The sequence below is a fragment of the Podarcis raffonei genome, chromosome 14 (assembly GCF_027172205.1).
Source record: "Podarcis raffonei isolate rPodRaf1 chromosome 14, rPodRaf1.pri, whole genome shotgun sequence".
NCBI lineage: Eukaryota > Metazoa > Chordata > Lepidosauria > Squamata > Lacertidae > Podarcis > Podarcis raffonei.
Genome location: NC_070615.1, coordinates 35,079,427 through 35,149,131, shown reverse-complemented (window position 1 = coordinate 35,149,131; position 69,705 = coordinate 35,079,427). Strand labels below are relative to the sequence as shown.

General features: G+C 46.0%; 4 protein-coding genes across 12 annotated transcripts; 2 read left to right on the top strand and 2 right to left on the bottom strand.

The window, feature by feature from the left end:
• Positions 1 to 1,857: 1,857 nt before the first annotated feature.
• On the bottom strand, positions 1,858 to 16,558 carry LUC7L (LUC7 like). 6 transcript variants are annotated; one of them, XM_053365329.1, is made up of 11 exons: positions 16,313 to 16,522; positions 14,609 to 14,679; positions 13,505 to 13,599; positions 12,492 to 12,590; positions 11,134 to 11,244; positions 9,846 to 9,989; positions 8,887 to 9,063; positions 8,523 to 8,611; positions 7,938 to 7,967; positions 6,312 to 6,482; positions 1,858 to 2,105 (listed from the first exon to the last, which is right to left on the bottom strand). In XM_053365329.1, the coding sequence occupies exons 4-11, from the start codon at positions 12,585 to 12,587 to the stop codon at positions 1,964 to 1,966; spliced, it is 960 nt and encodes a 319-aa protein (XP_053221304.1). In that variant the 5' UTR covers positions 12,588 to 12,590; positions 13,505 to 13,599; positions 14,609 to 14,679; positions 16,313 to 16,522; the 3' UTR covers positions 1,858 to 1,963. The 6 variants fall into 6 exon arrangements, with proteins under 6 accessions (XP_053221304.1, XP_053221303.1, XP_053221301.1 ...); XM_053365328.1 differs by lacking the exon at positions 14,609 to 14,679 and adding an exon at positions 14,262 to 14,346 and having other exon boundaries at positions 16,313 to 16,378; XM_053365326.1 differs by having other exon boundaries at positions 14,262 to 14,679; positions 16,313 to 16,344.
• Positions 16,559 to 30,454: 13,896 nt separating this feature from the next.
• Positions 30,455 to 36,083, top strand: PERCC1 (proline and glutamate rich with coiled coil 1). Of its 2 annotated transcripts, none has more exons than XM_053365578.1 (2): positions 30,455 to 30,524; positions 33,370 to 36,083. In XM_053365578.1, the coding sequence occupies exon 2, from the start codon at positions 33,415 to 33,417 to the stop codon at positions 34,282 to 34,284; it is 870 nt and encodes a 289-aa protein (XP_053221553.1). In that variant the 5' UTR covers positions 30,455 to 30,524; positions 33,370 to 33,414; the 3' UTR covers positions 34,285 to 36,083. The 2 variants fall into 2 exon arrangements, with proteins under 2 accessions (XP_053221553.1, XP_053221552.1); XM_053365577.1 differs by lacking the exon at positions 30,455 to 30,524 and adding an exon at positions 30,544 to 30,749.
• Positions 36,084 to 40,030: 3,947 nt separating this feature from the next.
• Positions 40,031 to 54,703, top strand: CCDC78 (coiled-coil domain containing 78). Its single transcript, XM_053365094.1, has 15 exons — positions 40,031 to 40,262; positions 40,929 to 41,060; positions 41,889 to 41,975; positions 43,311 to 43,490; positions 43,798 to 43,950; positions 44,181 to 44,231; positions 45,892 to 45,980; positions 46,094 to 46,172; positions 47,831 to 47,956; positions 48,522 to 48,739; positions 49,568 to 49,742; positions 50,466 to 50,509; positions 51,714 to 51,780; positions 53,077 to 53,177; positions 53,806 to 54,703. Exons 1-15 carry the CDS (start codon positions 40,185 to 40,187, stop codon positions 53,930 to 53,932), a joined length of 1,707 nt encoding a protein of 568 aa, XP_053221069.1. The 5' UTR covers positions 40,031 to 40,184; the 3' UTR covers positions 53,933 to 54,703.
• On the bottom strand, positions 54,690 to 62,839 carry ANTKMT (adenine nucleotide translocase lysine methyltransferase). Of its 3 annotated transcripts, none has more exons than XM_053365095.1 (6): positions 62,757 to 62,839; positions 60,212 to 60,375; positions 58,801 to 58,905; positions 56,823 to 56,963; positions 56,526 to 56,576; positions 54,690 to 55,348 (listed from the first exon to the last, which is right to left on the bottom strand). In XM_053365095.1, exons 2-6 carry the CDS (start codon positions 60,371 to 60,373, stop codon positions 55,160 to 55,162), a joined length of 648 nt encoding a protein of 215 aa, XP_053221070.1. In that variant the 5' UTR covers positions 60,374 to 60,375; positions 62,757 to 62,839; the 3' UTR covers positions 54,690 to 55,159. The 3 variants fall into 3 exon arrangements, with proteins under 3 accessions (XP_053221070.1, XP_053221072.1, XP_053221073.1); XM_053365097.1 differs by lacking the exon at positions 62,757 to 62,839 and adding an exon at positions 61,644 to 62,738; XM_053365098.1 differs by lacking the exons at positions 56,526 to 56,576; positions 62,757 to 62,839 and having other exon boundaries at positions 60,212 to 60,740.
• Positions 62,840 to 69,705: the final 6,866 nt, after the last annotated feature.

The window sequence follows — 69,705 nt, the reverse complement described above, 5'->3', positions numbered from 1 at the left end:
TCCCCATTCCTAGGTCCTTCCTTCCCATTTTTGCAACATCTGTAATTAAACTTACTCCAGTCTCTTCAGTTGGTTGACAGTAAAGACAGGGCTGAGTTGCTCATGGAAATTTCAAGCATTAAGGGTTACACCAAAACAGACTGTTCACTCCGAGCCACAAAGATAAGCTTTTAATGTGAATAAGACTGGCAAGAGAAGAGCGTTTTACTTACATCTTTGTTACTTAGACCAATATCCCTCAAAGGCAAACAAAGGTGCTGTTAAGGATCAAACTGCTCATACTAAACATAAAACCCCACAGAGGGATGAATTCCTAATATTTTATACACTCAATACGATATGCCTTGCTGGCTTCTCACTGCGCCCTCTGACTTTCCAGAGGGCAACACATTCTAGGTCTGAGTATGCCCAGATATTACCTGTCCCAATGGCAGCTGTAGGTCTGAATCCGATTTCCCCAAAGGAAACACATCTGCTCCTTCTGCTGGCTCATTAGTTCTCCTGGTAGTCACTCACAAACACAAAAGGCTGAGAGAACACACACTCAACCACTCCTCTTGGGGCGGGGGGGGGGGAAAGGTAGAATTCAGCAGTGAGAATAAAACGGAAAAGAAACTTGATTAAACATGCATTGATGAACACAATTCTGCAGCACAAAATAAAGGGGAAAAAAGGGAGTTGGAGGGAAGAAGAGGCACACAGGAATTGGTCAGTAAGCTACTAGATAATTATACAAATAAAAAGTCAAAAACTCCTAGTACCCTGGACACCACTCTCTGCAGCAGCACCTTGACTGTTTTCCGCTGCTATCAGCAGTTATTAAAAGAACCTGAAGTACATGACTATGATTATGCCCCTCTACCTCTTTGACACACCCCTACCAGCTGTGTTTCAGGTTGTCACCGCAAATGCAGTCTTGGCAGCATTGCAATCTGCTTAACTGCCGCCAACAAGAATAGTGCATCTTGCTCCCCCACCCCACCCCTCTGTAACTGCAGAATCAATCTAGATGTGGGAGTTGGTTGTTTGTCCCACGACAGAGCTCCCCGTGCCAGGTCCTCATCTGCCAAATTGGTAGAGTCATTCTGTGTTATTGTAAACACTGCTCTTAATGGAATTGCTCTAACGTGCCTTCCGGTTTGAGGCTGCAATGTGAGGAATCCCATCCCACTTACACCAGGACCTCTCCATCAGGGAACAACATTATTTATATTCAGTGGGATCAACACTGGCAACCTGGAAATTAGGAAGCAGACACAGAAAAATGGAGTCCCGAAGTGCAAAATTCACACTGATGAGTTGCATAACTTGACAAAATAATCCAATTAACATCCATTTAAATTTTAAATGCTGTGCTACTTTCACCAAGCTCTAAATACAACTACTACAACAAAAAAGAAGAGATATTGTGCCATGTTGTACAGCTGTCCCAAAACAACTTTATTAAGCTAGGCTGTGGTGTAGGTTACTTTTGACCAACCTGGCTTGTTCAAATTTAGATAAGTGTCTTGGATATCAGAAACATTACATGAACCTGCCATATTTAGAAAGGGGGGTGGGGAGTACCAGCACTGCTGAGGTTCTTTAGTATGTTATGAACTCAAGTCTGCAATAGAAAGGCAAGTGATGTTTTAACATAGGCAGGTGGAGCATGAGTTTTTACAGCACGTTATGATCCCGCCACCCCCATAGCTTCTGCCTGCTTCTGCTGCATTCTGCTTAAGTCGCTAAACTGCACTGAAGACCAGCAACTGAGTTTGTTTCTTTCAATTAAAAGACAAAAGTCTCAAGTCAACAGTATAGGAAACTGTCACACTACTGGCTTTGCTACCTGCAGAAACAATAGAAATTCAGAACTACAAAAGATGTGCTGTATTCAGTTAATATAAATGAGAAAAATTTGGGCTGTGTAGAACATTTCTCAAGACTATATATACAGTACAATACAGATCGCGTCCGGAGTTCAGATCTCGCCGGCTTCCCTCTCTTCAGATCTCTTAGGGTGAGATTTGCCATTCGTGCTTTCGTGTCGCCGTTCAGAAGAGCTCTTCTCTTTCTTGTCTCTTTCCCGTGATTTCTCCCTTGAAGACCGATCTCTAGAAGATCTGGAGAGCAAACCAGAGCATACTGTAGGGCTCTAGAATGGAAAGTGCATGTGTGTCTGTGAAAACATTTCAGACCAGAAAAGGGAACTGTGGACTTAGCCTACCAATTCTCCTTTCTGGACCACGGGCAGAAAGACAGCCCAGATGGGCGGGAAGAGCCACCCTCCAGGGTTGGTAGACATTAAGCACAGGGTGAGGTACTACCTAAATCCAGAGTCAAGGTCAAGCACTAGATGCAGAGGTTCATAAGCTGAAATCTACAAGCTGCAATCAGGTTGCCCATGGAAAGACTATAGAACAGTTAACAATATTGCAGAACTGTAGAGTGGGATGGGACCACAAGGGTCTCCAAGTCCAACCCCCTGCAGCTACAGGGATCTTTTGCCCAATGTGGGGTTCAAATCCACAACCCTGAGATTAACCAGTCTCATGCTCTACCAACTGAGCTATAGATATCTGTGCACAGCCCTTTTTGCTGGAAACAAAAAATGAGAAGCAATGCTATTTTGATCAAGACTAGACTGTCAAACAGGCTAAGGGCCAATATTTTCATAATATGGTGCGGGTGCAATCAACTCCCCCCCCCCAAAAATCAATCCATTGAAGAAGGGTCCTGAATGGCCTGTCTACTCTTAAGTCCAAACACAGGATGAATGCTGACCTGAGGAAAAAGCTGACAAGCTCTCCAATCAACATCACTCACAGAAACAGCATGCCCACCCCATTTGAAAGATACAGGACTATGATTAGAAAAAGACAAATTATGCATATTGCTTTGATTTGTAAAAGAAAAAAAATGATGTTTCTTAAGTGGTCTGCCAGGATCCCTGATTATTTTCAAATGGACTGGAGAATGTGCAATAGAGCTGAAGCCTGCTGGATCAGGTGTGCTAGGAAGCTCCCTGCAGGGAACTCTAAATGTACCAGATGACTGGGATGCACATGGTGCTTTGAACTCCCGGCTTTGAGACTTCAAAGCACTGGGCAATCTGTGATGTCAGGTGACTGACAGGTGTGCATCCTCAACTGCTTCTTAAATTTGGCCCACAAGGTTAGATTCTGATAAGCCAAAAAGGTTCCATGCCCCGGATCCAGGGAATGGACCACAATGGCTCACTCTAGGATGAGATTAGTCAATCAAATTCCAGGCTTAGCAACATAGAAGAATAAACTCAGTGCAATGACTGCTGAGCCCATCTGCCCAGGACCAGAGAAGTAAACAATACAAGTTTGCAATAAAATGAATTTTGTTCAGTTATTCTTTTGTTCAAACAAACCTAGAAATTCAACAATGACATCAACACTAAACAAGGCTCTTTCCTATGCTTCTACACTGTCACAAATCTCTTTCTTTGTGCTTCAGGGAGTTCCCCTGCTTCCCTCTTGGCTAGTAACCAATTTCTTTTGACAACTTGTTTTTTATACATCTCTCACACATATCTACTCCTGTTTTATCCCACAGTCCATCCTATACCTAGATATTTCCTTCCTTCAACTGTGCCATACACCCTGAAGCCAGCACAATGTAGGGTTAAGTCATTTGTTCTGTTTCCCCCTCCCTCCCACCAAATCCCAGTTTACACAAGTATGACTTGTTCAGCTGTGAGGGTGTTTTATTTTAAATTTATGGTTTTTTCCTGCTTTGCTGTCTTGGGCTCCTCTGGGAGGAACAGTGGGATAGAGATTGATTGATTGATCCAACCAACAAACCCGACACAATGCCCATTGCTATCAGATTTGATGTGAAAACGGGGAGGTGACATATTGCCAGCCCTTTAATTAGCAGCTCTCTTTATGGTGTGAGCAAGTGCCCAGTGATACTGGCCCCTGATGCCAGCCCCGATTGCTACAGTCACCATCTGTGAAAACAGAGAGCCACTCTTGTACAGCGGTGGGCTTAGAAATGAAGTTAAGAACCCTGAGACTGGATGAGGCCAGTGGCCCATCTACTCCAGCATGTTGTTCTCACAATGGCCAATCAGATGCTAATGGGAAACCCACTAGCAAGACCTGAGCACAACAGCCACCTTTCCCCACTTGTATTTCCAAGCAACTGGCATTCAGAGACATACTGTCTCTGACAGTGACCTGTGAAGGTGATCTTGGCACCCCATCCTACAGGGGGAGTCCCACCCACCATATGCATATGTGAATACACTGCCACTCTCACCCCTTTTGTCATGCCTAATTTACTGCACCTCATAGGGTCACTGTGCACCTTAAAAGCACCTCCTGTCTCACTGGAAGAATGGCAGGACATAAATGCATGAAATAAATTAAAATTGTTACCCTGGGGTAGGGACTACTGTAACTAGACAAACACTAAGCATGACGAAAGTGATCAGCTAAAGGTGGTGGTGGGGGACCTGCATACACACAGCGGCTTATAAAAATTCAAAGCTGCAATGTGGATGGCCAACTTTGTCAAATAAGAAGCAGAAGCATTCAGTCTTTATACCAAAAATCAGCTAAGGATAACTACAAATTAGGCTCTAAGCTTCTATCAAGCTGAGAAAGACAATCAGCAACTCAAACACAAACAGCTTTATTTTACAGGGAGCTTCTCTAGAGTGGACTTGGTCAACAGAATTGGGGAGGGGGGTCCAATATCAGTTCTCCTACAATGCTTTTATTATTCTATGCTACACCAACACACTATAAAGCTTATTATTTATTAATTAAATTTATTAGTCACAGGTTTGCCACAGCAACTCAAAACAACTTAAGAGTAGTTGGAAGTGTTGGCATCTAAAGGATAAACAATGCAAAAGCAGAAGATGGGAATAGCCCAAACATCCGCAAATTATTCAACTCTTTACCCAACACAGTCTCTTATGTATCATTTTGCATCTTCTTGAAGCTTCAGTATCTATTCTTGAGATGTTGACTTTTTAGGGATGGCAACATATCGAAGTATGATTTCTATTTTAGAAGAAATAAAACACTTCATTTTCTTTTGAGACTTCTTGTGCCTTCTCATTTTTAATTTTTAACTGTTCCAGAAAACATGACTGATACAGTTCCTCCCCGCCAAGGGAACACTTTGAGATGGGCTATTGTACATTTGGGTTTTCTGAAGCATTCCCTTACCTGCTCTTTAGCAATAGTAATTACAGGGTCTTCCTCATTTCCTAATTGTCCAAACTTCTTTTCTTTATTGTTCATGTTCAAGACAGATTTAAAAAATGAATTTAGTATCTCAACCATGAGTCAATAATTTCCACATACCCCATTTCTAGCAAACCTACTTTCCATTTCCCTTCATAGAGAAGAGAACTGTAAATCCTCATCTATTGTTGACATTATCAATCCAGTGAACACGGTGAACAGAGACTAGGTTTCCCCAGGCTACCTGTTATGGATTACCAGCAGCTGGAAGTTACTAGGTACAGCTGTCTGTCAGGAGGCCACTTGGTTAACATGCTTGCATGCAGTAGATCTGAACTGAAGTGCTTCCTGTTAAGCTTCTCCTAGGATCAGAACTACAGTATTTTTAAAGAAGTAGAATCCAGTTAACCATGTGGTGGAGCAATTCTGAAGGATTTATAGCAAATCTGGGAGCACTTCTGGCCATGCAGCAGGTTACTGCCCCTGTTCACATCAAGCCTACCTTCCTAATAGTAATCCTGGGTTATTGTTTACCCTCAAAGCAATTAAACCAGTGTGTGCCAGGCCACCAAAACCTACACAGCACTTGAGAGATCAGCGCTAGTGATTTGGGCCTCTCTCAAGTAGAAATGTATGTCCCTGTCTCAAATCCAGTAGATCTTACCATTCCAAACGAACATTCTGGGTCTGAGAGAATTCTCTCTGCTACTTATAGAGGAACTAGCATGCTTTTGAGCAGATGCAAGTGTTGCAAAGAAGTAGGGAAGCCTTCTCAGGTGATGTGCAAAGTCACCCTTGCAGTCTAGTCCACGAGAAATCCAGTGAGTCCCAAATGGCTTTTGGAGCTCATGGACAACATCTACACGCCCTACCTTCTAGGATGACAATGGGAGAAAGCAGCATATGCCTTCAACTTCATTCCCTGCTTATCTGTTCTCTTCAACCCCACCCCATGGCAGCCTTGGGAAGGAGTTCATTGACTTTTGAACCAATCCCTATTTTCTCACTGTTTCTCCAATAGTCAGCTGAACTCGTTTCTCATGGCTAAACTACAAGTCAAAAAGCCTTTCCCCAAGAGGTTGCAAAAGCCAAGCCTACTTGTGTTTTGAACTCCTGTCTCTGGATCCTCGCCGGTGGCCTCGGCTATGGCTGCCAGAACGGCTGCGATGGCGCCTGTGCCTCTCTCGTTCCCGGGACTTGGAGCGGGACTTTCGCTTCTCACGGGAAATGGACCTCGAACGCCTTCGCCTCCGCTCTCGAGAGCGAGACCTGCAAGAACCAGGAACAAGCAGTATAAAACCCAGAGATATAGAAAATTTGACACAAACAGCTGCTGGATTTCCCCACTGCTGCATTTGCAAAGAAATTCAATTTCAAGTTTTTATTACATTCAGGGTTCTTCCTCCATTTTATCCTCACAAGAACCCTGTTAGGTAGGTTATGGCTGAGAAAGTGACTTGCTCAATGACACCCAATGAGTTTAATGACCAGCAGGGAAGAAATTGAACCTGGGCTAATACTGTTAAATCTGACCGGTATTGTAGGACTGCAACACCCTACATAAAAATATGCTTGTCTTAATGCATAAATGAAAAAGACATACCTCGCAGAACACCAATAGCTTCAGATTTGAATAAAAATATTTTGAACAGGCTTCCTCAACCCCTTATGCTGTCCAGAACATTTAGCAATGTCTGATTTGCCAATCACATTTAAGATTAATAAACAGCTAAAATGCTTCTATATAAGAGTGACTCGCTGATTAAGCATTAATTCCAGTAATTTTAGGACCTTGTATGCTTCCTAACGCAATAGCATTCAGTACTTTCATTTCACTCACTGTCCTAGAACATCTCTTGATGACTTAATACATGTGGATTAATCCTTTGTGCATTTAGTTCAAGCAAGCTACTACTGTACTTGTGATTAAGTTGAGCTCTTTTATATTTCATTACTGCAGAACAGGAACAGTTTCTTCCTCTTCTGCACATTTAGTACTCCCTCAGTTTCCAGTTCCTCCACAGAACCATGCTGAAAAGGCAGCCTTTACATCACCTCTGCCCAGATTATGCACTTCTTCCCCAAGAGTCTGGGCACTTCCTGGTTGAGGAAGATGCAAAGCTTCCATTTCAGATGTGACAATGTGGAGAAGAAGAAGGTGGTGTTTTGTGCTCCTGAACAGCTACAGTATATTCAAGGCAATTATCGGCAAAGATGTATCGGTCATTCTTCCACTTTTACTCTCAGCCACAAGGAGCATGTTCTCCCAGGGTCTCAGCAGCTACAATGCTTTCCTACAAATATCCAGGCAAAATTAAAGGGGTTGGCTTTCTCTCAGAGTCTAAACGGCTTTGGTTCAACATGAGACCACCCTCTTGAGACTGCCAATCTAACATCCATACAGAAAGAATGGATGCATGAAAAGGCCTTTAAGTATGTACTGAAAATGCTGCAAGGACTTTAAGACAAGTCTGTATCAAGTGGAGCAATCCAATATTTTAAACCTTTCAAATAATTGTGGTTTACCCACCCTAAATACACTTCCTTGAAACCACAGTAGGGACTGGTCAAGCAAGCAATTGCTACAAACTGGAAAAGGCACCGAGGTTGTTCCTCCTCTGGTACAATGCTCAAACAGAATGGCAGAAAGAGAAAGAACTGCAAAGGGATGCCAGTCACCTTACCCAGAATGAAGAACCATCATTACCAACTTAAAACACCCACCTTCTGCGATCTCTGTTTCTGGATCCAGACCTAGCAAAAAGCAACATTTGTTTCAGGTAAGTTAATGACTGACAGAGTTGTGGGAATCTTTCAAATGGACAAATATTCTTTTAGAGCAAAATAACACTTAGGAAAAGAATTCTAAACATCAGGACTTAAAGGCCATGGATGATAAATATGTTAAAGCTGAATCAGAAAAACAGCTATGAATCAATTACATAGGGTGGCTATTTGATAAAGCAAGGCAGGTTTAAATCACCTTTTTCAAGGCAAAAACCCTAGCTGTTCGGACAGTTGTGTCATTTGCTGCTTGCCTGCAGGGCCTGCTAGTTTTCCCCAAGCAGCAACATGCCCATTTCTCCCTCCCTGCCCCCTTCCAAAGCCCACACCTGACATTTTCTCCTGACTTGGGGAAGCAACCAGAATATATGGCCCTGACGTGCCATGCACTGCCCACAATCCAAGTGTGACTAATCCCTGCTCTTTGCCACACCATTTCTTTGAGATCTTCACACAGCAGCACAAGCACCCTTAAGCCACAGCACCACAACCTTCCACTGCAAATACTTCCTAGAGTTCACTCACCGTTGACCCGTTCTCTCCTCTCGCTCTCTTTCTTCTCTCCGTCTCAACCGGTCCTGATTCCTCTTCTCCTGTTTCTCTGCCACAGTTTTCTATGATAAAGATAGCAAACCTTGTTAAACGCGACTGCGTACTACAACACAAGTCTGACCAAAAAACCCAATTCATCCTCTACCAGGATGATTCTCCAATGGCTTGAGCACAAGACGGACAATGCTCCAAGTGCACAAGAGCATATTGCTCATGTAACCACATTTCACAGGAGCCATGAAGCAGGGCTACAATCCCCCCTCAGGGCATCTGTACAGCAGAGATTGAACTGTGCCCTTCTGCATCCAAAGGAGCTGCCCCACACCAGAGTTCTCACCCGCAACTGGTCCAGCTTCTCACGAATCTGAATGAAGCCCAAGTGCAATTTGCCTCCAAAGTGATCAGCAAGTCGGCGATCGTTATCATGAAGACCAAGGTATGCAGAGCAGACCTCACAGACACGCAGCTTCTGTTGCTGGAAACTGGATGCAGGCATAGAATTACGGTATTCCTCCTATGGAAGATCAGACAGCTGAGTATCAATACTTCCATAGTGTTTATCTCTTGTACTTTCATCTCTCCACCCTAAACAATTTCTCCCAGCTTATTAACACTGTACTCCTACCCTAGGGATGCGGGTGGCAGGGCTTGCCGATCGGAAGGTCGGCGGTTCGAATCCCCGCAAAGGGATGAGCTCCCGTTGCTCGGTTCCAGCTCCTGCCAACCTAGCAGTTCGAAAGCACATCAAAGTGCAAGTAGATAAATAGATACCGCTCCAGCGGGAAGGTAAATGGCGTTTCTGTGCGCTGCTCTGGTTTCGCCAGAAGTGGCTTAGTCATGCTGGCCACATGACCCGGAAAAACTGTCTGTGGACAAACGTCTGCTCCCTCAGCCAGTAAAGCAAGATGAGCGCTGCAACCCCAGAGTTGTTCGCGACTGGACTTAACTGTCAGGGGTCCCTTACCTTTACTTTTTTACCTACCCCGATATACTAGAAATAGTAGCCACTATCTGACCTACAGCTCAGTTAATCCTGCACCTATTGTGTTAGGATGCTAACGCACCTTTACATAGAAGGATTTACATATGAAGTCACGAGGAACTGTTCGGGAATACTCAGAAGCTGTCATTTCAAGCAAGAAAGACAGTAATTAGTATTTCCTCACCTAGTTTTGCTTTGAGACAACTCCACATTTTGCTTTAGTATGGTGCATTTTTGCAGCTAAACCAGACTAAATAAAAAACAATTGTGATTTTTGTAAAGAACATTATCAATAAGAAGAGAACAAAGCAAACCTCTGCTTCTTTCTTTTTTGCTCGGACTTTCTCGACTTCCATCAGTATCTTCTGAGATTCATCCACATTCCCTTCAGCCCCCAGCTGCTCGGCTTTAGCCAGAAGTTTGCCAATGTCTTCATTTAGTTCATGCACCTTTTCTGCCTGGAGAGGAGAGATGGTGTTTAGTGATCAAGGGAATAGATTGCATCTTTGGTATCTGACTTTGGTCTGGGCACACAAGGAATTTAATGGCCCCTCCAGCTGTTTGGGGACTACAATTCCCATAATCCCTGACCACTGGTCCAGTTAGCTAGGGATGATGGGAGTTGTAGTCCCCAAACAGCTGGAGGGCCAAGTTTGGCCATCACTGGTCTAAGGGAAAAGTTATTGTGCAAAAGATTTAAGGGAAAATGGGGAATGGGGCATTCCCTTCTAATGCAGTAAACTGGCTTGAAGCCTGTTTCCTTTGGCTTTGCAATGCATTTCAAGCTACCTTGAGCGCCTTTTGGTAGAAAAGCAGAACACATACTGAAACAAAAATGAACCGCTTATTTGTTTATTAATTTATAAAGTGCTTGGAAGGCAAATGCCTCATCCAAGTAATCTTTTAAGGTAAGCTAACTCTATCCCTGGGGCTGATAGTGAATTTGTGATTGCAGTATCATTGCAGCACCAGCCTTCTTTACTCTGACCTTTGAATTTTCAAGACCCACCCCATCCTTGTGATGCCAATGTTTTAAAATGTTTATAATACTGTGTTTTAAATTGATGTAACCCACCCTGGGATCTTACAGTGAAAGGCAGTTAAAAAACCTAAGGGCTGGTGGGGGAGAGACAGAACAAAGCCCAGCAAATAAACCAAGGCAGCTGCTAAAGGACAGCAGCCTCTACTTCCTCCTCTGCAGCACAGAAATGCAGATGCTCCTGCAGTTCTCTGATCCTCCTTTTCCAGCCCCCATCAGGCTAGTAATATTTATTACATGCTGGTAAGTGTTGTGGGCTTATTTATAAGGTATACCACACCTTGACATGAGCTTCAAGGAAGCTTGAACTAAGGACCACCCAACTTAAAGAGCTCGTTCATTTAACTTTTACGATAGGACCAGCTTCTCACATAGATGCCAACTGAACTATCTGGAAACATCTGGGGATGCAGCATTACTGAAGCTGGGCAAGTATGAATCTAATTGGTCCAGTAAATCAGAGGAGACTGGGAGCCCCATGTAACAAGAGAATAGGATGGCAACTGCTGATACAGCCTTTGAGAAAGGAGGCTGCCACACATGATTTTGCCCGACTGAAGTACCTTTGCAGCCACTTCAGCACTGATCTCTTCCTGTGTTTCTGCAAGTCGTTTCTTTGCCAGTTCAGTTCTTCTGTCACACTCAGCAATGAAGGATTCCAAGTGGTCCATTGCCTACAGATGTACAAACAAACAAAGCTGACACATATATAGGAAGGGTGTACGCACAAAACGTTACTTCAATATTCTTTTCCCTGTTGGAAGAGATGCCCCAAGATGAACACGATCCTCTTGTTGGTATTTCAGATTAAAATTGATGGCGACAGTAAGGGGCGGGTGAAAGCAACTGATGGTGAGGTGGGAACAAGAGAAGTTTCTTCAGGATAAAAGCAGAGGTGTGTTTAGAAAACCCATTTCTTCAGACCCCAAAGCAATATCCTAATGCTGTTGTGGTACATCAAATTATTAAACCCTAGCAGAGATGCTAGTTTGTAAACACCAAGAATGGCAAAATGGCAACAAAGACATTTTTAGGTAGAGGTTTAAAATAACTGAAATACTATTTACACTGCTCTTATAATAGAATTCTTAGGTACAGCAGAGGATATATTGAGCTGGATTCCTCAGAAGAAAGAGGATAGGGCAACTCTGCTCAGTTAAGCATGTACTGGATAGGACTGATGGGAGCTGTAGTCCAGATCATCTGGAGGGCACCTGGTTCGCAAAGGCTGCTTTAAAGCAGTGTTTCCCAACCTTTGGTTTCCAGCCGTTTTCAGACCACAATTCCCATCACCCTGGACCGCTGGTCTTGCTAGCTAGTGATGATGGGAGTAGTAGTCCAAAAACAGCTGGAGACCCAAGGTTGGGAAACACTGCTTTAAAGAGCTACAAGCTAGATTTAGCTCAGTGGTATTGATTATGAGACCAGTGGGCTCCACTCTGATCTCAGAGTGCAGGCCTCAGTGACTGCACCTGTTTCGGGCAGGGCAGCAGCACATCACATTATCAACAATAATTGAATCAACAATATAGGAATATCTATATTCCTATAAAAATAAACACTACGCAGTCTGCAAATTAACCAGCAATTGTTTTATGGGCTTGTTGCATTGGGATTATTTGGAGCCAGTGCCCAGCATGACAACTTTGCTCTGAAGAGAAACCCTAGACACTTTGTGTCTAGTAACAAACTGCTCATTAAAATCTAGAGTGCAATGTTCTAAGTCTCTGTCTGACAACCACTAGTTGTAACTCTACATAGTTCAGAAATCACTGTTTTGTGAACAGTATAGAAAACTTCTGCTAACCTTTGCAGGAAGCTTACAAAGGAAAATGTCACAAGATTAGCGGGAATATCAGACTTACTGTTGCCCAATCTGATACCAGCATTTCATTACCGGGGAAAAACACAAAGCACTTACGTCCAACTCAAAGAACAGGTCCCTCTCTTTACTTGCGATTTCATAATCTGCTCTTAGTGCCAAATCATGAATTTTTGTACACTCTCCAAGGTCCATGCGCTGTTGAGAAGGGGGAAAAGAAGACAAAACAGAGATCTTTACATTCATGTGAAAATATTAGGCTTATAGGAATGCATGAGCCAGGTTTGGAAAAGTGAAAAAAGTAACTCTACCTTATACATGTTCATTTTGAGTCAGATGACATTAATATATATGGGTTGTATCCAACTAAGTTTTACTTAAAAGTATACATCACAATTAATGAAAGTCATGTTCATTCATTTCAATGGGTCTACTCTTGAGTAGGAATGACACTAGATACAGCCCTACAGCTTTAAAATAATATACATATTTAAAAGGGTTTTGTATTCTTTTTAACCATTTAAAATTCATTTGGTGTATTCCATTGTGGGCCAATTATGCACTTCTGAAACATGCCAATTCAAAAATTCTGCCATTTCAAATACAAGGCTGAATTATATTCTGCTATATGTATTAATGCTCTGTGTATTTTTTGTTAAATAAAAGAAGGTTGAGTTATTTGCTGATCCACATTTTATATGAAATTGTCACAAATAAAAGGGACACACATTACTAAGAGAACATCTTACTGCTTTTCCTTATATGTCCCCTTTCACATCAGCTGACTGGATATATTTGAATTCTGCTGCCCAGGTAACTACTTGACTGCTGCCCATTACAGATAAGATTAAGGGCTCAACTTAGCTACCTCAATTTCATAACCAGAACACTTAAGTGTGCATGTAGAGTTTTTCATAATGTTTAAGTAACATCACACAGCATTCCACTGTACTCCAAAGTATTATGATCCTGATTATTAGAGAAACGGGAGGTTGCCAGCTTGACACCACTTGGGTTTTTTGAGTTTGTACACATAGCTACACAGAATGATTCCACGCAGGATTTAACTGTTAAACCATATATTCTGTAGCACCATCAGGAAGGGTACTTACTGTTCCTGCTAAAATATCATGAGGGCAACAATCCAGAAGGTGGCTCTTGCAGACTCGTTCATCTGTGAACTTCACCCTTTGCCTCGTTTCATCTCCTGAAATTCATGTTTGATTAAAAATATGAAAAAAAAAACACATTTAAAATGCTAAGCAAGGTAAACTGTGGTAAGTTTCTATTTCGCCTCATTATGCAGATAAAAATACTTCACGAACCCCAGAACTGCTTGAAGAACTACAAAGGCATTAAGTCGCAGAATATTCATTTTTCTTTCACAGCTGAGAATCGAAGCAAGTATAGCATTTAATGTCACATGCACCACTTACTAAGAATGGTGCTGACCACAAGAATGCCCGTAGCCAGACATCTATGTAAAATGATAGTAGAGTCAGCCAAGGATCCAGACCACAAAGAATTTTCTTCTGCATGGAGAAGGGTCTGGAGATATCAAAACCTGTGCTCTTTGAACACCATGAACAAAACAGATCAACACCTGGGAATTTTAATAAGCAGCCATTTATTAATTCACTGTCTTTTCAGTTAATGCTGCTGCCTTGTACTGTTAACAAGCAATGAGGTGCCACAGGGCCACCAGACGTATTTTGGTGTTGATCTGAAGAGTATAATTTGTTTTGTCCCTCCCCTTCCCCACCCTCAGAAAACATTTTTACATTTGGGAGCCACTTAAAAACAAGCAAAACCAACAAAAAAAAAGGGAAGTTAGTTAATACACACTGCGAGCTCCAACATATACTATACCCATCTGCCTTCTTCAAGACCTCAGCTGCAGAATTTTTATGCCCGCTGTTGAAAAGTTTTAAAGGAAAAGTTTTCTTGCCCACACCTGCAGTAAGGAAGTCAGGGGAATGATACATAAAAAGTAAAGGCAAAGTGGTAATGGTATGTGACAATTGTTTTTTAAAAGCTAGTCTGTGTATGACTATAGATCAGGATTCGCAAGCATCCAGGATTAATGTTGTGTCTACTAAAAATGTATTTTTTCCCTTTTTTCTTTCTTTTCTAAGCTACACTTTTAAAGTTACTTGTGAAAAAAGCAGCAAACACTTTTTTTGTTATAACAGCTTTAAAAATTGGTTGTGACTCACGGCTCGATGAACATGAGGCTTTTCTGCAACTCCCTTGCAGATTGATGTAGGCAGGCAAAGATACACTGAACCTTTATAAATAAAATAGAGGGGCCACAATTGTTCAGTTTGTATGAAATAAAATTATGGGAAGCAATTCAAAAGCAACTCAAATACACAAAGAAAGAACGAGCACTTATTCATTTACGAAACAAAGTGCAAAAAGTTATCTGCAGAGTTCTGCAAATGTGCCAGATAGTTGCCGATTCAAGTAAGGAAGCAGATACAAACCTTGACAGGAATGCACAGCTTTTCAAGGGGGTGTCCTGGGGCTAGCACTAAAGTCCCGTTTCCATACAGAACAGGCCTACCTTCGTGCTTTTATTCACGAAGCATTACCTCTACAGGCGAGTCTACAAAAGAAAAGCCTCACCACATAAGACCAGAAAAAGTCAGGCTTTCAGCTCATGATACAGAGCTAAAACCAACAAATCTGGCATTTAAAGCCTTATGTTTCAGGCAGCTTTAAGTGTCCGAGTTATGGGATTTAATGTAATATGTATTCCTTGCCAATGCTTTCCAAGAGTGCCCTCGAAATGTACTGAACACACTAGATCCTAAGTTACTCTAAAACACCTGATTGTTTCCCTTATACCATCTGTAGCAGTGTTTTAGGCTACTGAGCAGATGTTTCCAGGAATTAGATGTTACGTCAAGAACTATGCCACCAGCTTTGGTGGGCATTTGGACTGGCACACCTTGAAGGCATGATAATGCAGGTGCTGGGGACTTGGCTACCCTGCTGAGGCACCTTCGTCCAAGCGCTGTGCTTGGTGACGCTCACCACCCACATTGCCATGACCAACAATCACTACACTGGCCAACTTGCCACACAGCCAAACTTTAAACTGGCCTGACAGGTTTGACTTCCGGCCAGCTAGCACCCAGCTGTCTTTTGCTATAAACTCTCCATATGGCTCAGCAGTAACATTGGCTCAGGCCAATGCTCCATCTACTCCTTCAAACATCCAGTTTCCAAACTGCCCCTTGGCAAACCTACAAGGAGGCCACAAAGGCAGGGAGCCCTCACCCCACCCTAAAACATACACAAGCATTTCTGGTATTAAGAGGTAGACTTCTGCTGGACTTGGAAGCTCCACTTACCTATCCTGGCTAACTGAAAGAAGCAATTCAAAGTTGCTCCTCATTTTAGATGCCCATCAGCCAAAAACGTCCTTCTTATCCCCTTATCATATAATCCTAGGATAATCCCAAAGCCCCTCTCTCACAAATATGAGCAGGGAGGGGCTTTTCCTAGCAGGGTACAACGCAAAGGCTCAAGCCAAGGACGTGTGAAATAAAACGCGCGTGGCGATTGGGGGGGCGGTCGGGCAAGAGCGCCTCTGAGCATATGCTGAGCGCTCACTCATCCCTGGCCTCCCAGAAACGGAACCCCTCAAACCTTATGGATTTATTAGGAAGAGAAAGAGCCGCTGCCTCTTTCAGGGGATGGAAAGCCTCAGTTTGCAGGGGAAGCGAGGCCCTGCTGTGGGTGGGCCTCTGAGGCGAGGCCCCGCCGATGGACACCGGAGGCGGCGGCGGCTGGTCGCCTCCTCAGCGCTCCGCCACTGCAGGGGCCCCCAAAGGCTCTGTCCGCGCCAGGCCCGAGGCGCTCGCTCGCTCGCTTCCTTCCTGCAGGCCCCCGCCTCGCCCGTCCCTACTCACCGTCCCGGGCCGTGCCCATCAGCTGGTCGAGCAGCGCCCGCATCTGGGCCTGGGCCGACATGGCGGCGGCGGCGGCAGCTACGAGGTGAGCCGAGAGCGCGGCGGAGGGGAAGGGGGGTTGGCGTCTCCTTGGAAACCAGGGGAGCGCGGCGGGGTGGGGGAGGTGGAACAACGGCGCGAGCCCAGGCCGCGGAGACCGACCCTAGCGCGGCCTCTCACTCGCTACAGCCTGCGCAGGGCACGATGGGAAGTGGGGGAAGGGGGAAGCAGAGGCGGAGGCGGCCGCCGTCTTATTCGCTTTCCTCCTCCAACCGCCAGCGCGAAAGGCACTCTGGGAGTTGTAGTCCGAGCCGAGCCGGAGCCCGCAGTGCACGCTGGTTGCTGCAGTTCGGTTCTGAGCGGAGCCTGGACTCGCCGCCAGCTCGTTGGTTTTGTTTATATCTTCAGTGTTTTTGATTTTTGTTGGTATTTTTAATATGAACATGTAATATTTATATTTTTGTGTATTTATTTTTAAAATTTATATCCTGGCCTTCTTCCCAAACGACTGTTTTGTGCAGACTGCTTAGATTTTTTTTTATGGTTAACCTGCATATAAACGTGGTCCGAGTACAATAAATAATGTTCATTTTAAACATGCAGGGCAGTGCACTCCGAGATTTGAACACAAGGCCTCGTTGCACCTTGTCGACTTGAAGGAAAGTCCCTGTGTAAGACAATCAATCAATCATTTATTGTATTTGACTAAAAGCAGTGGCGCAGAGGGACGCGGGTGGCGCTGTGGGTAAAAGCCTCAGCGCCTAGGGCTTGCCGATCGAAAGATCGGCGGTTCGAATCCCCGCGGCGGGGTGCGCTCCCGCTGCTCGGTCCCAGCGCCTGCCAACCTAGCAGTTCGAAAGCACCCCTGGGTGCAAGTAGATAAATAGGGACCGCTTACTGGCGGGAAGGTAAACGGCGTTCCGTGTGCTGCGCTGGCTCGCCAGATGCAGCTTGTCACGCTGGCCACGTGACCCGGAAGTGTCTGCGGACAGTGCTGGCCCCCGGCCTCTTGAGTGAGATGGGCGCACAACCCCAGAGTCTGTCAAGACTGGCCTGTACGGGCAGGGGTACCTTTACCCTTTACCTTAATTGCAAATCCAGTTACAGAACCAGCAAGTCCAATAAAACGTATTAAGAAAGATCCAGAAATAACAATTTGCAATAAATCAAATTAATGAATCCCCCTCAAAATCTATAGCGTTGTCTTTTATGTGATTAGCACGGATACTTATAGCGGCTTACAAGACTATCGTGCATTCGTTCTGCCATGGTTTCATTTCAGCCTGGACATCTTACCAGGACTTCCCCTGCCTCCCTTCTCTCTGTAACAGGACACGTCTCCTACTTAACAGAAGACAGTCACGGAGGACAGCCCTCTGGTGGGTCATTACACCATACAGCACAAGGCAAAAGAGAGAGAAATGGATCCTGCAATGCGTGTTTGGTTAAAGGTGAGCCAGGGTCTGAAAAGGACTGCTGGTCTACTTGAAGGCATCCTCTATGAATAAGATAAAAGAACCACTCGAAGGGAGAGCAGGAGGAATCTTTAATTTGCAAGCTCCTGGGCAATTGACTGAATAGGCACCGTGGTCTCGTGGGTGGCTATAGGGTCCCCACTATGGCAAGGCGTATTGTATATCGCCTGCCAACCTAGCACGCCTGCCAGCCTAGCAGTTCGAAAGCATGTCAAAGTGCAAGTAGATAAATAGGGACCGCTTACCAGCGGGAAGGTAAACGGCATTCCGTGTGCTGCGCTGGCTCACCAGATGCAGCTTGTCACGCTGGCCACGTGACCCGGTAGTGTCTGCGGACAGCGCTGGCTCCCGGCCTATAGAGTGAGATGAGCGCACAACCCTAGAGTCTGGCAAGACTGGCCCGTACGGGCAGGGGTCCCTTTACCTTTACCTTTTATTGTATATCTAGTTACATTGCCTCTATAGTAATTGTATCTAAAGTTGCATCTGTACATATATGGTAAATCAGCACATGCACTTGCAAATCGGCATCCTCTTTTTTGATGAAGCGTTTTCTCGTTTCTCTTCAATGCAAAAGTGGTCTCCCTACTTGTGAACGCAGGTAGCAAAAAGCTTCCAGATGTGCCAAACCTTCTCCTTGTGAGTATTTTAAAAGATTGTAATTGAATTTGGGGCATGCTTCATTCCCCTTCTCTCCCCACCGCTCCACCCCCCTTAACCTGGGCTTGATGAACTGCATCGAGCTGTAGCAATATCTCAGACAGCATAGGTGACAGTAATCCAGGGATGTGCATCTCTGCTTCTAGACAGCAGAGGGCATTGACGCCCTTATTCTGTTCTGGACACGTCAACAGCCTCTTTCTGCAAAAGAAAAATGAACAGAAGAAAGAACAGAGTGACTTGTAGCATCTTAAAGACTAAGGATGGCACAAGCTTCCATGCAGCACCTTGGAGATTTATTACAGCACAAGCTTTTGCAGTCTAGAGAGCCCACTTCACCAAACAGAAGTGCTATCCTCAGTTGGCTTCCATTTGTCTGTCGACCTATCTATCTCCTTTGGAATCTTACTGTTATGGTGGCTTTGAGTGGCCTGGGGACCAACATATTCTGCGAAGGATTTCGCCATGTTGCCATTTTTAGTACTGGATTTATGTCAATTGATTCTATTGCACAGTAAATGGCATGTTTGTCTTACACAAGCAGCTAAAAGGTCTTGTTGACAGGCAATGAAATTTTATTTCTTTGTTTAAAAGCATTTTAAAGCCAATTAATTAAAAAAAAAACACTCCTAAGCGATATACAAAAACTTTTCTTTTTCTACAAGAGCACTTTCATATATATATATATATATATATATATATATATATATATATATATATAAGTATGTGTAATCCACACTTTCATAAAAATATATCACGGTGGTTTACAACATACAATATTATAATAAAAAACCAGTAAAAGTATCTGTTAAAAAAACCCAACAACAGTAAAAACGTCAATAAAACTTCAGTAAATACTGACGGGTTAAAAAGAAAAATGATTGTATTGTGAAGGCCTGCCTAAGCAATACAGTTTTCAGATGACACCTGAGAGATGGCAGGTACAATTCCTGCCAAACCTCTAGAGGCAGGGAGTTCCGCAGCGCAGGACCTGCCACAATAAAGGCTTGGTCGGGGCCAACCAAAACACAGGGGCAAGGGGGGAGCCGCCAGCAGTTCCCCACCAAAAGCTGTCAGTGATCAGGATGGTGCATAAGGGAAATAGGAAGCTGCCTACGCTGAGTCAGGCAACAGGTCCCTCTAGTTCAGTGTTGCCTGCACTGAATGGCAGTGGCTGTCCAGAAATTCAGGGAGGAGTCCCAGCGCTACCTGGAGACACCAAGGATTGAACCTGTGACCTTCTGCATGCAAAGCAGTTGCTCTACTGCTAAGCTGTGGCCCTATCTCTTCAGAAATGTATGGTATGGATCTGAAACAAACCATATTTTCCAGAGTGAAAGGGATCCCCATGAAATGCTCAGGAAAACAGGGAGAGCAAAACATCTGATCCTGAACTTTCTGATAGTAAGAGCCGTTTGACAGTGGAACAGACTCCTGCAGTAGCTTGTGGACTTACCTTCCTTGAAGGTTTTTAAGCAGAGATTGGGTGGGTCTCTGACATGGATGCTTTAGCCGAGATTCCTGGGATTCTCTAAGCAAGCTCCGCCACATCCTCAGGCACCCATCCCAGAGACCAGCGCACTAACTCTTTGCTCTTACGGTCCCGGTGAATACAGGCACGCCAAACGTTTTCCACCTACTGCTCCTTCTAATGGGCAGAGTTGTGCTGGAGTGCTTGTGGGGTTAATGGTGGGTGTCATATTATTGCAGCTCGTTTGGAGTGCTGACATATTGGAGCTATTGATTTTTCCTCCACTCTTGCATGGAGACCAAGAAGAGGCCCCAGAATCCTCCTATAGGGATCAGGGAGCTGCAGCCCCTGACCCACAGCCACCCTGGCTGCTGCTGCTTCCAGAAGCCACTGTGATAAGGCAGAAGCTGGCTTCGCAGAAAGGTGAACGGTGTTTATGTTTTGTTTTTTTAATGAGAAAACCTGAGGCCTCGCCGCAGAAGCATATGCCCAGACAGATGCTCTGTGGCCCCATATTGCGCTGTCAAAACTCCCTTTATTAGTTGGAGGAATGGTGGCGCGGAGTGGTTGTCTCTTAACAGGGGGAAGGAGAGAAGCTGTTCTCAGTGAGTTGGCACACAGCTGCCTCTCTTGCCACCTTTCCCTTTGCCGTTTGCCAGCCAATCCACCCACCAAGAGCAGGACTACAGCTCCCCAGGGGTGGCGAAACCCAAGAAGGTGAAGGCAGGTGCCCTTTCAAAAAGAGGAGCATGATTCCCCATCATCCTAGTCCTCTTTAAAAAAAAAATAACAATTTCAACATAACAACATATCAAAACATCTCATATTCATCTTTCCCCCCCAAGACTCTCCTCAGCTCCTCTCTCTGATTTCTCAACTCATATTGTTCTCTGCATACTGTAAAATTGTATAAATCCTTATATTATCTATCTACTACATTAACAATCAAAAGTTTTGTGTATGTTTATTCAAAACCTGCCAAGGAGTCCAGTTAGTTTTGATGTCTTTTTAAATAATATATGAAAAGTTCCCATCCTTCATTAAAGTCGCAGTTGTCTTTATCTCTCAGTTTGTATGTCAATTTAGCCATTTCTGCATAGTTCATAAATTTCTCTTGCCACTGTTCTTTTGTCGGGGTTTCCTCATTCTTCCATCCTTGTGCTATCAAGACTCTTGCCGCTGTTGTTGCATACATAAATAAATTCTTTGTTTTCTTTGGCAGGTATTATCCTACAATCCCTAACAAAAATGCTTCTGGTTTTGGTTTTTTTTTACAAATGTCATTTTAAACATTTTCTTCAATTCATTATATATCATTTCCCAAAATTTTTAAATTTCTTTACATTCCCACCACATATGATTTTATTATTATCCTAGTCCTCTTGAGGCACTGGAATCTAAGCACAGTTTTTTAAGGGTGCTGGAACTGTAGTTCTTTGGGGCGATAATTTGCAGCTCCCAGGATTCTCCCAGGAGGGAGCCATGTCCTTTAAATGTGGTTTAAAGTATGGTGTGTATTCAGATGAGGGGCAATTATGTCTTTCTCTCTGCCTGCCTGCTTGTCTGTCTGTCTGTCTCTCGCACGGTCCCTAACCAGGTCTTCTTAATTGCGGGCCTTTTTCTATGTCCCATACAAGTGAATGGAGCAAGGTGTCCAGTACAGTGGTACCTCAGGTTACATACGCTTCAGGTTACATACGCTTCAGATTACAGACTCCGCTAACCCAGAAATATTACCTCGGGTTAAGAACTTTGCTTCAGGATGAGAACAGAAATCGTGCTCTGGCGGCGCAGCGGCAGCAGGAGGCCCCATTAGCTAACATGGTGCTTCAGGTTAAGAACAGTTTCAGGTTAAGAACAGACCTCCAGAACGAATTATGTACTTAACCCGAAGTACCACTGTACAGCCCTGCCATGAAGTCACATAAGGCAGCTGCTTCAGGTGATGGACGCAGGATGCAATTATGTCCCTACCATACACCCCACCCAAGTGTCCCAAAGCTAGCTGTAGTTCTCTCCACATTTGTCCTAAGAGGAGGAGGAGGAGGAGGAGGCAGCCACAGTGACGTCAGAGGAGCATATTGAAGGGGTGATGACTGGCTTGGCTTATCAGTTGCCGCTCCGATCTGTCTGTGTATCTAAACATGTTTGTCAAGCCAGCAAATGGGCTAGATAGTGGCTATTGAGGCAGGAGGGCTGCCAGCGCGAATGTTTGGAGAAGTCTAAGTGCTCCCATGTGGGTCCGGGTCCTTGCATGTCGCTTGTGCAAAGGGCCCTTGCGAAAGGCACAAGTTCCAGGCACAAGGGACCAGCAAGGGAAGAGAGAAGGTAGGGGGAGCCACCTTCCAGTCTGTGCAGCAAAAGAACCCCTGGATTTAAAAATGCTGCACCTTCTTATACCTTGTCGTTAGGGTTTAGATTCCAGGGTGGGAGCAGTGTCTGTAAACAAACAAACAAACAAACAAACAAACAAACAAACAAACATGAAGACAGTGATGATGAACAATCAATCAATCAATCAATCAATCAATCCATAGTAAGAGTGTGGCTTTGCAAGACACAAACTGTATAAAGCAGTGGCCCCCAAATTCTGCCCTCTGGACCACTTGCCCATTGCAGAGGGTCTTGGCTTTCATTATTTCCCTACCTGCTGTTGCATGCCACCCCAATCTCCAGGGGTTTGTGTTTCCTTTTGGAAATGAGGCACAGTGGAGACTGTGGTATCTTTAGGATATATGGTTCATTTACATATATATACAACCTGATCCTGCGATGGAGGGCTTCATGGAGCTAGCATCCCAAATGGGTCTTGCTTCTCCCATAGCCACAGCTTTGGATTCGAACGCAAATCAGCCAAGGTTCTCTCTCTCTGCCTTAGCAGCCTGCAACTTTTGCCTCCAACTTCTAGCTCAGGTAACTCTGCTCTCAAACTCAGGCTTTTCCTTCTAACTATCTTGAGAGCTGGAGGAAGGGTCCCACCCATTTGGCATCTGACACAGAGCCCCCTTTCCTCTGTTCTCTTAATAGCCCATCACACAGGATACCCAAATAGCTTTTAACACTTGCTGGTGTGATAGCAATTTTATGGTCTTAGATATATGGTAATGTTCATAAGTGTACCAACCAAGCACGTACATAGATCAGCACAGGAAGAACAACCTGGAACCATTTTGATTCCTAAACTGAGCAAATGTTTTCTCTGCAAGGTCAAAGTGGGAAACCTCCCATTGTCTTTTCCTCACAAATCCTGTCTTAAGGACACATTTAAGATATGAATAGAGTGTGAGCCTGTGACCTGACCCAGGTCTAAGTATTTATCACTACAAAAGAATGGCCAGGCTCCCCAGGCAATCCAATCAAGTAACCTGCCAGACAGGAGATAAACAACAACAGGAGAAAAACAATATTCAAATTTCTGTTTTAGACCACCTTTTCTGTGATGTAGATATTCAACACTGGGTTCAGGGATTAGAAGTCTGGTACCCACAAACTCATAACACTGTTGTAGCGATTGTAAGGTGTAGTTGATGTATGCTCTTTAACTCTATTTTTGAATTTGCTTCTTTTGTGGTGTTGCAGTTTGCGTTCCATGGAGTTCCGATCTGTAATACAATAAAACTCAAGGTAAGTGTCTGCTGGATCAGGCCAGTGGTCCATCTGGTTCAGCATCCTGCTCTCACAGTGGCCAACCGGATGCCTGTGGGAAACCAGCAAGCAGGATTCGAAACCAGAGCCCTTTCTTCTCCCGTGGCTTCCAGCAACTAGTACACAGACGCATCACTGCCTCCAGCTGCGGAAGCAGCCCATAGCCATCACAGCTGGTAGCCACTGATAGCCCTCTCCTGCATGAATTTGTCTAATCGTCTTTTAAAGCCATCCTGCCTCCTGTGGGAGTGAGTTCCACAGTTTAACTCGGCAATAAAAAAGCAATAAAAGATACAGTGACAAACCAATGTGTATTTCTAATGCGAACATGCAGCAGACCCTCTGAATGAAGTGTGTGTGCCACCAATGATCCACAAACCACAGTCTGGGTCTGCAGATCAGTGTAAGGAGTGCTTCTGTGGGTTTATATATTTTGCCCACCAGGCAGCCCTGAGGCACCTACAGCCAGGAGTAGCCCCAGACATTTTGCTGCTAGAAAAGAAGTACAGTGGTACCTTGGGTTAAGAACTTAATTCGTTCTGGAGGTCTGTTCTTAACCTGAAACTGTTCTTAACCTGAAGCACCACTTTAGCTAATGGGGCCTCCTGCTGCCGCTGCGCCGTCGCTGCACGATTTCTGTTCTCATCCTGAAGCAAAGTTCTTAACCTGAGGTACTATTTCTGGGTTAGCGGAGTCTGTAACCTGAAGCGTCTGTAACCTGAAGCATCTGCACCCGAGCTCCCACTGTATAAAAAAGGGACATATGTTAGAATTGTTTTTGTTTCTTAAAGGAACCATGGCCTCTTCTTCACCCTAATGAAGCCCATCCCTAATGGGTTGAAGATAATGGCTTCGACGGCCTGCCTCACCTCCCGTTCTAATTGATTTATGGGCACCAATTTGTATGGTAAATCACAGGAAGCAATGTAATAATTTGATTTATGAAGCCCTTAAGAGGCATTTGCTGCAGAACAGCCTTGCAACTGAGGGAGGGGCAGGAGAGGTGCTGAATGGAGGGGGGGCACAGGCCTCATCAATAAATGAGAAAATGCACCCCAAACCATGAAAAAGAAGGTACAGGTATGTATAGTTACAACTATTGGTTTAATGGTAACTATAATTATTATTTTATTTATATTTTACAAGTATGAAACCAGCTATGAAGTCCATACAAAGTGAAATATACTCAGAGTCGCAAAGTGATTTCATGCTCTTTATTCAGCTCATAGTGGTGAGGAGGAATGAATGAATGTCCCCTCAAAGTATCTGCTTTATATACATTATTTACACAATGGGCTGCACATGATTGGCTAATTCCGGAATTCTACTGTAAGCCAATCAGGTTGTGGATTCACTTCTATCTGGAGCATGATAGGGTGGTTCCTGCCAACCAATCATACCGCTGCATTGTTCTAGGACCAATCAGACTGCTGCATTCTGAATCCTATTGTTCTAGGACCAATCAGACTGCTGCCTTTTGGATCCTATTGTTCTAGGACCAATCAGATTGCTGCAGTTTGGATCCTATTCAGCTCAGTACATAACACCCCTCCCCTCTAAGTTCCAGTCCTGCCCGGGAGGTCGCATTCATAGTCCTCAAGGTACGCCGGCAGCCTACGTGTGCGTTGCGGCCTGGGGTGTTCCCTGGTCCGGGGTTCAGGTTCTGGCTTGTGTTCCAAGGATGCTGGCTGTGATGGGGCTGTTTGGTCTGGCGCAACCGGCTCGCTCAGTCGTGGTTCTGGTTCCGGTGTCCTTCCGGCCTCACGGGTCCTCTCTGTATTTACTGATTTTGCCTCTCCTGCTGGCCCCTGCTGTTCTATGGGCCTCACTGCCCCACTGTTCCCTTGGGACTCCTCTGACCTGTCCTCCTCCTCCTATTTTTCTCCCGGGAATCGTCGCCGTATCTGGTCGCAGTGGCGGTGCCAGCATTGCCCCCCATCTGTTAGCACCTCGTACGACACGGGGCCAGTGACCCTGGTGACTGTGGCGGGTACCCATGCAGGGCCTGCCCCAAAATTCTTTGCATACACTGGGTCCTGGGCCTCGAAGGTCCGGGGGTTCCTGCCTTCCCCCACCACTACCTCATCCTGAGCTCTATCGGGGTGAAGGCGGTCCAATCTGATTGCAAGGCGCCGACCCATTAGTAGTTCAGCGGGGCTCCGGCCAGTCGTTGAGCTGGGGGTGCTGTACTGTGCTGTGCTAGAAGGAATGTGGCAAGGCGGTACTCCCAATCCCCTTGCGTCATGCGGCGAAGGGTGTCCTTGGTGGTTCTGCTTGGCCATTGGTGGCAGGGTGGAATGGCGCTGAATGGATGTGGTGGATGGCGTGAAGGTTTGGAATTCTCCTGACGTAAATGCAGTCCCGTTGTCTGAGACGAGAGTGCCAGGGAGCCCGTGGGTTGTAAACAGCCTGCGTAGTACCCGGATGGCTGCGGACGTAGAAGTGGACGGTACCAGTGCGACTTCCAGCCATTTGGTGTAGGAGTCCACCACTATGAAGAATGTTTTCCCCTGAAAGGGGCCAGCGAAGTCCACATGCAGGCGTGACCATGGTGCTCGGGCGGACTCCCAGGACTGGACTGGGGCCCTTGGGGGATCTGGGCGGGATTCTTGGCAGGCCTGGCAGTGTTTGACCCAGGCCTCTATCTCTCCGTCGATCCCCGGCCACCACACGTAACTCCTGGCAAGGGCCTTCATTCTTACTACCCCTGGGTGTGTCTCGTGTAGGGCTGTGAGGACCCTTTTGCAGAGGGGCTGGGGAACAACGACCCTGCTTCCCCATAACAGGCACCCCTTGTGGGCCGACAGTTCATGTTTGCGGGTTGTGTAGCCGGGGAATTCTGGCCCGGGGCTGCTGCTGGGCCACCCCTCCACACCCAGTCCAGGACCCGGGAGATGACTCTATCTTTCTTGGAATGGTGTGCAACTTCTTATGCCTGAATGGGGTGGTCGGGAAGCAGCTCCAGGCTCATAACCTCTTGTGCAGGTGCTGGGTCGGGGCCTGTTTCCAGTAGTGGTAGCCTGCTGAGGGCGTCCGCATGGCCCATCGCCTTCCCAGGGCGGTGAATCAGTGCATACTGGTAGCTGGCAAGGAAAATTGACCACCTGAGGACGCGAGGATACAGCACTTGGGGGGTCTGCTTTTCGGGGGCAAACAAGCCAAGCAACGGCTTGTGGTCAGTCACCACGGTGAAGGGGCGCCCGTACAAGAAATCATGGAATTTTTTTACTCCCTTCATGATTGCCAGACCCTCCTTGTCGATTTGCGAGTAGTTCCACTCGGTTGCGTTGAGTGTCTGGGAAAAGTATGCCACCGGTACCTCTCTTCCATCCGGGAGTTGGTGTCCCAGGACAGCGCCAATGCCATAGGGCGAGGCGTCGCATGCTAGCACCACCGGCAGCCTCTCATCGAAGTGTGCCAAGACCGAGTTTGAGACAAGCAAGTCCTTGACTGCCTGGAATGCGGCCTCCTGGCGCTGGCCCCACACCCAAGGGGCCCGCTTGTCCAGGAGTCTGTGTAGGGGCTCCGCTACCGCCGCCTTGTAGGGAAGGAAGGAATGGTAAAAGTTCAATAGTCCCAAGAAGGCCTGAAGTTCAGTCTTGTTCTTGGGCGCTGGGGCATCACAAATGGCCCGTACCTTGTCCCCAGTCGGGTGGACCCCTTCTGCGTCCACCATAAATCCCAGAAAGTCCACCTGAGGCACTCCTAGTAGACATTTTTCCCGCTTCACCTTGAGACCCGCCGTCTGGAAACGGTGCAGAACGGTGCGGAGGCGGTCCTCAAACTCCTCTGGTGTGGGCCCGGCAATCAACACATCATCGAAGAAGGGAGTGACACCAGGAATCCCTTTAAGGAGAGAGTCCATTAAATTCTGGAATATGCCTGGTGCCACGCTGACACTGAATTGCAGCCGCTTTACCCTGAACGCTCCTCTGTGCGTCACAATCGTCTGTGCCTCTGCTGTGGCCTCATCTACTGGCAGCTGTTGATATGCTTGGGCCAAGTCCAGCTTGCCAAAAATTTTCGACCCAGCCAGGGTGGCAAGGACATGGCTGACCACTGGTACTGGGTATGCATGGGCCGTGAGGGCCTTGTTTATGGTACATTTGTAGTCTGCGCAGATGCGGACCGAACCATTAGGCTTGACAGGTGTGACGATTGGGGTTTCCCAGGGGCCATTAGGCACCGGCTCCAGCACTCCTTGCTCCACGAGCCGGTCCAATTCCTTGTCTATACGGGGTTTCAGGGTGAACGGGACCCGGCAGGCCTTGAGCCTGACCGGTCGTACTGCGGGGTCAAGCTGTAGAGCAATGGGGGGGCCCGTATACTGTCCCAATTTCCCATCGAAAACCCCCGGAAATTCCTTGCATATGGCGTCCACGTCCACTTGTAAGCTGGTGTGGTTCACCCCGGTGACGGCTAGCCCCAGTGGTCCAAACCATGCCAATCCCAGTAAGCTAATGTAGGGGCCCTTGACCACAAGCAAGTCCAGTTGTTGCGTCCGCCCTCGGTATTGCACCCTCAAGGTCCCCACCCCCATTGTGGGGACCTTACGTTTCTGGAAGTCCCGGAGGGTGAATGGGGCCGGCCTGAGTTTGGGACCCCCAATAGGACGCAGTTTCCTTAAGGTCCTTGCCGAGATTATGGATAGAGTTGAACCCGTGTCAAGCTCCATGCGGCATGGGGCCCCCCCTATCTGTACCTCTACATAAATTTTCTCTACGTTGGGGTGAGGCAACTGGTATACCTGGAAGTCCGTGAGCTCCGTCGAGTTGCCTTGGTGCGTTGGGCCCCGGGACCTGGGGCTCTTGGATTGGTCATCTGATGCCTGGCGTCGGGTGGGCCGAGCCCGACACACCCGGGCGATGTGTCCCGATTTTCTGCACTGCCTGCACTCTGCGTTGCGGAAACGGCAGGTCCTCCTCTCGTGACTTTCTCCACAGCTTGCGCAGTTCCCTCCTTCTCGCCGAGGCAGCTGTGGTATGTGGGCTACTTGAGTGCGCTGCTGTACTCGGTGCACCTCCTCCCTGTTGGATCCTGAGTCGTCAGTGAGGTCTTCGTGGTGGACCCTCGGTTGGGACAGCTGGCTCGGCCATGCCTCTTGCATCGACCTCTCGGCAGCTTCCGTTGCCAGGGCCTCCTCCAGAGCGACCTGGAACGTTAGGTTCTTCTTAGCGTAGAGGCGTCGTTGCAGCTTCTCATCCTTCAGGCCACTGACGAGGCGGTCACGAAGCATGTTCTCCAGCTCTGAGAAGTTGCAGAACCGGGCAGCTTGGCGGAGAGAGGTCACAAACCCAGTTATGGTTTCTCCAGGGGCTTGCCGCTTTGCGTAGAAGGCATTTCGACGAACCACCACTGAGGGCTGTGGTGAAAAGTGCCCCTTCAGCTGTTCCATTATTGTTTTGTATGGAACAGTAGCAACGTCTTCAGGCGCAAGGAGAGCCCGGGCGATTTCAAACGTCTCCTCTCCGCAGACGCTGAAGAATATTGCCCTCTTCTTGGCGTCTTCTTCATTGGTGACCCCTTTGGCTTCTAGGAGGAAGGTGAAACGGGAGACGTACGCTTCCCAGTCTCCAGATGCTGGGTTAAACGGCGAGAAGCTGGTGTCGGTTGCCATTCTGAGTTCCTTGTGTCCCGGAGCTGAAGCCTGGATGCGAGGCAGCGGTGCGGCAGGTGGCGGTGCTGCGGTGCTGTGTGTGGCAGTCAGCTCAGCGGGATCCCACCTTCATCGCCAGTGAATTATACTCAGAGTCGCAAAGTGATTTCATGCTCTTTATTCAGCTCATAGTGGTGAGGAGGAATGAATGGATGTCCCCTCAAAGTATCTGCTTTATATACATTATTTACACAATGGGCTGCACATGATTGGCTAATTCCGGAATTCTACTGTAAGCCAATCAGGTTGTGGATTCACTTCTATCTGGAGCATGATTGGGTGGTTCCTGCCAACCAATCATACCGCTGCATTGTTCTAGGACCAATCAGACTGCTGCATTCTGAATCCTATTGTTCTAGGACCAATCAAACTGCTGCCTTTTGGATCCTATTGTTCTAGGACCAATCAGACTGCTGCAGTTTGGATCCTATTCAGCTCAGTACATAACACAAAGTGTCCAATAAAAAAAATTCAAAGAAAACAATTTTTAAAAACCCATAATTAGAACTACAGTGGTACCTCGGGTTAAGTACTTAATTCGTTCCAGAGGTCCGTTCTTAACCTGAAATTGTTCTTAACCTGAAACACCACTTTAGCTAATGGGGCCTCCTGCTGCCGCTGCGCCACCAGAGCACAATTTCTGTTCTCATCCTGAAGCAAAGTTTTTAACCCGAGGTACTATTTCTGAATTAGCGGAGTCTGTAACCTGAAGCGTATGTAACCTGAAGTGTATGTAACCTGAGGTACCACTGTATACGATAAAAGAAGCCCGTTGGAAAGCACAAGACTTCAAGCCGTTAAAAGAGCAGCAGAAACAGTTTTTGGGTCAGGAAGTTCAAGCTCAGGGGGAAAGCTTGCCTAAATACTGTAGGCAGGTCTTCAAGGAATGCCAATAGGGATTCAAACTGATGTGGAAATCAACCTAAGCTCAGAAAAATGAATCGGACCGATTTGCCCCGGTCACCAGTTAGTTACCTTCCTCTTCTGGCTTGGCATCTTACTATTTGCACAGGCGTTGTCGGATAAGCGTTACTTGCTTCTGGAGCTGATGCCCACTCCTGGAGTCAAAATACCATGAAATTTAATTTTATGCCTATTTGACGAGGCTCGATTTCGTCTCCAAATCAACACTGGAGATAAGAAGTCCTCTGTCAACGTGCGCTGGGAGCAGGGGGGGAGGTGAGGTTTGGCAGCTGTGGCAGCAGACCTAATAGGGGGACTGGCAGGAATAACACTCGAAAATCCCCCAGGAAGTCAACCATTAAGGTGAGCCCTATCTCCCCATCCTCCCAGGCTCCTTGTCTACAGTGTTCTCCGGTTGCCGGGCATTAAAGCAAACCAGAGTTTTGTTTACCGAGTCTACGATTACAATACAGCCGCCAAATATTTGCTAGTCCCCAGTTTCGCAGTGCCACTATAAATACTTCAGCCCCAGGTGGAAGGGCTGAGAGTTGGCAGAGGAGAAGTGTGGGGCTGAGCTGCAGTGGACAGGTAAGTGGAGAGACCGGGGGAGAGAAGACCTTGCAAGGGGAATGGCTGTAGCTCAGGGGTAAAGCACCTGCTTTGCGTGTAGGTCCCAGGTCCAGTCCCCACTATCTCCAGGTAGGGCTGGGGAAAAGACTTCCTCTCTGAAACACTAGAGATCTGCTGCTGCTGCCAGCCAGTGTAAGGCCATACAGGGTTAGATGGTCTGACTTAGTATAAGGAAACTTCCTAAGCTTTAAGGAAGAGCTGTAAGTCAGTGGTAGAGCATCTGCTTTGCATGCAGAAGGACCAAGATAGGGCTAAGAAAGCCCGAAACTCTGGAGAGCTGCTGCCGATCAGTGTAGACACAACTGAGATAGATGGGCCAGTGATTTGACTCAGTCTCAGTATAAGACAGCTCTCCGTGTTTGGGGAAGCAGCAGTAGCTCAGTGGCAGATCTCAGATTCAGTTTCCAGCATCTCCATGTAAGGTGGGGGAGATGCCTGCCTGAATCGCTGGAGAGCTGCTGCTGGTCAGTGTAGCCATTACTCGGCTAGATGGACCAATTGTGCAATTTAATATAAAGTAGCTTCCTATGTCCCCTTTTCAACTGCCACAAACTAGGAAGCCATCTGTGTACGTGGTCTGCACATGCACAAGAATGAGACCATTTTGCGACTTATTGCACCTGTGGCCTGTCTTTTATCCGAGAAGCTCAAGGCACATACCCGGTAATACCCTCCTCCCACCCGCATTTTATCCTCACCACAACCCTGTGGGGTAGGCTAGCCCATTAAATACTGATTGGCTCAAGGTTACCCACCAAGCTTCATGGCTAGATAGAGATTTGAACCTGGTTTCCCCTGTCCTAGTCCACAAGGACCCCCCGGAGGCAGTGAAGGCCACCAATTTCTGGAGGCTATCAATCAATATGATTCTATGACTCTATAACGACTATGTTCTGCCTGCATGGGTGGAGGCAGCAAATCTTCTGAATACCAGTTGCAGGAAACCACAGGAGGGGATAGTGTTGCTTGAGGGTTTCCCACAGGTATCTGGGTGGTCACTGTGAGAACAGGATATTGGACTAGACGGGTAACTGGCCTGATCCAGCAAGCTTGTCCTATGTTCTTATTTTGGAGCACATATGCCAGGCATTAGAATGAGGACATTAAGCATAATGGTAGAATTCTGAGCTGATCCCACTTAGCCACACATACTTGTTGTCTAGAGTGTGTACGGATGATGTCCTATTTTCGAAAGCTCTCCTGCATCCATAGCTCCCTGCATGAAGCACACTAGCAGACCAGGGGGAAAGGCTAGCTCAGGGATGAAAACTTCCAGTATTATTGGATTACAACTGCTCACATCGCAACCATTCGCCGTGCTAGGTTGGGGTGATGGGAGTGCAGCAGCAAGGGCTGCAAGTTCCCTGTTCTTCATCTATCGCTTTCCCTAACAGGTGAGCTTTCTGCATGCATGGAGCTTTTGATGTGGGGGAGTTTAAAATAAAAACGGCATACACCCTACATGCAGTTTGAAGTAAAACAGTCAGTTTGGAATAAGTTCCACACTTCTAAGATGCCATTGGGGACCAAGGACCCCACCATGTGAAAGGGGCAGATAAGTGATAGAAGGTGGTGATTTAAAGAGAATTAGAGTAGATATCACCTCAGCAAGGAAGGGAAGTGACCAGGTGGCCTATTTGCTTGCTCTGGTCTGCTGTCCAGATGCTCATTGTTGGCAGATGAGTTTAAGCTCCTCCCCCGTTTCCTTTTATCATTAAAAAGAACAACAACTTTGAAGTCAATTTTCTATCATTATTATTATTATTATTACTATTAATTTCATGTTATTTTCTGTTAATCCAACACACCCCTCCCTGGCTGGCCCAGTTTCACAAACACGCAAACCAGCTGCTTTTGCCTGGCTGGAATGTGCCCTGGAAGTCTGATAATGCCTCGTTTGCATGGAAGACTGTGCCAGTGCATGAAGAAATTAGCCAGTGTGGTGTAGTGGTTAAAGTGTTGGACCTTGGAGACCGGGGTTCACAATCCCCACTCATCCACGAAACTCACTGCGTGACCTAGGGCCAGTCACTGCCTCTCAGCCTAACCTACCTCACAGGGCTGTTGCGGAGATTAAACAGGGAGGGAGGGAGCCTGGAGCTCCTTGGGGAGAAATGGTGGGACATAAATATAATGAATGAATGAATGAGTGTACATTTGTGGCTTTTGCCTCTGGCCTTGCCCACCACTAGCATGGGACCCCGAGAAGATTGCCTAGAAGGGAATGTGGCCCTCAGACTGGAAGGTTTTCCCCAACCCCTATTTTATGGTTTCTGGAAGCCACAGAGCATACCCAGTAGGCCCTGGGCTGTTGCGGGGAGGGGAGGGGAGTTCTGATTTGTTTTTGTTTTTTTGGACCCCCCCCCCTTTTTAAATTACAGTGTACTAATTATTACTAGTGGGTGCTCCAGGAATATGTTAATACCTCCTCCTAATTTCTCAGTGGGTCCAGTTCTGTCAGCACTCACCACTCAAGTTCTCTGTTAGAGGATGATAATAACCACAAAAGATAGCTATACTGTGCATTCCCTCTCCTTGGCAGACACCTGACGCTTTGTTCTCCTCGCTGTTTATTTAGTCCAGATTCAACCACTTGTACAGCGTGGAGATAGGAGCGGGGGAAATGGCCGCTGGGGTTATACAAAGCCTAAGCAAATTTAAGCTGCCCACAGCATTCCGGAATTCGTTCCTATCCACCACAACCTGCCAGGAAATGATTTTCCAAGACTTATCGGAGGAAGAGGAGGAGGAGGAAATGGAGGCAGACGAGGAAGAGGAGGAGGAAGAGGAGGAGGAGGAGGAAGAGAGGGAGGATATGGAAACAGTAGGCAATTCTGCAGGTTGCAGTGCAGACAGAGGCTCTGCCGACTCCAGCTTGAGCAACACAGAGGTGACGCTGCAGCTCCTTCGGTTCGCTGAGCGGATCAGCGATGACATCCAGAGATATTTCGGCCGGAAGAGCAAAGAGGAAGGCTCAGAGTCCTGCAACATCTACGAGGACCGCCGCTCCCCTCAGCTGTCAGGGCAGGTTCTGTACTATGCTGACCTAGTCAGGATTTCTCAGATTGGGGAAGAAGATGACAGCAGTGACCTCCCTGACCCCTCAAAGCCCCCAGCACAGCTGGAGAGGCAGCTGTGGAGATCTGTCTGCAGCAAAGAGGATGCAGAGAAGATGGGTCCTCTGGCTGAGCTCTTTGAATACGCCCTGGTCAGGTGCGTCAAGCAGCGAGCCTCCTCTGAGAACAGGAAGCTGAGGCTGGAGAGGAAGTATGGCCACATCACCCCCATGCATGGCAGGAAGTTGCCCCAGTCCTTCTGGAAAGAGCCATCCCTCAGCCCTGTCTGTATACTCAATGGCAACCCTCCAGATTTCAGTGACCTGCTGGCCAACTGGACTTCCGAAACCTGCCAAGAGGACCTGAATCCCAGCCGAGAGCATCCTAGCGAAACAAACCGGAGGGTGGTAGACACTGACCATTTTGGTGGTCTATGAGGGTTCAGAAGGGTTGCAACGTCTGAATTCTTCTCACATGGGCTCCAGCCCTTTCCCTATTGCAGGGACCATTAGCCCTGTGCCCAACATGGCTCCCATGAATATCCCCTCAAAAATTGACAATGCACAAGATCGGGGGTGGGAGCAATGTCTGCACCATTTTATGTTCCTGTCTCTTTTTCTACTCTTTCAACTGCGGCAGCCATTTTCTTTTATGCCATACCCCCTGTTTCGGCCATTTTCTCTCATGCCACACACACCCGCCGCCATTTGTGTTATGCCACCCACCTCCAGCACTATCTCCCACCTCCAGCACTATCTCAAAGTGTCATTATCTTCCCATTGGCCCCCAAAATATCACCACCCCCTGACCTATTGGAGACCTGGTCTCCCTTCTCTCTTGCTCAGCTTGTATAATTGTAAATAAATATTGTGGGGGGTGGGAATGTGACTCTCCTCCAGTACTTTCCCCTCACAAGGGAACTGACTCTCTCTGAACATTTGCTGTCCGTTCTGGGTCTAGGGGAGGAGGGGTGGAGCCAGAGGGCAGAACCAGTTGCCCTGGCAGGCTCACAACTGGACCCAGTCTGTGGTGGCTCTGGAGGCAGAAGCCTTTTGGGATGGATTGAATGCAGCAATGGAGAACATGTGGCCCTCCAGATGTTGCTGGACTATAATACCCATCATCCCCGGCTGCTGGGAGTTGGAGTCCCGCACTATCTGCAAGAGCACAGGCTTCATCTCAAGTCCATTTGTACCAGGTGTGCCAACTCTAGCGGGTGGAGGTGTAAGGATGGGAGTTGAGAGCTGTGTGTGCCACCTTGAACACTTTGTAGGAAAGGTGTTTTGTAAAAGTAATAATAAATGCATAAAGCAATACTGGCCTGTTTTACAGGGTTGTTATAAAAGGGTATGAAAGAAGATACGGAGAATCTGTGAAATACTGATGTATTTCATCAATTCTAAGGGCTGAATCCAACTAAGTCCTGAAATCAATGGGTTTAGGGGATTGAACTAGATGATGCTTGGTGCCCTTCTAACTGTAGGACTGCCACACTGGGATTTCAAAGGCAGAATTGATATCCAGGGTGAAAGGCGGTGCTTTGTCCTTAATCTTAAACAAATCAAGAGGAAAATCACCTTTTGGGGGTGTTTTTGTTTAAAAAAAGCTCAACAACTCTGGGGGTTTCCTTGAAGCTCAACAACAATTTTGGGGTCTTCTGGGGTTTTTTTCAGGGTGTCCTGGTTTTTACCTTTTGAAGGAACCCTATCCAACTGTACACTTCTATAGTTCTCATTTGGTCATATCCATTAATTTCAACAGACGTACTCTGAGGAGGATGAACATTGGTTAATCACCATCATCATCATCATCCAGTTTCCATATGTGCAATGGAGAGGGCTATGTGAAGCAGTGATTTTGAAATCCAGATGACATCAGGAAGGGTGTCTGTATGCATGTGTGCAATAAATGGTGCAATGATAGGAGTGTCTGGAGAGCAAAATCATTTGTCTTCTGCTAAGCAAACCTGTTGTGTCTGCACAAAAAGAGACTCTTATCTGCTTCTTCCATGCCTTCTTTGTAGGCCAATCAATCAATTCTTTTACTAGAAAACGAGGCAACCTGATCGATCTTCTCATCTATTTAAGTGCCCAGCATGTCCAGTGGAGGCCAGCCCATTAGGGCAAATGGGGCAAAGCTCCCACCAACCTGCCTGCCCTCACCCACCTAATTTGCACTTACACAGGCCAAACTGCAGCCACCCTTTGAAAGCTTCACTTTCCCATATGTTGCAATGCAGTTCTCCAGCCAAGTAATGTGCACAAAAATGCATACACTATAGGGCAAAGTGTACATAGAAATGCAATATGCTAGTGAAAATGAAATACAAAAACACAACACATTGGGGATAATGAGCAAAAATTGGTATATTGAGCAAAATTGCATACAAAAAGTGACGGTTAGAGTCATAGAATTGTAGAGTTGGAAAGAACACCAAGGGTCATCTAGAACAACTCCCTACAATGCAGGAATCACAGCTAAAGGATCCCTGACAGATATCCATCCAACCTCTGTTTAAAAACCTTAAATGAAAGAGATCCCGCCACCTTCTAAGCTAGTCCCTTCCACTGTTGAACAGCTCTTACTTTCAGTAAGTTCTTCCTAGGAGTAACTTGCAGGGAAATACAGTGGTACTGCAGGTTACAGACGCTTCAGGTTACAGACTCCGCTAACCCAGAAATAATACCTCGGGTTAAGAACATTGCTTCAGGATGAGAAAAGAAATTGTATGGTGGTGGTGCGGTGGCAGCAGGAGGCCCCATTAGCTAAAGTGGTGCTTCAGGTTAAGAACAGTTTCAGGTTAAGAATGAACCTCCAGAGTGAATTAAGTTCTTAACCCGAAGTACCACTTTTGATGAGGACTTCAAAAAATATATCTGCAAACCGGTGTGGAGAACTAAACTGGAAAAGACTGGAAAAATGAGAAGCAAAAATTGACAGATTTGCCTATCCCTTCTCTGAGCCTATTCCAAATCTGGGGATTTGCTTTCAGTTCCAGAACTGAACTGAACTCACAGCCCTTTCACCCAAGCAGCCATTCCATGTTGACTTCCTTCATTTCCACAACGTCATTTGGGTGGAAAATGTAATTTTGTTCTTCCTATTGTTAAACAAAAGGGTGTCGCAGAACCTTGCCATTTGACTGCAGAGATCTCATTTAGACCCCAGTTTTACATCTGTACTAAAGAGTGCTTCAAAATAGTAAGAGAGGCAGGCAGGCACCCCTCCCCAGCCCATCTCTACACCTCCTCCCGACAAACAACACCATGGCAGCCTGGAAGAATACGGGATACAGCAAAAGCCAAAATGCTGGATGGCTGTTTGCTAGGTCTCCAGGGGCAGCGGTTGTGTGGAAATTGCTATGTACTAAGCTTGGATCCTAGAACAATAGGCAAGTAGGATCCTAGAATGCAACAACTGATTGGCTTGCAGGAGAAGTCCAATCAGGCTCCAGGAGGAAGTTAATCAGCCTATAAGTCTGGTAGGATCCTAGAATGCAACAACTGATTGGCCTGCAGGAAAAGACCAATCAGGCTTCAGGAGGGAAGCAGAGTCAGCCAATCAGACAGGACTCATTGTGTAAATAATGTATATAAAAGCCTGAGGTTTGGGGTGGGGCAATTAAACTCACTGTTTTACAAGCTGCAATAAGGAGCATGAAATCACTACAGGACTCCGAGTATATTTCAGAAATGAAGCTGGTTAATATAGCTGCATGCTAAAATCAACTCTCAAAACGAGCTAATAATATTTAAACAGGAAACCAAATGATGACGATAACTATTACTAAACAGTTAAAAATAACAGCGAAGTCACAGTACATAAAATACCACAGAATATTTTAAAAATAAAATAAAAAAGAAAGATCAAAGCAGCAAAGTTCCATAGCTTATCAAATTTCAAAATGTACAAATCTGCCTGGTCACCCAGTCCAGGTCCAATAACTAATCCACAATACAGCTCTCCCAGTAAAAAGGTAAAGGACCCCTGGATGGTTAAGTCCAGACAAAGGCAACTATGGTGTTGTGGCACTCATCTCTCTTTCAGGCCGAGGGAGCCAGTGTTTGTCCACAGACAGCTTTCCAGGTCATGTGGCCAAAATGACTAAACCGCTTCTGGCGCAACGGGACACCATGACGGAAACCAGAGCACACGGAAACACCGTTTACCTTCCTGCCACAGTGGTACCTATTTATCTACTTGCACTGGCGTGCTTTCGAACTGCTAGGTTGGCAGGAGCTAGGACAAAGCAATGAGAGCTCACCCCGTCATGGGGATTTGAACCATCAACCTTCTGATTGGCAAACCCAGAGGCTCAGTGGTTTAGACCAGGCACCCCCGAACTCAGTCCTCCAGATGTTTTGGGACTACAGTTCCCATCATCCCTGACCACTGGTCCTGTTAGCTAGGGATGATGGGAGTTGTAGTCCCAAAACATCTGGAGGGCCGAGTTGGGGGATGCCTGGTTTAGACCACAGCGCCACCCGCATCCCTAAGTTCCCCCAGTATATGACAGACAAAGGTATACTGGATCTGGAGACTCCGCTTTGCTATTATGGCTAATAAGCTCCCTCCAAGAATTTGGTCACATCCACACAATACATTTAAAGCCCTATTGTGCCACTTCCCCTAAAATAATCCTGGGAACTGTAGCTTACTTTCTCAAAGTGCTAGAGTTCCCAGCACCCTTAACAAACTGCAGGTCCCAGGATTATTTGGGGGAAGCCATGTGCTTAAATTTGTCCCCTTTTAAATTATCTTTTAAAGCCATTTGGGCCAGTCATCACATCTTGAGGCAGCTGCTTCCATAGTTGATAATGCATACAATAAGGAAAATCCTGGCTTGTTCTGAATGGCTGTCTATTTCTGCATTCATTTCCTACGGAATCGGTCCTCTGGGGCACCATGCTACGCCTTTAAAGATACGCAGTTAGCATGCAAAACTCTCCACTGCTCTCTTGTGGTTACTGGTATAATAGACCTCGCTATCAGGCAGAGACAGTTCACAAACAAGTTTCCAGCTTCTCCCATGCTAGTGGTCAGAGAAGTGGGAAGAGCAACAAATGCAAATTTTACTTCAGCATCGTCCACTCCACTTGAAAGCAGCAGTCTGGCTTAGCCGGTGCAAGGGCAGCCACCATGGCAAATTGATACATGCACCTCTGTCCACTCAATGCCTGATGCTTGAAGCAGCTGCTAAACTCTGCGTAATGGTAGAGCTGGCCTCTATTTTGTGTGGTTTAATGCAGCTGTCATTTTTTGCTGTTTTTATTGTCCATTGCTTTGGGGAAATTGCATAGATTAGTAAAATAGTCGTCATCGTAATAATAATAATTTGCCACCTGAGGCAGAAAGGCCAGAGAAAGAAACAACAACAATAATAAAATAACAAATGAAATAACCAGAATTTTGCTTACCCTTGCTGGCACATAAAAAGCAGGTGCTTGAGGTGGCCGCCTCACTCTGACCAGTGGTAGAGCCGTCCCCGCTTGAAGTCATGTCAGAGAGAAGACTACTTTCAGAGGCTCTTGAGTGGATGAACTTTACAGCAGATTTTGTATTGTGGCTCTGACCTGTCTGTCTACCACTGTGCCACCATCACTGGTACCCAAAACGAAGAATAAGCAGTCTAGACCCTTCTGCTCATAAGGGATTGTGTACGGGTGAGAGATCCTAGGGGTCAGGTTGCATTTACCTCCAGCCTAACAACAATCGATGTCTTGCGCTGTGATAAGTGTTCTTGCTTACTGTCCTGCATCAGTCTTTTGTCTGGCTGGGATGTAGCCTACAGTGCAAAAGGTTACAACCATTGACCACTTTTTGGTCTCTGACATTGCCCACCCCTGGCATATATGCCCCCCCCCCCAGTTGATGATGAAGGACCTCGGGCTTCAAAAGTCCCCCCCCCCTTCACATTGTTTTGAAGCTACCTGGACCTTTAAATGAATATTGTATTGTAAACAAATGGGATGAAACCCACCTAAGTAGTAATGGAAAGGAGATATTTTTTCCCACCAGGATGAAAAAAAATGGTACGAGTGCCAAATTCAGCACATGGCACACATTCAAGACTGCTGGATTATAACAAGGAATTGGCCAAGGCCTCCTCCGATCAAATAATAATCACAAATAACACTGAGCCTCTCATTTGTTCCACCTTGTTAACAAGGTGAAAGCCACACCCGTTAGCAACCTGAGTTGATAGCAACCTTTCCTACGTAGGCAAGATCAATGGGCAAATACATTGTCTTTCGGATACACTCCTTTTTGCTTTCATCCGGGTTTTCTCCTCTTGCAGCTGAAGCTCCAAGCCCTCCATCACCAACCCTTGGACCACATGGACTTTGGGAATGAGACTGAGAACAGCTGTCTTACTACCTTCCGAGAGCAAGTTCAGCGTCTCAGCAATGAGAACGTAAGTGTTTGGTTTCAAATGAGTCTTCTGCCGCCTTCCTGCTTCCCATAGCCTCCACCTTTTCCCACCTAGTGCTTTAGAATCATAGACTCACAGAACTGAAGAATTGGAAGGGACCTCAAGGGTCATCTAGCCCAACCCCGTGCAATGCACAAATAACAGCTAAAAAGCACCCATGACAGATGGCCATCCAACCTCTGAGATGGCTATTGAACCTCTTTAGTCCTTGTTGGACTACAATTTATTATTATTATTATTCAATATCATTATTTATTATTTATTATTATTTCTCTATTTACTCATAAACATTTATCAAAGTGACTTAGAAACACAGTAGACATAAATAATAATAGTAATAATAATAATAATAATAATAATAAATTGTAATACAAAATGCAATATATTAGGGGGAAAGGGGTTGTGTTGTTTTTTTATAAAAAAAGTGTATATTAGGCAAACGGCACACAAATATGTATTTATTAGGACAATTTGGTACTAAAATACGCATGGATTTTCATGAGGACTCCCCGCCCCCCAAACAAACTGATAAGGAAATTGAATTTAAGATTTGAAATATGGGGAAATGAGATAAAATCAATTGGACCAATTTGCCTGTGCCTAGTCTGAATTTCGTGGGCTGAATATGCTTTCCTCCCTTCCATGCAGGTTCAGCTGCAAGACAGGAATGAGAGGCTCTGCGCCAAACTTGGGGAGCTGCAGGAGAAAATGGGGCAGGTGGCTGGATCCAAAACCGACTTGTCATCAAGACTGGTTCATAGTGAAGAGGAGAAACTCAAGGTGAGGCATAGGGCAAGGTCCCTGCTGCACAGAGACAATTAATAACACTTTGCTTCTCTCCCGATTACATCCAGTTGTTCAAAATGCTTCACACACAGTGCCTTGGTCATGGTCTTATGGCAGCCCTGCGAGGTAGGCCAGGCTTTCTTTGTAAATCAGGGGTGAGAAAACAGTGACTCTCAGACCCTAACTGGCATAATTTTAATATTTATTTCATTTATTTCTTGTATTTACATGCTACTCTTCATCCCCAAGGAGGGCAGCAAACAAAAATCCTTGTTAAAAACAAAAAAAAATATTCTAAAACAGATAGAAACACTCTAAAAATAATTCCAAAAACATCTAAAAGCAGTGCAGACAGGGGTGGACTTTTGTAATAAGGTGCCCTGAGCGAGGACAAAATTTGGTGTCTGTTTCTAAATATTTCATATTTTCACAATAATTCCTTTTGGAATAGAGTTTGTTAAAAGTGCCCTTCCCCTTCTCACTTCCCATTACAGTCATACCTCGGGTTGAATACGCTTCATTTTGAGTGCTTTTGGGTTGCGTTCTGCGGCGACCCGGAAGTAACAGAGCACGTTACTTCCGGGTTTCGCCGCTCGCGCATGCGCAAATGGTCAAAATGACATCACGCACATGCGTGGAAGCAGCTAATCGCGATCCGCACACGCGCAGTAGCAGGTTGCATTTGCTTCAGGATGCAAACGGGGCTCCGGAACGGATCCCGTTCGCATCCTGAGGTACCACTGTATGTGCATGCTCTTGTGCACGCTGGTTTGACTCCATTTTTAAGCATCTCTGAATGTTCTTATGTTCCTGTCCTTTCAGATTTCCAAGGACTTCGTTGATTTCCAGATTGAGACCAACAAAATGAGAGAGCGTCACGAAGCAGAAACCTTTGAACTGAAGAATCTGGTAATTGACCTAACTTTTTGCCATGTTTATTCATTTCCATGGGCCAACGTCAAGTGAAAGTTCATGGACTCCCAACCCATCATTTTCTTTATCATCTCACCGCATGGCAGTGCCCAAGATTCTTTGCAGAACCGGGGACAAAGCTTAGTAGAACCAGATGCAGAAGCTGTGAAGAGCTATAGTAATCCAGGGTCACAGGGGATTGAAGACTTGTTACCATTTCTGCAGCAGCTTCCTAAAGCCATCCAATCAGCATGACAGGGGAGCTTTTTAGCCTATGAAACTGAGCCTCCTCAACCTTTGTGCTGATTGGAGCCAATCAGAGGGAAAGGAGGTGAGTCGGCCACTGAGGATTGGCCACAAGGGTCACTCTGAAGAGCAGGGCTGGCCCAGAATGGCCCATTGGGGTTGGCTAAGAGGGACAGGGCAGGTGGGCCAGCCAGGAATGCTGCCAGTCAGTGTAGACTAAACTGGGCATGATGGATCAGTGGTCTGATTCAACATAAGGCAGCTTCCTAGACAATCCTGTCCACATTTATTCTAAAGACCCCTCAAATTCTCTTCCACCCCCAAAAAGTCTTTAGAACATAAGTACTATAGATCTTGCTCTGCACTAGAAAGCACAAGTTCTCCAGTGATAGGGAGTCTCAACTGATTGATAGACAATTGCTACATAAAACAGGATGGGAAATAATGGTCCTTGAGTATGTATATATATTTCTTATGCCAGAGTATCATTTCCAAAAGAGAAATATCTAGCTGTAGGATGGAAACCAGATATGGCTGGATATGTTAATATTATAAAATGAATCTGCATTTGTTTCAGTTTATTTATCTTTAAATATAAAAGTCACACAAAAGCTGCCATCATCATCTTCATTTAATTTTTACACCGCTGAATTGCCAAAATGGCCTCTAAGTGGTTTCTAAATGTAAAACCAATTGCAAAAAAACAAACAAAAAAACCAGCTATGCTGAGCATCAAAGACAATGATCTTTACAAATCTCCCCTCTCCCCAAGTTGTGTTATTGTTAAGTTGTGGGTGAACATATCAGACGACACAGCGATTCTTCAAACAGCTCTTGTTTATTCACAGGCCAGGCCAGAACAGAACTGAAGGGTTCAGCCAGCCTGCTTATATAGAGCTCCACTAGAACACAACAGTAACCATTTTCTGTAACTACCCAATCACTGAACGTCACTTTCGATCCCTTATTTGCTTATGTGGACCTGAACTATCTACAGTATCCCCCTGCTGGCCTAGGGTGAAAACTTCAGTACATAACAGTTATGACAGTTGCATACATTTCCCTCACTGGAATTTGCTTTCCCAGATCCTGGCCCTCGAGAGCCGTATCCTGGAGGTGGAGCTCCATGATGAGAAGACCACTGGGGAGCGTGATGCCTTACAAGAGCGCTTGAGTGCCCTAGAGACCAACCGCAAGGAGCTGGCAGATGAATATCTTGTTCTGAAGAGCAATTATCTTGCACTGGGCAAGGAACACGAACAGGAAGTATGGGCCGCTCATCTTCCACGGAAACCTTCTCCATCCTTGTGCAATCTAGATGTTTTGGACTACAACTCCCATCATCCATGGTTGGGCCATGCTGGGCAGGGCTGATGGGAGTTGTAGTCCAAAAACATCCGGAGGGCACTACGTGGTGATGGTTGTAGAGGCTGTAAAGGGTTTTATACACCCAAAACAGCTCCTTAAACTTCTAACACGTAGAAATTGATAACTGGTCAGCTCGTAATAGCTGGCTTCCAACCCAAGGGATGGCCTGCACCTCCATAACACACTTACCTGCTTTGCTTTGTAGGTCGCTAAGAATGAAGAGCTTAGCAGAGAGTTACTGAACTTGGCCAATGCCCAAGGCAACAGCCCCAAGTCCCAAGCTCAAACCAACAAGGATTCTGTGGAGTTGGAAAGGGTGCGAGCCTTGGTCCACCGTCTCTCTGCCCGCAAAGTGAAGGTATGCATTTGTGGCCATCTAATGGACCCTCCATGTGCGTTTTATTGTGTGTTCATGATGGTATCAGGACAGTTGCATGCGATCCTGTTGTCCTTGCTGCTTGTCGCTGCAAGAACAGAGTCCTGCACTAGATGGGGCTTTGGCCTGATGCAGCTGGATCTTCTGATGCCCTTATCTCTTTCGTATGCAGAAATCTAATGCATGCTGTCTTCTGTGTCTTCTTGCCATAGCCAGAAGAGGTGGTGGCTTCCGAATATGAACGGCGGAAACTGGAGAGAAGTGTGAGTGTGCGATGGTGATTGTGTTGTGCTGTGCTCTGAAGAGAGGGTCAAGGGCGGGACGCCAGGCAAAGCATTTTGGTGCCTGATAGAAATTCAAATCAGTTTGCTCCTGCAGCCAATTGGAAGCCATGCTGTGGTTTTTGAACAGTTCCAGGAGTCGAACGGATTAAGTTCGACAACCAAGGTACCACTGTACATTGGGGGGGGGGAATCTGCACCTAAATGCTCTGAAATTCTCATGAGGACTTTTAAAATGAATGAATGAGTGAGTGAGTGATTGTTATTGTTATATGGAAATGTGCAGAACTGTACTTTAGATTTGGACAGCAGTGGAGCTTATGCCCCAGGGAGGGTGCGCTCTTGAAGGGGGTGTAGTGTGGAGGGTGCCCTCCCAGGCACGGGATAGCCACTTGGGTGCACGGATCGGTGCGCACGCCCTGCAGCCAGGGGCGGAGCGAGCCACCGATTGGCAGACATTCGGCACTCCGCCCACCGTGACTCGCAAGCCTCCCCCAGCTGTCAAAACAAAGGGGGGAGGGGGGAGGCACAGCTCCCCCTTCCCCCGATGGCTCGGAGTCAGGGTAGGCTTGGGAGTCGTGGGCGGGCGGCGCGCCAAATGTCACCCCCCTCAGTGATGACACCCGGGGCGGCCCGCTCCCACCGCATCCCCCTTCCTCTGCCCCTGGATTTGGATAAAAAGTAATAATTCTCCCCCTCTCACGACACTTCAATTCATGGTCATCCAATGAAGCTGAATGTTGAAAGATTCAGAAACAGATTTTCAAAAAGTCCTTCTTCACAAAGTGCATGGTTAAACTCCGGAACTTGCTCCCACAGGAGGCAATGTTGGTCACTGACTTGGGCGGCTTTAAAAGAGAATAGGACAAATTTGTGAAGGACAAAGGCTACCAGTGGATACTAGTCACGATGGCTATGCTCTGCCTCCACAGTTGGAAGCAGTAATGCTTCTGAATACAGTGGTACCTCGAGTTGCAGACACTTCAGGTTACAGACGCTTCAGGTTACAGACTCCGCTAACTCAGAAATAGTACCTCAGGTTAAGAACTTTGCTTCAGGATGAGAACAGAAATCACGTGGCGGCAGCGGGAGGCCCCATTAGCTAAAGTGGTACCTCAGGTTAAGAACAGTTTCAGGTTAAGAACAGACCTCCAGAACGAATTAAGTTCTTAACCCGAGGTACCACTGTACCTCTTGCTTTTTCCTGTAAGACCTATTGCAGTCGTTAAGAGTCGTCAACAGGCTCATCACAGCTATCTGCCAATCACCCATTCCCACCACCCTTCTGAGTAATACCCCTCCCCACCTTCTCACTATATAGAAGGATCTGGCAACTTCTGTTTCAGTGTATCTGAAGAATTGTGCATGCACACGAAAGCTCATACCAAGAACTAACTTAGTTGGTCTTTAAGGTGCTACTGGAAGGAAAAAATTTTTTTGTTTTTACCACTGTACCAGTTGCTTGAAACAACAGAAAGGAAGAGTGCTTTCGCACTCAGCTCCTGCTTGAGAGTTTCCTACAAGCATCTGGCTGGCTGAACAGGAAGCTGAATTGGATGGGCCATTGGTCTGATCCAGCAGGCTCTTCTTATGTTCTCAATATGTAACTAACCGCTTCTTCTGTTCTTCTCCCACCTCCAAGCTTTTTGGAAACCAGGATCACATCACTGCTCAGATTGAAAAGATGAAAGAAATGTACAGCTCACAGCAGCAGAAGTTAGAGGAGAGAGTGTGAGTACGAGCACCCAGCCTAGCCCCCCCATCCCCCCCCCGAGGAAATCAGAGGGTTATATTCACTGCAAACTTGCATTGGTATTCTGCCGCACCGCTCCTTGTCTCTGCAGGGTGACTCAGGGCAAGGAGCTGCAGGAGGCCAAGAAGGCGATCCGGAACACGCAGCACAAGCTGGCGGAACAGTCGGTGGTAAGGAAACCTTGGAAGTCACAGCTGAACTACACCGTCAGCAGGATTTATGGATCACTAGGGATGGGGGAGAAGTTCCATTCACATTTAAAGGCCCGTCGACCTAATTTGCACTTTCTGAAGCAATATGCCAGCCAAAGAAAACAGTCTCCTTCAAAATGGGCACTTTTCCACATTTTGCAATGCCGTTTTCCAGCCAAGTAATGTGTATGAAGAATGCAAATATTTGGACAAAGTGTGCGCATATTGTTGAAAAGAACATATAAAAATGCATTCTCTTGGGGAACACTGTTTTGCAAAAATGTGCCAGTTGAGTAAAATTGCATGTATACGTTTGGAGAAATTTGCGCTAAAAGGCTGATGGATTTTCATGAGGGTTAAAAATAATAATCACAAATTTAGGTGGAAATGTGGAGAGCTGAAGACTGGGGAAAAAGGAGAAACAAAAATTGAAAGATTTGCCCATCCATATGAACTCCTATAGTCTTTAAATTCCGAAGAGGCTATTGAAGCTTGGGAACCTAAAAGCAGTTTCACGCAACATCCTCAAACGCATAGTTAATACAATGAAGTTGCTTGCCAAATGCCAATGAGTTCCATAGGGAAGGTGCTGTCACCCTGAAGGATCCTTACAAGTGTGGAGCGGACTTCTACTTTACAGAATGGGCTCTTAGTTTGCAGATTGCAGGTGTGATGCTTTTGGACAGGTGATCTGCCAGTAGCTTGCACCACTTCAGATTGTGGGTGGCAGATTTAATGCTCCTTGACATCAGAAACTTATTCCACATGCAGTGCAATGCCGTGTACACATATGGAAAACATCTAAAGCCAGTATAATAACAAATTCAGGAAACAGAGTAACAAATGAAAAATGAGATGATCCAAATTTAGATGCTTGCGCCTTCCTTGTCCTCTTGCCTTCTCGTTCACAAATCCCCCTCCCTCAAGGGATGGATTAATCTGTCGCTTTTGACTTCTCTCAATTTCTCATTTTGTCCCAACCTTAAGTTCAGTTTGCCACATTTCCTCATCAGTTTTTGATTTATTTGTTTTTAAATAGGCCTTGTGAAAATCCCCCAGCATTGCAGGGCACTGTTTTCTAATATACACATGTTCTGTTCTTATTTATTAATTTATATGCCGCTTGATTGCCAAAGGAAGCTTCTAAGCAGTTTGCAAAATATTAAAACTAATTTACACAAATGTTAAAATGCAAACACCCGTAATAATTACACTGTCTATACACTCAAGCAACCCCATTAAAACATAAACATCCCTAATGAAAATCTACTATAGATTTTGGGAATTTGTTTGCTTGCTGTGCATTGGGACACCTCTTAGGACACCGTAAGGAAATTTTGTATGATGGTTCCTGAGAGCAAGGAGCAGGTTTTCATCTAGGTTTGGATACAACTGGATGCCAAGATGGCGGACAGAACCGCTCAAAACTGAATTGACTTTTTTGGTTTCATATTATTCCCGAACAACACTAGGCACTGGTCTACTAGTACATAATAAAGCAATCCATTCAAACAACAACACAGCAGTTGAAACAGGAGGCTTGGGTCAAGAGAACACCTGTGTAAATAGGTGCAACCTCAAAAGCCGGCAGAATGCATCTCATATTTCAACAAGATTGTGTGCCATTTTGCCTGCAGGTATTACTCTCGTCCCAAAGCCAGCTCCAAGAAGTGGAGGCAGAAAATTCCCGGCTTCAGCTGCAGCTGAAGGAATTGAACGAGGAATACAGGTCGCGGCTCCTTCAGTACATCACAGACCTGGCTGTGAGCAGTTCCCTTTTGGGTGGGTGGGTGGCAGATGTGCCAGAGCCTGGATCTTCTCCACCAAATCTCAGAGCAGCTGGTGGTGGTCCAAGCAGACAGTGCTGGGCTTTGATGGCCAAACCAATTATGGAGCTTGGAAGAGGGCAAGCCCGGACCAGGAAATCAGGAAGAAACAATGGGAAACCTTTCCTGTGCCTGGATTCTTTAAGGTCACTGGAGACTGGATTCCTCACAACACTTTAGTGTGCTCCCATTCCCAGTTTCAAAATAAATGGGCCATGAATAGGGAACCCTCAGGTCTGCCTCTATCTGCCTCCAAAGCCACAGCCCTTACCAGCTCTGCTGTGTACCTTCTTTGAGTGCTTTTGCCTGGCTGGAATGTGTCCATGAACCCTGAATTTGCATGTGTTGCTCCACCCACTTCTGCCTCTGGTCCCGCCCACCAGGGTCATGTGTCATCTGGAAGGTTGTCCAGAAGGGACTGTGGCATTTGGTCTGAAAAAAGATTCCCCACTCCTGTACTGAGCTAGCATATGAGACTATCTCTGTGTGTCTGTGTTTCAAGGAGCACATTGACAGCAAGTCAGTTGCCGCTGCAGCAAAAGGGACCAGCAAAAGCACCTTCAAACCGGCTCACATGAAGCGCTTTGTGGATGGCATGCTGCAGGACATCCGGGCTTCGTACAAGTCTAGGGAGGAACAGCTGGCCAAAGCCACTCGCGGCTACAAGAAACGCCTGCAGAACTTGGTCAAGAGGCACGAGGGCCTGCTTATTGCATACAGGTAGGGGAGAGGCCATGTTGCAAGGCAGCAATCCCGCTAGCACCGGCAGCTATTCCTGCAGTGGCCATAGCATAGGCAAATCCCCTAGTGCCAGTGGTTAAATCCTACCCCCGATAAGAGGCAACCCCCTAGTGCAGAAAGTTAGCCAGTAGAATCCAGACACCAGTTGTCAGTAAAACAGGATCTTTACTTAGGCACTGAAAGGCCAGTGTGACACAACCTCAACCAGCAAGTAGTTGAGGTTTGGCACACCAAATATGAGAACAGCACATGCGTTTATAGTTACCAGCAAAGGGACAGTTCTGTCTATAAATGGCAATATTTCCTTCTACTAAAGCCTACTGGGTTTCATCGTGAGACATCAAAACTCTTCTCTTCTCCTCCCTCCTGCTTCCTTATAGCAATATCTCCTGTGAACGTGTCGTTCCGTCCTTCTCTCAGGCTCTCTTTAAACACAACCTTCACATTCCAACCTTCTCGCGCACATTTCAACTTCCATTCTATAATCAATATTACAGTGTCTGGAACTGAGGGAATCCCCATAGTGCTGGCAGTTAAATCCTACAGTGGCTTGATCTATGGCTCCATCCTTTTCGGTGCTTGCTGAAGAGCCGATTCATCAGTTCATCTCAATGCACATGGAAGCTGTCTTTGATGTGTCTGATGAAGTGGGCTCTCTGGCTTATGCAAACGTACAATGAAACTTTTTGAGGACTTTAAGGTGTTGTGTGCATGCGCACATGTGCTGCATATCACTGTGAATATGTGGTTAGCAAATCCACTTCTTTGCCAAGCCTAAGGGCTGATCTGTAACCCCTCTGTTTGCAGGATGCAGCGCGAACAGATTCGGTCGCTGGGCAGCCACGATCTGGATCCTGGCCCACCAGAACACCATTTCACCATCACAGATGCCGAGCTGCTGACAAGCACCTCTCAGGAGCTGAACCGGCTGCGGGAGGATAAAGCCAGCTTGGAGGGCCAACTGCACGAACTGCAGATGAAGGTGAACAGGGGTGGACTTCGTTGCCTGGATGCTGGGCCCTTTTAATGGAGGAGCCTCTCTGTTTGGCCCTTGGGCTCTGGCCACGCCCTCTTTCCCCAGGCCACACCCACTCACCAGCCCTGCAGTATTACACCTTTGAAATATACTCGGAGTCAAGAGTGGATTTCATGCTCTTTATTCAGCTCATAGTGGTGAGGAGGAATGGAAGTTTTCCCCACAATATCTGCTTTATGTACATTGTTTACACAATGGGCTGCACGAGATTGGCTAATTCCGGGATTCTCCTGTAGGCCAATCAGGTTGTGGATTCACTTCCACCTGGAGCTGGATTGGGTGGCTCCTGTGGACCAATCATACTGCTGCATTGTTCTAGGACCAATCAGACTGCTGCATTCTGAATCCTATTATTCTAGGACCAATCAGACTGCTGCATTTTGGATCCTATTTAACTCAGTACATAATAACCTTCCTTTCCCCCCACTGTCTGTCCCTGAACTCTGATAAAGCCTGTTGCTTGTATGGAGAAGGATGGGTGAGTTTGTTTAGAAACTAGCCCTCTGTACAAAGGTGACATTGATATTCATGGTTCTGCCGCTCAGTGGCATGTGGCCCTAGGAAGGTTGTGCAGAAGAGAATGTGGCCCTTAGGCTGAAAAAGGCTCCACACCCCCAAAATGGAAGTTTTGATCAAATCCATCACCTTCCCCCCTGCTTTCCCTTACAGGTAAAGTTAAGTCAAAATGCTGGCTCAGGGACATCACCTCCGCAGTAAGTACTGTTTCTTACTGTACATCAGGGCTGGGGAATATGCAACCCTCCAAATATTCTTGGATTCCATCAACGTTACACCACATTGACATAGCATAATACCACAACCACATATCCACATCATGAAACATAACATAGTAGCACAAAACACCACATCCGCATAATGAAACGTAATACCACATCCACATAGTGTAATGGACTTTGGTATGCTGAGATGCAGGCGAGAGAAATTCACTTCCTTTCTCCTGAGTTTACAGCAGCTAACATGACCTCTAGAGGGAGATCTTGCAGGCCTAAACAAATTTCTACATTAACCGGCACACAATGCATTCCTCGGTTCATACCATCCTTTCTATACAGTCAGAACTCCCCGAACATCAAATGTGACCTATATTTTGCTTATGCAGTCCCCGGACAGGCTACGAAGAACTTTCCCACGGCTTGCCTGCATACTTCCTCGCAATTAGATCACCTATCCTCACGATTTAAGCCACCCCAGTGAAATAAGTGGATTTACCCAGAAGCATAGTAATGGAATTTGCAAATACATAAATGGAAGAGTTGCATTCCAGGGCTTCTGTCCCTCCCTTTCTCACCAGCCAGAGCCCATTGTTTTACAGAATGCTTTGCCTCGTGCAATATGTGGGGCTGTTAACGTGACTTTGTATTTGCTCATCTGACCATCTATGGGGGGGGGGTGGAGATAGTTCTACTAGGGGCAGCCAACATGGTGTCATCCAGATATTGCTGGACTCCCAGCACCCATCCACCCTGTGACCATGAGCCACACTGGCTAGGGCAGATGGGAGCTGGAGTGCAGCAACATCTGTAGGGCACCATGTTAGCTACTCCTGAGGGTCTGGGCAAGAGATAGAGCAGCCTTTGCCAACCTGGTGCCCTCCAGATGGACATTAGGTCATCTCATGCTGATATCCAGTCCTCTAGTTCTCTTTTGTCTTTTTAAGGCATGATACTTGATTGTGAATTACTTGTGGCCTGCAGGAAACATTCTTAATTTCATGCCATACTGGTGCCCCTTCCAGATATTTTGGGCTACAATTCCCATCGCTCCAGTTTGGACATGCTGGCTGTGGATAATGGGTGTTGTGCGCCAAAAACATGGAAGCCGACCAGTCACATGAAGAAATGGATGGCTTGCTGACAGGGCTCTTTCCAGTTCCCTTTTGCTCCTTTTTCTTTTCAGCACGCTGGACGAAGCGGGCTGGGCTGAGCTCCGGAAACAACTACGAGAGTTCACTCAAACCACACAGGTAAAACATTCTGGTAACACAGTAAGGCCAATAGTGTCAAATACACACGTGTGTGTGTGTGTGTGTGAGAGAGAGAGAGAGAGAGAGAGAGAGATCATATTCCATATTCATATTCTGCTGGATCAGTTCAATGACCCATCTAGTCCAGCATATAACAATTTGTACCCTGCCCATCTGACTGGATTGTCAATTCTCACAGTGGCCAACCAGATGTTTATGGGAAGCCTGCAGGACTTAAAACTCAATTTAAGTTATGGATGCAATAAGGATTAAGTATGGATTTCAATTCACACCTGCTCTTTCTTTCCCCTTTTCAAGTAACTTGAAATACCCCATCCATTATGAACAGCACATATTTTCAAATAAAAACTCCCCCTTGAAACCACAGAGATATGTTGGTGTAAAGGCCAGGTGATGGTTCCTGAATCTAGACCTGAAGGGCATGGGTAGGCAAACTAAGGTCCAGGGGCTGGATCTGGCCCAATCACCTTCTAAATCCAGCCCGCGGACGGTCTGGGAATCAGCATGTTTTTATATGAGTCGAATGTGTGCTTTTATTTAAAATGCATCTCTGGGTTATTTGTGGGGCATTCATTCCCCCCCCCCAAAAAAAATATAGTCCAGCCCCCGCTGAAAAAGTTTGCTGACCCCTGCTGAAGGGGGTGTTTGGCAGTCTGGGTCTCTGTATGAAAGGGGGTGCTGTTCTATTCATCTGCCAAAAGCACAAGGCCACAAAGCACAGTTGAGCGGCAGAACATCTACTTTGCATCTGGGGGAGCTCCACACTGGCTACCTCTGTTTTATAGGACAGAGTGGTTTTGGTACCGTCCTTTTTACTTCATTATCATTTATTAATTTTTATACTGCTTAATGCCATACCAGGCATCCGAGCAGTTCAAAAGTATAAAAACCAACCACAGAAGCATTAAACTATAAGAATCCATAATTTAAACACACAGTAAAACAATCCCATTAAGAAAAACATCCATAATCAGAGCAGGCAATTGAACAATCCCATTAAAGCAGCAAAGTGATTAAAAACAAGAGGCAGTGATATCAAGGGAGCGCCTGTGTAAAAAGGGGCATCTTCAAAAGCCTGCAGAATGCCAATGCAGATGGGTTTCTCTCATATATAAAGCAGGGAGTGCTGTTTCATTGTTTTAAACTCTGTGAGCTGCCTTAAAAACATACGGGTGGAAAAGTGGCCTATACAAATAACATTAAAATCTGCCCGTCTACCCATCCTTTTTTTTTTTTGTCCTTCCTGCCTCTATGGTTGCCTTCTCCCAACCACAGGAGGATCTCGAAAAGGAAAGGAGTCAGCTGCTGACACGGGCGATGGTGGCAGAAGAGCAGGTAGCCGAACTGCAGGAGTATGTGGATAAACACCTTGTAAGGTGAGAGGTCTTTTCACCTGGGTGAGGCTTTAACTGTCAAAATCTTTCATGGGGCTCTCCCGCCAGCTCATGTCTAATAATCATACCACTTCAACATTTTCACAAAGCAGGAATGGGCAATATTTTTACAGCCCCATGGCTGCTTTCCCAGTCACAACTTCCCCATCCTTTTTCTGGGTGTTGAGTATCTTCAGCAGCTCCACTCAGTGCCAAGTTTCCTGAACTGAGGCATCCAGCCTGGTGAATCAGTAATATAGGGCTAGCCAGGCCCTTATTGGTTCCTCCAATCACCTGACCCCACTGGGCTGAAAAACAACAGTACCATCTCCCCCGTTGCCTTATACAGCTTGGGCTGGAGGAGGAAACTAGAGGCAATTAAGTTGGGATATAAATGACATAGCCCAGGAAACCTCCTGGTCATGAGAACCAGGTGGCCTTGGTCAGCCAATGTCTTCCTACTTCTCCCACACATAGACTACCAAGCCTACTCTGCTCTCACAGTCCCTTGCTACCAAAGGAAGCCACATGGAAGCCCATTACTCAGGCGGTTCCATCCACCTTAGGTATCTGAATTAGGTACCCAGCAGAACTGGGTTAATGCTGTTTTCACTGTGCTGTTGTGCTGCAGATACAAGCAGGAGATCTTGAGGCTGAGGAAACTTCTGGGAATAGAGAGCCACGAAGAACTAATTGCCGGAGCTTCTAACCCTCTGGCAACTTCAAAACCCAAGAGGAATTTCAGTAATGAAATGTAGTCTCTTGACACCCAAGCTATGGGAAGGCTTTGTAGCATCCTCAAGGAGGACTGGCACTTTGGCCTGAACAACAGGTGGATTGCAATGGTTGGGTATACTACCATCCCACAGAAGAGACTCCAGGAAGCAAGTGGCTCAATGAAGGCCTTTCAGCAACCACTTTTGTCTTTCGTTTTTTAAAAAAATCCTGTCCTTTGTCTAAGAGGCTCAGAGCTGTTCTTCCACCCATATGCTACCCCCAAATTATCTTCGTAACAACCCCAAGAGGTAGGCTAGGATGAGAAACCGTGCCTGTCGTCCACCGATAACCATGGTGGAGCAAGAATTTGAACTCTAGTCTGAGACACTCAATTCGCAATGTCTTGTGAGCTCTTACATTCCAAATGCATTTGTTTCTTCTTTCAGTATTTCCATTGCATTCTCTCTCCCTTCTGTCTTACTCTCACCAGCTTTCATTCTGACATTCAGATGCTTATTATCGTGTTCCAGTGAAATGGTTAATGAAATAAGCCAGCTTTACGGCTGAACTTGAAAATTTGGTTTGTTTAGTAACCTTGGTTGGAATAAAACCACAAACCCTGGTTCAAATGACAGCCTTTGAAAGTGAAACTAAACTCAGCTGAAGTCCCCACCCCCACCCCAGTTATATGGGAATTATGTGTAACACCAAACCATGATTTAGAGTAGTTTGCAAACCATATCACCATGCGTAGAAACCTGAAGTTGTACCATGTTAGTAAAATAAATCACTATCTGGTACATTAATCCTCAGCATCCCGAGGATCACAGTTCTCTTTATTTCACAACCAAAGCACCAAGCTGAGGCATGGCATGGGTTTGCTACCCCAATAAGATCTTAGCAGCCCACTGGACCACACACTGAGATGAGTAAAAAAAATAAGTGCTGTGAAAGTTCATTACAAAAAAATAAATATACACACTACTCCACAGTGAAGAGACAAACCTGTCCCATCCTGCGGCAAAGGTTCTAATGAGTTTCCAGAATTAGCAGGATTCGGGGGAGGGGTTACAGAAACCATGTGACTTCCCTTGACAAATCATCTCATTGTTCCTGCCTGCTTCCCTCCCTCCCTCCCACACCCCAGTGCTTATAAAGGGCTGTCAAGGCCAGCAATTGGAAAGAAACAGTTTTCACTCTCTGAGCCACTGGAAACAGCCCTTGTCCGTCTTGCAAAGGTGCCTGCTTGTTTCCTAGAGGACACATTCTTATACCGGGCTTCCCTCCGGTCTGTCCTGCTTGGATTGCCGTACAGTCTTGATATCGTAGGCCCAGGCTCGGTTCAAACCTTCCCCAGCCATGCTGGTGGGTGTCCAGTTGGGGAGGGGGAAGCGTCCAGCCACCACACGGGCCTCATCCGGAAGTTCCACAAGCAGCTTCCTTTCCAGAAGCTGCAACTGAGAAAAGGGAAGGAAAATGCCTGGGTTATTCAGGGCGTTAGTTCCTTATTTTTTAAAGTCTGGAATAAATATCAGCCACTGGTTCTCTTCTATCCTCAGATTGCCAGAGCTCAGAAAGGAGTCAACACTTTTAAGTGGAATCACTCCATTTTATTTTATTTAAAGTAAACATGCCCGTATTCCCTTGCATGGAACATGGGACATTGCTCTTGAAAAAGGGCACTCCCTGCATTAAAGATGGGCAAGCACCACCATCCTACCTTGATTCGGAATTTCCTTGTTTTGTGCAATGTTTCCCTCTTCCTATCTGAGAATTATTTGGGAATTTTAGTTTAGCAAAGTGTCAGGGTCTTTCTAAGATAGGCAGTCATGTTCTGCTCCCTGGCTTCTCACAGGCATCTGGTTGGCCCTTGTGAGACCAGGATGCTGGACTAGATGGGCTACAGGCCTGATCCAGAAGGCTATTCTTACGTTCCTGAATGTGCTTAAAATAAAAATAAATTAATCCAAAAGAAAATGGGCTAGAGCTGTTCTAAAGTCCCCCTGTCCATTTCTCTTCAACTGCGGTGAAGGTAAAGATGGAGGGGGGAGGGATGATTAAGTTTTCATTTAAAGGTGATTGTACGTACTTTGCACTTCCCAAAACAATATATGAACCAAAACGCAAGTATCCTTTGAGCTTTGCATGTCTCTGAATTTTATTGTTTTGTTTTTCCTGTTTTTATGCAACACACTTAGCATTTTTACACTTCATTAAAAAGCAACTCTATACACACACACCACTGCACTTAATTGTATTTTTATTTTTTAAAAAAAACAGAGGTTTCCATACAATTATCAAGAAAATATAGTTTTAAACAGGTGTTTAAAAACATTCAAAGGGGAATTAAAATCAACAGAACTTTAAAAAGAGATTAAAACACATGTCAACATTCTGCATTGCTGGATAAGCTTGCCTAAACAAAAATGTTTTATGCAGGAGCCAAAAAGAGCACAGTGAAGGCACCTGCCTGATGTCAACATGCAGGGAGTTCCAAAGTTCCTTGTAACAGTGCCAGCTCCGCAGGTCAATGTCGAGTTGGCATATACGGTGTAAGATGATTCTGCAAGTAATCTGGTCCCAAGCTGCTATGGGCTTTATATATGAATAGTAATAGTAAATAAATATGCTTACCACGCTAGGTGCCAAGAACACAGTGACATTCTTACAATCTGACAGATCCACCTTTAAGAGAGAGAACCAGGACTATTCGTTAACCTGATCCAATGTCTGAAGCCCACCATCAATCCCTAGCACCCAGCCTAGTACCTACAATTAAAAATATTCCAATCCTGGCCTAAAAACTACCCACCAGCCGAACTTTGCAGCCTGGCTCATGAGGAGGCTGACAAACACCGGCAGCCAATGTGTTGTGTGTCCTCTCACTACCCCCAGATTATCTGCGCAATTTCATGGAGCCTCTTGTCTCACCTTCCAAAGATCGTCCCGACAGTAAGAAACTTTTCCATAGCAGCCGGCCTTCCAGGCACGATAGCTTGAAAGTCGTAACAGCCATGGATTGAGCTCATAGCCAACAGCGGGTCTGAAACCTTGCTTGTAAGCCTCTAGCACCTGCAAGCACAGCCAAGGCACTTATTTTATTGACTGCATTTGTGATCCTTAGAAACACAGCAGAGCTGCCTTGCCCCAGGTCAGGCTATTTATCCATTGGACCCAAGTGTAGGGAACCTTCAGACTACAACTCCCAGCATCCCTTGCCATTGGTCATGCTTGCTAAGGCTGGTGGGGGGTGTAGTTCAGTACCATCTGGAGGGTCAAAGGTTCTCCACACCTGATCTAGCCCAGATGCATCTAGTGATGCATTTGCAAATAAGACTCTAAGATTATTATTTTTGGGACTCTAGCCTTGATCAAGCATTTCTTCAGAAGCTAACACCATCTGTGAAGTTTACTTAATAATAATAATAATAATTTATTTATACCCCGCCCATCTGGCTGGGCTTCCCCAGCCACTCTGGGCGGCTTCCAAAAAAAATATTAAAATACTGTAATACATCAAACATTAAAAGCTTCCCTAAACAGGGCTGCCTTCAGATATCTTCTAAAAGTCTGGTAGTTGTTGTTCTCTTTGACATCTGGTGGGAGGGCATTCCACAGGGAGGGCGCCACTACCGAGAAGGCCCTCTGCCTGGTTCCCTGTAACTTGGCTTCTCGCAGTGAGGGAACCGCCAGAAGGCCCTCAGCACTGGACCTCAGTGTCCGGGTAGAACGATGGGGGTGGAGACGCTCCTTCAGGTATACTGGACCGAGGCCATTTATGGCTTTAAAGGTCAGCACCAACACTTTGAATTGTGCTCAGAAACATACTGGGAGCCAATGTAGGTCTTTCAAGACCTGTGTTATATGGTCTCGGCGGCCGCTCCCAGTCACCAGTCTAGCTGCCGCATTCTGGATTAGTTGTAGTTTCCGGGTCACCTTCAAAGGTAGCCCCACGTAGAGCGCATTGCAGTAGTCCAAGCGGGAGATAACCAGAGCATGCACCACTCTGGCGAGGCAGTCCACAGGCAGATAGGGTCTCAGCCTACGTACCAGATGGAGCTGGTAAACAGCTGCCCTGGACACAGATTTGACCTGTGCCTCCATGGACAGCTGTGAGTCCAAAATGACTCCCAGGCTGCGCACCTGGTCCTTCAGGGGCAGTTACCCCATTCAGGACCAGAGAATCCTCCACACCTGCCCGCCTCCTGTCCCCCAGAAACAGTACTTCTGTCCTGTCAGGATACAACCTCAATCTGTTAGCCGCCATCCATCCTCCAACAGCCTCCAGACACTCACACAGGAGCTTCACCGCCTTCACTGGTTCTGATTTAAAAGGTAGAGCTGGGTATCATCCGCATACTGATGAACGCCCAGCCCAAACCCTCTGATGATCTCTCCCAGCGGCTGCATGTAGATGTTGAAAAGCATGGGGGAGAGGACAGAACCCTGAGGCACCCCACAAGTGAGAGCCCAGGGGTCTGAACACTCACCCCCCACCACTACTTTCTGAACACGGCCCAGGAGGAAGGAGCGGAACCACTGTATGACAGTGCCCCCAGCTCCCAGCCCCTCAAGACGGTCCTGAAGGATGTTATGGTCGATGGTATCAAACGCCGCTGAGAGATCCAGCAGAACTAGGAAACAGCTCTCACCTTTGTCCCTAGCCCGCCGGAGATCATCAACCAGTGCGACCAAGGCAGTTTCAGTCCCATGATGAGGCCTGAATCCCGACTGGAAGGGATCCAGTGATTTATTACTTAAATCACTAATAGCTGGAGGGCTAAAGGTTCCCTAGTTCTGTTCTACTCTTCCCTTCGGATCCAAATTATTATATATTGTAGTACTTTCAAGTGGGCCACCCAGCTTCATGGAATATGCCACTATCAAGAAACAAGCTCGCTGCTCTTACAATTCTGCCATCGCCTGACCCTAAATCCACCATCTTCCCAGAGCGTCCTTTCAGCAGCGACATCACATTCTCCACTTGATTGGCATTTGCTGGGACATACGGCACCTGGATGAGGAGAAGAAAGACAGGCAAGCTCTGAGTTGGAAAGGGCCACAGAGTTCCAGGGCTAGGGAATATGCATGGAATCCTAAAGACTCTAACACAGTCTTTGTCAGTGCTATTTTTCTAGAAAAAGTGGTGCTGGAACTCACAATAAACACCCCCTTTGTTCTCTTATAATGACAATGGTGCCCACCTGAGAGGTGTCAGAACTGAGTTCCGATTAATTCCGGCTGAAAAAATGCCCTGGTCTTTGCGAACCTGGTGTTTTCTGGATGTGTTAGACTAAATCTCTCATCAGCCTCATATGACACTGGGGCTGATGGCAGCACAGCCTTGCTAGCACCGTGGGGGGCTCATGGGTGAACCAGACCTTGGAAGAGGGAGCAGCTGACTTAACATGACTATCTTGTGTTGAGCCAAATCAATTATCTGCAAACAAAGGATTGGGGAACTTGCGACCCTTCAGTTGTCATTGGATTACAATTCTCATCTGTGACCACTGCTAACACTGGCAGTGGTTGTTGGGAGTCCAACATCATCTGGAAGGCCACAGGTTCCCCATTGCTGCCTTAAAATAAGGAAGCCAACATGATACTCTCCAGATGTTGGTGGACTACAACTCCCATCAGCCATGGTGGTTGGGGCTGATGGCAACTGAAGAGCATCACATCAGGGTATAGCTGTTGGTACTAGAGGGTTAAGAGGTAACAAGTTGCTCTAATCACTGAGCAGCTGGAAGTCATTAAGCATCCAAGAATGTGAGTTAGTTTGTATAAATAGTCAGTTCACTCAGTTTGTGGCCGGTGGGCTGATATGAGTTAGGTTTAGAGTAAAGTTTTCTTTATGCCGGAGATAAGAGCATGTGTGCTTTATCGCCAGGGTTTTCTTTTGTAAATAAAGTTTTTCCCTGAGTTCCAAAGTGCTTGCTCCAGGATTCTTCATTGAAAGGTACTGACTCTCCTGCCTTCTTAAACCGCTGCACGAAATTCTCTGCTGAGATAAGATTTATGGCGTTGGAAGCGCACTGGACGTTTACTTAACATTAAACTAATTAAAGTTTAATGGACAATAGCATCTGGAAGGCACCCTGATACAGATTGTGATTAAGCATTTCAAATATCTGGCCATCAGAATCAAATTCATGAGTCATTTTCAGTGTGTTTGTGCTTTTTAAAAATTTCCAAAGACCACTCTCTGTCTCATAAGGGAGAGTCCTGCCTGCAGAAGTTCCCTCCCAACACAATAATCATGTGCCAGTTAACTATGCTGCTTTCCCCTCAAATGTGACAGCAAATCATCTGATATGTACCTGTAATTTTAAAGGCACTTTGCGGAATCCTGGCATGAGAATTCCAGCCCACACAACATAGGCAGTCAAGCCAGTGCCTGCTGCAATTTGCAAGAGGTCCCAGACATCCACAGGCTTTCCGTGCAACTCAGCTGCCAATTCTTCAGCATCCTCAGGATCCATGTCTGCAAGGGGAAAACATAAGAACCACCTGTATCAGGCCGAAGGCCATCTACTCCAGCATCCTGTTCTCACAATGGCTAACCAGACGTGTCTGGGAAGCCAGGACACAGGAACTGAGTGCAACAGCCCTCCCTCCACTTGTGATTCAGAGACATAATCCAGGCATATGGAGAGAGAAGATAGCCCTCATGGCCAGAAGCCACTGATAGCCCTATCTTGCGTGAATTTATCTAATCATCTTTCAAAGCAATCCAAATTAGTGGTCCTCACTACTTCTGGTGGCAACAAACCCTACACTTTAACCATGTGGTGTATAGAAGCTTTGTTGGATGCCCTTAAATTCTAGTATTACGAGGGGGAGAAACATTTCTCCATATCCTTTCTCCACACTGTGCATAATTTGACACACCTCTCTCATGTCTCCTCTTACTTGCTATTTCTTGCTAAAAAAACCACAATACTGTAACCTCATGGGGGTGTTGCTCCACTCCTTTTTCTCATTTACATTGATCTTTTTTTTAAAAAAAACACAACCCATGGTAGCTTACATAATTAATTTCTTTTTAAAAAATCACAGTTCAGAAGAAAACATGTAAACTAAGCCAGTAGAATGTCACTGCCTTGAATAATAAAAATTAAAAGCCTTGAATGATAAAAATGGTCTTTAGAGCCCATTTAAATGCAGGAGGAAGTTTGGCAAAGTTCTACCAATGTGGGTTCATCAACACCAAGGAAGGTTCTGCCTCCAATATCTTCCATTCTGATCTTTACTCAAAGCTCACTCGGCTCACTAGCCCAGAGGCAAAACTAGAACAAACCATAGAGTGTGTTTCATATGTATACTAGAAGCATATACTAGTGCAGTATTATAGCATATTCTATGGGGCACCATGCCAAAAGGCCAGGGGAAACAGAATAACAAATACCAGTGATGTGTGCTTTCAGGAAAAGTTGGAACTAGGAAATTTTTTGGTTTTGTGAGATTCAAATAAAGTGCATGGTGTTGTTTAAATGTGAAATTCAAACAAATTCAAAGCCTTATGTGGAAAGAAATTTATTTTATTGAAAAACTTGTATAATACAGTATTGCAAAATGTGGTAAGTTCAGTAGCACACTCTTCCCTGATATTACTAAAACTTTAAGAAAAGCGGTGAAAACAACAATAAAAAATTATTAGTGTTAGCATGCCTGAAATATTAATGCTTTCTAGGACGAGTCAAATTGATCGTGTTGATTTTAGATTAAAGTTGCAATTTTATAAACATTTACCTGGCAGCAAGTTCTATTGAACTCTGTAGAACTTCCTTCTGAATAGATATGTATAGATTGCACGGTTAATTAGTAATGTATCCATTTCATTTGCTGAATCTGATCTGTAATCACTCACTAGATTATATATACTTTCCTGGGAGGAAGTCCCATTGAACTCAGTGAGGCTTACTGCCAAGCAGGAATGCATAGGTCTGCACTGTAGGTTATGAGTTAATTTACAAAACAATAGCATTTCTAAAAATGGACGTTTTCCCCACTGAAAAACATAACAATGCAGACCTTTCCAGTCCACGTTACTACTGAATGCCTTTTTAAATCAATCAGAAAAGCAGTGTGAGGCAAAAGACAGATGATCGGTTGGGGAATCCTGAAGTCTTGAAAACATTATTTGGGAGAAGAGGGCATTGACCCTATTTCTGTTTCTCAGCATTACCAAATTTAGCAATTTTAACATTAGAATGTCAACCTTTGCATCAACCTTAAAGCTCCAGCTGCAAAGTGCTGCTATTTAAAAATCTTATCTCCTCCACCCACTTCTTCATTACAATTCAATCAATCAATCAACTTTCATTTGTTACCATACGCTACAGAACCGCGGGGGGGGGGGGGCGGACCGGCGGGCGGCGGTAGTGTAGCACAGTGGTTATAGAGTTCCAGACTAGGACCAGGGATACCCAGGCTTGCATCTTCCTCGCCAGCCCGCCGGGTGACCTTGAGCCGCTCAACCTCTTTCTCTATTTAACCCAATCCGAGGATGAAGTGGCCAGGGGGCAAAAGCAATGTTCGCTGCACTGAGATCCTTGAACGCGAGACGGGATGTGTAAGAAGAAAAGGCAGGAAGAACGAGAGCAGTGCCTCTGAGAATGGACAGAATGCACCTCCCTCCCTCCCCACGGAGCAGCTTTAAATAAATTTCGCTAAATAAATAAGTCAACTGGGATCAAGAGACAGGGCAAGTTTCTACGGGAGGGACAGGAAAGCATTGCTCTCCAGCTGCGATCTCGCTCTTTTGTTTCTTTCTAGGCACCAACAAGCCCGCGTTTGGGGCAGAAGACCACCTCCTCTCATCCCCCGCCCCGTATGAGCATAGCACGAAGGCGCCCACTTTACCTATCCCGGAAGCCTGGTCCGCCCAAGTCTCCGTCAGTCCTTTCGTTAGAATGCTCCGTGTGGAAACAGGCACTCGAGACACATTAAGTTCCGCTAAGGAGAAAGGGGCAGGGATCTCCCTCCGCTGCTGTAACCTTCGCGCCATCCATTTAAACACCATGAGGATCCTTTCAACGGTCATGGCTCTCTTCGCCCCCCCCAAGAATTCTGTAGTTTGTTAAGGGTGCTGAGAGCTGTTAGGGGGTCCCTAGTCCCCCCCACAATGCTAAAGTTCCCAGAGTCAAGCCCTCTTCACAGGGAACTGTGGGAATTGTAGCTCTTTGCGGGGAACAAGGTTCCCTTAACAACTCTTAGTACCCATAAAGGTAAAGGAGCCCTGGACAGTGAAGTCCAGTCAAAGGCGACTATGGGGTTGTGCCGCTCATCTCGCTTTCAGGCCAAGGGAGCCGGTGCTGGTCCACAGACAGCTTTCCGGGTCATGTGGCCAGCAGAACTTAACTGCTTCTGGCGCAACGGGACACTGTGACAGAAACCAGAGCACACAGAAATGCTGTTTATCTTTCTACTGCAGTGGTACCTATTTGTCTATTTGCACTGGCATGCTTTGAACTGCTAGGTTGTCAGGAACCGGAGCAACAGGAGCTCACCCCGTCACGGGGATTTGAACCACCAACATTCTGATAGGCAAGCCCAAGAGGCTCACTGGTTTAGACCACAGCGCCACCCGCATCCCTCAGTACCCTTAACAACATTAGCTCTTAGAATTCTTGCGGGGAGGGGCAGCCATGGCTGAATGGAGAGCTATAAACTGATGGTGTGACCTGCATTAAATTGTTAAAGATACCAGCAGATGTAACACAAGGCAGGGTTCTATCGCACCTTTAATATGTGTGTATAATAGTGCCATCATGGCAGGACTTTTATGGCAGAAGGCTAGGAACTCAGCAGCATGAGCAGAAGGTAACACAACCACCCCACCCTGCACAAGGCTAGCTCAACCCCTTTTGAAGTAAGTGAAGTTTCACAGGTTACCATTTAAAGTGCATATGGGGATCCTGGGGCCCTCAATATATTGCTGGACCGCTGCAACACCCTTCAGGCTGAGGAGTGGTCCCCTCTAGGAGCTTTGTGGTTGGGGCGGGGACCGGGGTTCAAATGTTCTCTCAGTCATGAAACTCACTGCCAGTCACCAGCTCACAGACTAACCTACTTCATGGGGTGATTGTGAGGATAAAAGTTGGGTCATGCATGACATAAGGCGGGATATCAACATAAAAATAAATAACTAGCAATGGTGGGGAATAATGGGAGCAACAACATATGGAGGGCCACAGGTTCCTCACTCTTGATTAAAGGGATGGAGTGGGACATAAGACGAATGAGTCCAGAGTCTGAAAACATCTCAATCTTGATGTATGCAGATGATTTAGTGTTCATCTCTCTTTCCTGATTAGACCTCAAAAATCTCTTGGAGGTGTTCAGTACATACTGTAAACGTCTGGCATCTTCCCTTCAATATTCCAAATATTATCTAAATTATACCATGTATTAACTTCTACCATTCCCTAACTCTAGCAGTTATGGGTGCCCTTGCCCTCCAACTCTATTACCCCAGAACTGTAACAGTACTGTATATTAAAAGAATTGCTACTATGCTGGTGGAGCATTTTCTTGCACTGTGCTATATGGAATTGGGTAATAACCAACTCTGGAAAGAAGCTTGTTAAGATGTTTTAGACTATTATTATTTCCTAGACCTGAGCTCTGCACTGACCTTGAACAAGTGTCATCTAAGGGATTGGCTCTCCTGGACAGAATGCAAAAGGGACTTCCAACTACAGTGGTACCTCGGGTTAAGTACTTAATTCGTTCCAGAGGTCTGTTCTTAACCTGAAACTGTTCTTAACCTGAAGCACCACTTTAGCTAATGGGGCCTCCCGCTGCCGCCACACTGCCGGAGCACAATTTCGGTTCTCATCCTGAAGCAAAGTTCTTAACCTGAACCACTATTTCTGGGTTAGCGGAGTCTGTAACCTGAAGCATATGTAACCTGAAGTGTATGTAACCCGAGGTACCACTGTAATTAGAAACACCAAAACATCCCCTTGTTATGCACTCCTAATAATGGAGCATTATAGAGATGGTTATCTGACCAAACTCTCACCAGTTTCCCTTAGAAATTCCTTTATTGAGCTGCAGTCTTGGATTGCCACTATAGCAAGGTCCTGTGCAGAGGTGGATTTTGTATTTGTGTCAACCTCAAGTGAAAGACATCACTCTCTTAGCCTATCACGTATATAAAGACTCATGTGTCCCTTAACTACTCTCTACACCCTTAACAAACCAGAGTTTCCAGGATTTTTAAGGGGAAGTCATGACTCTTAAAGTGGTATAAAAAGCACTTAAAATGTATGGTGTGGACATGGCCTCAGTTCTATGACTCTGCAGTTCTAACAGCACCCTAATACGCAGCCTTACCCTTGTGCAGCACACTTTTGCTAGCTTCCCCACCAAGACAGATAGTCACCCAGGATCTTTCTGCTGCCCATACTGGTTGGACTTTTCTCCTGGCAGTCACTTCATTACCCTTGAAGCCCAGGCAATGCTGGTCTTTAATACTGCTGTGTTTTAGAACATGTCTCGCAGAAAGAAGGGGGGGGGCAAGAGGGAAGATTAGACACAAGTCTCTGAGAGGGGTGAAAAACCTGGGGGAAGGAAAGTTTGTATAAATAACGGCCTCCACCCGACTCGTGGCTTTTGGCGTCGTACGTCCGGCTCAGGAGGGAAATGTGATCCTGCTGGACAGATAACTTCAGAGGGAGGGAAACATCCATCATCTGACAGCCCATTAAACAGATCGCCCCAGTGTGAAACCAGCCCTCCTCCGCCTCCTTAAACCAACAGCTTCCTAGACCTCTACTGCCCAAATAAACATTGGGGTCCGGGAAAGCCGGGTGGGGGTGGTCACAGACGGGGATAAAGGCCAATAGCACACTGTAGTGTGTCACTTCTATACAGACTATTCCTGTCTTCATTGGTTTCTGGTTGTTGGAGCATATACGTAGCTCCTTTCGTCTACAGTGGTACCTCGGGTTAAGTACTTAATTCATTCTGGAGGTCCATTCTTAACCTGAAACTGTTCTTAACCTGAAGCACTACTTTAGCTAAAGGGCCTCCTGCCGCCGCGCCGCCAGAGCACGATTTCTGTTCTCATCCTGAAGCAAAGTTCTTAACCCGAGGTACTATTTCTGGGTTAGCGGAGTCTGTAACCTGAAGCGTATGTAACCTGAAGCGTATGTAACCCGAGGTACCACTGTACTTGTAAAAGTTAGTTGCAAATGCACACCTCTTGGTTTTCTGGAGTGCGGGAGCAAATCTTCACCTTGATACACAAGACAAGCCTGGCTGCTGCATAATGCCAAACACCCCTCTAATCTAGCAACCTTTTCTCACAGGACCAACTAGACGACCCAGTGGGAAGTCTGAGCTCAACAGCAGTCTCTGAGGTGCCTTGCCCCCAACAGTGGAGGGAGAGCACAGCCAACATGGTAAGTACCTTGCAAATGAGTCTTAGGAATATAAGAAGAGCCCTGCTGGATCTGGCCATTGGCCCATCTGGTTTAGCATCCTGTTCTCACTGTGGCGAGCCTGGCTGCTGGATCAGACCAAAGCCCCGTGTAGCCCAGCTTCAACCCTACTGTGGCCAAATGGGAGTATGGGAAGCCCGTAAGCAGGAACTGAGTGCTACAGCATTCTCTATGAAACACATCCATATTTTAAAGAAAACACAGTTGCACTTATTTGAATTTTGCAATGCAGCTCTCCAGCCAAGTAATGTGTACAAAGATGATGATTGAAAGTAAGATTAAAAAATCATTAGGGGAAACTGCTTTGAAAAATATGAGTATTAGGCACACAAAAATGAGTATATTAGGTGAAATTCACATTAAAATGGTGATAAATTGTCATGATTTTATTTAAAAAAATCAAACTGATGTGAAAATGTGGAAAACTGAACTGAAGAGTGGAAAAATGAGAAGCTGAAATAAATATTTCCTATTAGCAGTCCAATTTGTGGCAATGTGTTCCCAATCTGCCTTTTCACACATTGTCTTCACTGGAAGGAAGGGAAAATATAAATTTAATTAATTAATGCTGATGATGCGCACGTAAGATGAGAGCATCATGGAGGAGGGGCAGACAAATTTGGAGAAGTAAGATATCGCTTCATGGAATTTTCCACCTCAAATGCACGGTGATTTATGAATAACTGAACTTGGTTAACAACATTACCCCTTGCTTCTCCTTTCCTAAAATTGTTTTCATAAGCTGTTTTCTTTCCCTTGATAATAATTTTGTATGATCTTGATCTTGCATTCTGTTGACGGACCAGCTTTGCTTATTGCTTTATGTTGTTCGTTTGTCTCTTTACAGAAATTAATAAATATGTACAATTAAAAAAAATGGCAAAGACGATGATGTATGTATGATGATGCAGTGTGTGTTTTTAGGACCCGCCTTATTTTTATGGTTGTGAGTTGTTCGTTATTGTTCTATTAATGCCGCAACTCAGTCTGGGGCATTAGGGTGAAGGGTGGGAAACAAGCAAACAGACAAATGCATGTCTAAACTATTTTTCAGCTCATGCTATCAAGGTAGTTTTCACAATCAATCTCATTGAACAAAAACAAAATCTCACTTAACACCCTCCCCCACTATAAAATGACGCAACCAAACTATATAAAGCATCTGTAAAACAGAAGAAAAAGAGGGGACAGAGCTTGTTGCTGAGGATGTGTGTGGGTTCCTCTCACGCACACACACACACATGCACAGAGCACTGATCCAATCCTTGCTGTGGAGGGCTTCATGTCTTTGGTCTGCTGAGGAATGCGGAGCTTACAAGCAAATCCGCTGGGAAACTGCTGGCGTGGTGAATGGGAATGGGGCTGTGGAACTGAAAGCTGCACGGCATTAACATTCCTCAGCTGCTGCTGCTGCTGCTGCTGCTGCTACTCCTCTGCTTTTTTAATTATTTTTATTTGAAAGTTGCCTTCTCTCCCCCCCCTCAAAACCTCACAACCCTCTCCCTTCCCCCTCTCACCCAATGCCTCCAAAGGAAATTGGCTTGACTTTAAAGCATGTAGGGAGAGGGAGAAAAAGAAGAAAAAAACCCGCCCCCTCCACCAGAGCTTTCCATTGTAAAACTCTAGACTGGCTGACTAGCTTTGCTCTTTTATTCAAAACAGATTCCGAAAATGGGGACGAAAGCCTTGGAAAAATAATGTCACTTTCTCTGCCCGGAGGAAAGCACTTTGCAGGCTGGTGGTGATTCTGGCTCACGAGACCACAGACCTTGCTCCTTGCCAAGGATGCTTTGGACCAATGCTGATGTAACTTCCCTCCTATACACACACAGAGAGAGGAGGGGGGGAATCATTCATTTTTAGTTTTTATCTCCAGGTAGGATTGGGAGAGAATGCTGTCTGAAATCCTGGACAGCTGCTGCCAGTCATTGTCAACAACACTAAGCTAGATAGACCAACGGGATGCCAAAAGGACTGTAGCTCAGTGGTGGAGCATCTGCTTTGCATGCAGAAGGTTCCAGGTTCAGTTCCCCGGATCTCCCAGTTGGGTTAAAAGAGATCCCAGTCTGAAGTATTTGAGAGTGGCTGACCAGTCAGTGTCAAAAATACCGAGCGAGAGAGGCCCATGGACTGACCATATAAAAGGCAGCTCCCATGTTCCTATGTCTACCTTATACAGTGGTATCTCGGGTTACATACGCTTCAGGTTACAGACGCTTCAGGTTACAGACTCCACTAACCCAGAAATAGTGCTTCAGGTTAAGAACTTTGCTTCAGGATGAGAACAGAAATCGTGCTGTGGCGGCGCGGCGGCAGCGGGAGGCCCCATTAGCTAAAGTGGCGCCTCAGGTTAAGAACAGTTTCAGGTTAAGAATGTACCTCCGGAATGAATTAAGTACGTAACCCGAGGTACCACTGTACAGCAAAGTTTTCCACAGATCTGCCTCCTGATCCTTTTAACAAATAACTGTGAGCTATTGTTGTTGTCCTAAGCCCTTGCTTCTCCATCTGATTGAGCAGACAGGGCAGGACATAGGAAGCTGCCTTCTATAGAGTCAGACCATTAGTCCACCCAGTTCAGTATTGTCTACCCTGACTGGCAGCAGCTGTCCAGGGCTTCAGACAGGTAACATTCCCAGCCCTACCTGGAGATGCTGTGGATTGAACCTAGGACTTTCTGCATTTAGAGTGGACATTTTACCGCTGAGCTACAGCCAGCCTCCTAAATGAAGGTAAACTGTGTTACATTCTGGCAAAGTGGGTTAACAGCAGTGACCTGTCTTTCTACACATGTTCACAAACACACCCCTCTCTATCCTCCCTCCAGGCAAGCAAGAAGCATTGCAGTGGACACTTGGGTTGCGAACGTGATCCATGTGGGGTGCACGTTCGCAACCCACAGTATTCGCAACCCACAGTGGCGTGCCTGCGCACACGCGGGTTGCGATTCAGCACTTCTGCGCATGCGCGATTGCCGAAACCCAGAAGTCACCCGTTCCGGTATGTCCGGGTTTTGGCGGTCCATATCCCAAAAAAACTCAACCTGAAGCATCTGTAGTCCCAGGTATGACTGTATAAGGGTTGAAGGAGGCATTCATGCCAGACAAAAGCAGGCTCTGAGCAGTTGTAGCCTGGAGATGAGTCTTTGAGGCCAAACAAAGAGTCGTGGGGTGGCTACATTTGGGCCTAGGGCCTAGGGTTCTCCATCTCTCGCTGTAGCATTTTTATGCAATATGTACATCATGGGCAACGATGCCACACCACCTTCAGAAACGATGGGCAAAGCCCAAGAGAGAGATGTGCCTGATTTGGGTTTTCGGTAAGGGGTCAGAGGCGATGAGCTTGCCCTGATGAAGACCCTT

Bases quoted from the DNA above. Each gene is read 5' to 3' on its own strand.
- CCDC78 (XM_053365094.1), top strand. From the start codon at position 40,185: ATGGACTTTGGGAATGAGACTGAGAACAGCTGTCTTACTACCTTCCGA. The intron at 41,061-41,888 runs GTGAGGCATAGG...CTGTCCTTTCAG, and splicing joins GTGAAGAGGAGAAACTCAAG to ATTTCCAAGGACTTCGTTGA. The intron at 51,781-53,076 runs GTAAAACATTCT...TCCCAACCACAG, and splicing joins AGTTCACTCAAACCACACAG to GAGGATCTCGAAAAGGAAAG.
- PERCC1 (XM_053365578.1), top strand. From the start codon at position 33,415: ATGGCCGCTGGGGTTATACAAAGCCTAAGCAAATTTAAGCTGCCCACA.
- LUC7L (XM_053365325.1), bottom strand. From the start codon at position 16,373: ATGTCGGCCCAGGCCCAGATGCGGGCGCTGCTCGACCAGCTGATGGGC. The intron at 9,990-11,133 runs GTACTTCAGTCG...TCTCCTCTCCAG, and splicing joins GTGCTGAAGTGGCTGCAAAG to GCAGAAAAGGTGCATGAACT. The intron at 8,612-8,886 runs GTGAGAACTCTG...TCTTTATCATAG, and splicing joins AGAAGCTGGACCAGTTGCGG to AAAACTGTGGCAGAGAAACA.
- ANTKMT (XM_053365095.1), bottom strand. From the start codon at position 60,373: ATGGATCCTGAGGATGCTGAAGAATTGGCAGCTGAGTTGCACGGAAAG. The intron at 58,906-60,211 runs GTACATATCAGA...CTCCTCATCCAG, and splicing joins AAGTGCCTTTAAAATTACAG to GTGCCGTATGTCCCAGCAAA. The intron at 56,964-58,800 runs GTAAGAGCAGCG...CTGTGCTTGCAG, and splicing joins GGTCAGGCGATGGCAGAATT to GTGCTAGAGGCTTACAAGCA.